General features: G+C 35.6%; 4 protein-coding genes across 4 annotated transcripts; 1 reads left to right on the top strand and 3 right to left on the bottom strand.

The window, feature by feature from the left end:
• Positions 1 to 28917: 28917 nt before the first annotated feature.
• LOC127871011 (uncharacterized) lies at positions 28918 to 41931 on the top strand. The gene is made up of 10 exons (XM_052413626.1): positions 28918 to 29012; positions 34411 to 34537; positions 35676 to 35807; positions 36123 to 36254; positions 36441 to 36776; positions 37169 to 37849; positions 38174 to 38263; positions 38569 to 38643; positions 39668 to 39994; positions 40239 to 41931. The coding sequence occupies exons 2-10, from the start codon at positions 34519 to 34521 to the stop codon at positions 40547 to 40549; spliced, it is 2103 nt and encodes a 700-aa protein (XP_052269586.1). The 5' UTR covers positions 28918 to 29012; positions 34411 to 34518; the 3' UTR covers positions 40550 to 41931.
• Positions 41932 to 42410: 479 nt separating this feature from the next.
• Positions 42411 to 47713, bottom strand: LOC127873634 (golgin subfamily A member 4-like). The gene is made up of 2 exons (XM_052417519.1): positions 43982 to 47713; positions 42411 to 43512 (listed from the first exon to the last, which is right to left on the bottom strand). The coding sequence occupies exon 1, from the start codon at positions 47709 to 47711 to the stop codon at positions 46728 to 46730; it is 984 nt and encodes a 327-aa protein (XP_052273479.1). The 5' UTR covers positions 47712 to 47713; the 3' UTR covers positions 42411 to 43512; positions 43982 to 46727.
• Positions 47714 to 54784: 7071 nt separating this feature from the next.
• LOC127871009 (perlucin-like protein) lies at positions 54785 to 60168 on the bottom strand. The gene is made up of 5 exons (XM_052413624.1): positions 60003 to 60168; positions 56995 to 57089; positions 55550 to 55649; positions 55141 to 55363; positions 54785 to 54892 (listed from the first exon to the last, which is right to left on the bottom strand). The coding sequence occupies exons 1-5, from the start codon at positions 60064 to 60066 to the stop codon at positions 54862 to 54864; spliced, it is 513 nt and encodes a 170-aa protein (XP_052269584.1). The 5' UTR covers positions 60067 to 60168; the 3' UTR covers positions 54785 to 54861.
• A 5358-nt stretch (positions 60169 to 65526) lies between these two features.
• LOC127872499 (perlucin-like protein) lies at positions 65527 to 67260 on the bottom strand. The gene is made up of 3 exons (XM_052415826.1): positions 67118 to 67260; positions 66145 to 66239; positions 65527 to 65724 (listed from the first exon to the last, which is right to left on the bottom strand). Exons 1-3 carry the CDS (start codon positions 67179 to 67181, stop codon positions 65527 to 65529), a joined length of 357 nt encoding a protein of 118 aa, XP_052271786.1. The 5' UTR covers positions 67182 to 67260.
• Positions 67261 to 72089: the final 4829 nt, after the last annotated feature.

Here is a 72089-nt window from a genome sequence, read left to right as displayed (position 1 = left end):
TTTTATAATCCACCAAACTTGTTGTTAATCACAAATAATAGATTTCAGAAAACGAAAGTAATGTTTACAATTTCAGCAAAAAATGTCAAGGTCGTTCGAAAGTATCCAAATTAAAACTAGTCTTGGACAAAGCGACAATGGCGTCAAAATTGTGAATTTCAGACTGATGAGAGTTATTTTCATCTATTGTAAGATGCAGTTGAAACATTTGAACCTTAAAATATTCCTCGGTGCAGTAATTTATATTCATTCACCAATATATGTAGAAATGTATCCAAGAAAATGAGTATTCTTTGATTTATAGCGTGACATAAATTAAATATGTTACGACTCTGGTTGAATTTCGATACGGGGTTGGCTTCATCATACAGGTATGTCAATACTATATCAGTGTCCGACAAATTTCTTATTTTTCAGGGAGCCCACTGGGCTACCAATAAAATATTTGGTAGCCCATATAATTTTCCTACAAAATGATAAGATGCAGGTTTTCATCTTTATTTTATTTCTTCATTTACATATATACATAATATGTATACATACATATACATAATACAGCAAGTAGTCTGATGTACACAGTCAATATTGTTAATTAATGTTACAGTACAGGCACCTTGTACTTAAATGTAAATGTACCAAAGAAAATCATATACTACATGTAGATATTACATGTATGTGCACATGTATGTGTACTTAAATTCGGACAGCACGTTAAGTTGGAAACGTAAATAAAGCGTTTAGATGATCAATACGACTGACTCGTATGGTGTTAATCAATGCAATAGCTCTTTTTAACAACAAATACCGAGTTTCAAGAAATCAAGAGTATTAAATCATTTATTTACTTTTGTCCGACTTTAAGTTCTGTCCGAATTTACGTATTGCATCCGTATGTTACGACACTAGTGTGCAGTCAGTATACAATACAATAATTGTTTCAATAATGAAGGAACTGATACAGTGTAACGGTAACGATACAGCGTGTTTACATTATATTTTATTAAGAGGAAATGTCAATGCCAAATAATTCGCGAGATACCCCGGTACTTTAGTTGAAATTCACAACGAAACTTTTAATGGAAATTAAATGATCTCAATGATGTACCCGCTACGAAATTTTTATTTACAAATAAATACACCCATGCCAATTTGTGCGCGCTTTTTATCTGGACCAGGGGCCTATACGTTTGTATAGGTCCCTGTCTGGACAAAGAAATTCATTTATTAAATGTAGAATTTTGTAACCTAAAATAACTGTACACAACGTGTGCAAACCGTCGCAGGTGATTTACGCAAGTTGCAATTGAACGGTCCTGATTGGGAGCTTATTTCATCATATCTTTAAATAGAATCATATGCCGAAATTCAATTGACACTTTAGAAAATTTCAAACGTTTGTGTTTATGACTCTCAATGTCTATATTACCCTCCCATAATTTGGTTTAAAAAAATTAAATTGGGCATATATGGAATTATTGATTAACAGTCGATCAATCCAATTATTAATTGACAATGCAAACTAATTAGCAGGTGTTAACCGCGTTGTTATTAATATTCATTTTCGGTTTCGTTACCGTTTTGAAGAATCCGCTATTGTTTTGATTTATTTAATGTTCGGCATCCTTGGATATTTAACGACATCAAAAACGTAGTCGCTCTTACTCATAGTTGCGGTTAACAAAGAATTCCAAACTGCGAAATGATGTTGCATCATGTGCGCCAACTATTCAACCGGCTCTCATTATATTATTAGCAGACGACAAATGTTGATTCTGATTGAATGATTAAAATTCACTCTTACTGTTTACGACATTACCGCAAGTGATCGGTGACTGATAAGATAATTGATTGCACTTTGTTATCGGATTATAAACAAGACACGGTGTAGAAACACATGGTCAGCGTGTTTATTCTACGTATGTCTGTCAATAAAACGGGCTACCGCTCTTATAGATTTATAGTAGCCCGGCGGGCGTCAGCTGGAACATTTCAGTAGCCCGATGAAAAAATTCTGTAGCCCCCGGGCTCCGGGCAATGGATTTGTCGGACACTGCTATATAAATTGTACGCTGAAGTTTCTTTAGCTAATATTTTTCTTATGTTGACAGACCATTGACATTGCTGGGGTTTGTTGAGATAAATACTTATTATCATCAGGGGCAGGAAGACATTATAGACATTAAACAGCGTATCATTACGTAGACAACAGTTGCACAACTGTATGCGTAAAAGGTAAATCAGTATATTAATAATTATGTTGACAACTAGCTTACGTAGCAACGTCCGAAAATATGAAATATCCGACATCTATTTCAATATTTAAAATTCAAGATATAATGACTACTGAACTGTTTTACTTTAAGGAAAAAACAGTAAAAGTATGTTTTTAATGAAAATGAAACACAACAAACAATATACTTATCATGATAACGGCTAAACGACTTATTATCCCAATATAACACTGTCATTGAATCGCACATTTCAATTTAAAATTATTCCCCTTGAAAGTTAATGCATATTGATATAACGAATTCATCAAACGTTATCAAACATGAGTAATTTGCATTGCATCGGATTCCCACAATATTATGTGGATGTAAATCGGATCCGGTTGTTGTTTATGTGTCAAGCTCATTTTGCCAGTGAGATACTTAAATTACTTGCGTAGTAAAATCGGCTAGATTGAACTTTACCGGTACGGAGTTGTTTACCACTATCAAATCTACTGTAAAGTACACAAAGATACTTACATAATTCTGCCGTATCTGTCTGAATAAACATCCGCTGCACAAAATATAGACATTTGTATTAATGATTATTAAACACAATCATATTTTTCTGTGTTTATTGAATTAATGACACTGAGTTTCTTTGTTGCGTTACAAGATGGCGGATCTCTAGCGCTGTTTGTGAAGTGACGTCACAATGTTTATTTGAGCGCGTGCCCGTTCCCACAAAAAAAGTTTAAACACAAAATACTCGAAAACTTGATTTTTGCCAGGTATAACGCCTACGCCAACAGGTAGATCGCATTCTGGTCCATATACATGTCAAATTTCAGCAAACGTGTTCGGCCAGTTTTCAAGACTCCCAAATCGCGGCTATATGCGCCAGCTTAACGAAACTTAGCCCCCTTAATCATTCGTTCGAATGAACGTCATCAATGATGACGTCCAATACATCACTCATTCCATATTTGATGAAGGAGGAAAGCAAACTTTAAATCAAAAACCTTTATACTAGAGTTGCGACACCTTAAGGGTTTCGCGGAATGGAATGAGTGGAGAGTTCAAATCAAATTGAAAATCGATTATTTCAAAATAAAAAATTGGTACGAAAAAATATGTGGGCAGTGGGTACGAAAAAAAAAATAATTTGGGTACGAAAACAAATCTGAGTACAAAAAAAAGGGTACGAACAAAATAAAGGTATGAAAAACTATTTGGGTACGAACATATTTGTGTACGAATAAAATATTAGGTACGAACATATTTGTGTACGAAAAAAATTTGATTACGAACAAATGGGTACGAAAAAATTTGGGTACAAACAAATTTGTGTACGAAGAAATAATGGGTACGAACATAATATGGGCAGGAAAAAAACTAATTTGGTTACGAAAACAAATAAGAGTACGAAAAAATAAAGGAAACAAAAAAAATTAGGGTACGACAACTATTTGGGTACGAAAAAAATGGGTACAAATAAAAATTTGGGTACGAAAAAATCTGGGTACGAAACAAATTTGGGTACTAAAAAAATGGGTACGAATTTTTTATTTGGGTACGAAAAAAATGGGTATGAAAAAAAAAATTGGGTACGAACAAATTTGGGTACGAAAAAGATTGGTACGAAAAAAAATGGGTACGAACAAATTTGGGTCCGAAAAACATTTGGGTCCGAAAAAAATGGGTACGAAAAAAAAATTGGGCACGAAAACAATTGGGAACAAAAACATTTGGGTACGAAAAAAATGGGTACGAAAAAAAAAATTGTTACGAAAAAAATTTGGTACGAACAAAAATTTAGGTACGAAAAAAATGGGTACGAAAAAAATTAGGCACGAAAAAAAAGGGGTACGAAAAAAATTGGGTACCAAGAAATTGGGTACGAACAATTTGGGTACGAAAAACATTTGGGTACGAAAATAATGGGTACGAATTTTTTTTTAGGTACGAACAAATTTGAGTACGAAAATCGAAAAATTGGGGTATGAAAAATCTAATTTGAATTGTCTAGCCCGTGAATTGTCTCCTGGGGGTGAATTGTCTTGGGGTTGCTATTAAGGCTACATGTACTTCCGGCCAAGCCACGTGTTTATAGCGATTGCGCAATAAAAAACACCACTTTTTCGTGATTTAATCAAAAACTAGATTTTTCCCAGTAATAACGAATACACCAATAGGTAGATCGCGTTATATGTACAGTTAATGGAAAATTTCATAGGGCCATACATTGTAACTCTGTGAAAAATCATCTGACCATAACCGGCTGATAATATGCATGTCTCCTCTTGGTAGTGAAGCTTCCCATTAAGTTTAATTGAATTCCAGTCATTAGTTGCTGAGAAATAGCCCGGACAAAAATTGTGCATGGACGGACAGACGAAGCGGCGACTATATGCCCCCCCCCCCTTAAAAAATTTGGGGAGAGCATAATAAAAAAGTTGTGGCAATTCAAAGGTGGTACGCAAACTTTAAAATAGATTTATCAATTATATGCTTATTCTTAGTGAAAAAAAGGCCATAATTGTTACAAAATGCTTGATACAGTTATCTGCTTCTGTTTATACATTGGGGTCATGTTGGTTAAGAATCAAAATACATGTATGAAAGCAATATGTCAATGGACATAGGAAATATATTCGAGGTGGTACGCAAACATTCCAATGCGCGCACCTACGCCGGGGTGAGTAGGATAGGTCCACTATATATATTTCATATATAATAGTCGAGCTAAAAAGTAAATATACTATAAACAACAAGCTTACCTCAATCACAATTTTAATGCAATGCAGTTAAACAATAAAGTTACAATGATATGCCAGGGATTGAAACTAACTTTTTACTATTGTGGGCAACCATCTTTAGTATTTTGGTTGCCCAAATAAAGAATAGCGAGCCCAGAAATATGAACATGTGAATATTATTATACATTTTTTTAATAAAATAATAGATAATTATATACATTTGCTGACAATACACATGTTCAATGCATGATGTATTATTATAAGTCTGAATTGAATCATGTCCTATTCCTAAATAATGAATGTTATTTAACTATTATTGATCCATGGTGATCAATTGTTTTTCAATTTTTATTGCACTGAATTGTTTTAAGATTTAAAAAAAACAAGTTTACCAACTTTTGAAATTGAGTTGCCCAGGCCAAAATCTACTTGCCCCGGGCTCATGGGAAACCACTTATTTCCATCCCTGTATGCTCTTCATTTTCTGTTCTTCCATCCCATTCTCAAAATTAATTTTAAAGCACAATATTTTTTAATAACATTTGTATGAATTACTAACCATTATCACCCAAAAAACAATTTTACAAAGCTGTAATCCTGTCGTAGAGATTTAGTTTACTATTATCAGTGTTCTCTTTAAATACCGGCAGCCAGCGATTTTGCCGGTTACATTTACTCTTACATTTACATGCCGGCTACTTTTTCCAAATATATCAAGTAAATGTCATAAATGCTTTCGTTTTACTGCATAGTTGCCGGCCATATAACTGGCTACTCAAATTTTTCTGGAAAACACTGAATTATGCATGACAAACACACAATACTTAAAACCTTCGATTCGTTTTTAAAATAAATTGACACTTCCAGCTTGTCGCCATTAAAATCCAAAGATTCAAATAATTTTCCACGAGATACGTCAACAATTGCGTAATCAAATGAATGAAAAATAAAAGTAAAGAAAGCCGGATTTTACATAAATTCCAGGTTGATAAACACAACAAGGTAAAGGTACCTTGTAGTCGGTGAGATATAATAATAATACAGTTAGTAAGGCTCGTACCCTGGGTACGGTAAATATACTAAAACGTACGCGGGAATTTTAACACTTAATCGGTTGTTGTAGGCTATTTTGTAAAAATTAATTATGTTTACATTTATGTCAATTTTCTGTTAAATGGTATTTATATTATCAAAACTCATTGTTAAAATCAATAATGTGATTTAATTTTTAATCTTAAATTGTTTAAAGTCGCGTCATTGTATGACGTCGTCAAGTATAATATTTTCCACGACATCGCACGTTCACCTTTTACCGTCATAGATTTTTTTAAAGAAACATCATTTGGTTACCAAGGTCCGTTAAATGGGGAACACCATATTCGGTATTTATATTATGTTTTAACAATTAATTAATGTTGTGTAATAAATATTGTTTAAGATATTTCGATATTTATTGAAAATGTTTCAAATTGTTATTAATGAAACCTCTTATTCTAATGTGTGTATGCTATTATATTATACTTTGAAAAGCATATCTGTTGTACTATAATCTTATTATTCATTTATTACTGTTAATTTCATTTATTGTAGAGAATCGTCAATGTTACATCTAGTCGCCAATGCTTGTTGTCAGTGTTAGTCGTAAATGCTTGTGATCATTGTCGTCAATGTTAGTCGTCAATCCTTATCGTCATTATACATGAAGGAAATAAAAGCAAAAACAGAGACGTATTCTTGATTACTTGCTTATTCCTACGGCGTTCTCTCAACACTCATACTAAAAAGCATGTTGATGCAGATTTTTTAAAAGAGAAGTTTGTTTAAGGTAAACAATATTGTTTTACGTTAATCGGTAGCATGTTTAACGACATCGGATTTTTGGCGGATATACAACTCGGATACAATCTAATATTTGCAGGTATGTTTAAGTTTATTTACCGTACCCATGGTACATGTAAGTAAAATTAAGAGTTTCCCGGGGTACATGTACCGGTAAGTAGTACCCGAGCTGAGAATGATCAATCGAGCCTTAGTAAGTGAGTGATGGTGTATGGGATAACATGCACTGAGGGTGTATATTTTTCACGAACAAGTCAATTGAAGGTGTTAGAGCTGCATTGATCCATAAGATTTAAAAGGGTAATTAACCACGGGCTTATTAAAATTAAAATGATGACATTACATTGTACCAGATGTTTATTGTTGTATACTGTAAGCTTGCAATATTTAAAATAATGTAAACAACTTACCTTGTATTAAGTTGGCACATTGTTGTCAGGTGTAGAAACTTTTTATACTTATTTCTGTTAAGTTGCACTGGCTGAACCAAAAGAATTATGTAGTCGTTTCTAAATAATCACGAAACAACCTACTAATGCATATATGCTTGCCAGTTACTGAGTTTGTGCATTTCCATTCATTATTGGCCTTGGCAAACAGCGTAGAATCAGATGAGACGCCCTGTGATGTCTGCTATTTCGTTACGCTGAAGATTTCCATATCCGCGGGTGTTTTTATGTCAAATGTTATGGTTTTTCAATAGATCGTATACTTATCTACAAAACAGCGAATTAGCGTTCACTTTAAATCATTTCCGATGATCTTATTTTGTAAATAATTTCTAGTGTTAATTCCTACGTTACTATGTCGTCAGCCATTTTGACGGTTGGTTTGTTTACTTTCGGTTTCCACAACAAACGAAATTAATTGATTTGCTGCTTGCGTTTATTTATTGATTAAATAATAAATTATTAAACCCTAATAATGTAATTGTCTGAATATCATTTATATTCAAGATATTATCGGATAAATAGAATACCATTCTAATACCAGTGTGTACTTACATTTATCTCGGAAAGCCTAGCCGTGTAAACCTTTCTTTAACTCGTCGCACTCAATACGTTGAATAACACATAGATTTATGTCATGTTCATTAAAAAACCACAATGTGCACAAAAGACATGCATGTGTACTACCGATTGTTATTCAAACACAATTATTACGCCTTTGTTTATCGATTAAACGCCTAACTGAATTAATAACGCGTAACGTCAGTTTCTTTGTTTCGTAGCAAGATGGAAGCTAGCCTAAGCGCTTTTCATGACGTCACGCGCGCGTGCCCTTTCCCATAAAAATATTTAAACGCAGAATACTCGAAAACTTGATTTTTCCCAGGTATAACGCCTACGCCAACAGGTAGATCGCATTCTTGTCCATATACATGTCAAATTTCAGCAAAAGTTACCGACCAGTTTTCAAGGCGCCCAAATCGCGACTATATGCCTCAACTTAATGAAACTTAGCCCCCTTTATCATTCGTTCGATTGAACGTCATCAATGATGACGTCCAATACATCACTCATTCCATAAAGACATGTATTTTTAAGTAAGACTGACATATAACCATAATACTATTTTCTCTTTGAATTCAAGCCTCCTCTAAAGTTTCAAAGTAAATTCCTAAACAAAAAGTTTATCATCTACTACACAGTTTTACTTTCACCACCATCAACACAGATAAACAATCAAAATGGTCAACAACTGTGACATTAAATTGGACCTTGAATTTTTTTCTATATTAACCGTTTTTCGTAGTTTTTTTTTAAGGAACTTTATCAGATATTGAGCTGATTTTTCGCGAATTTATGGGCCTTTCACATAAATGTTCTCTATAATAACCGTTTTCCGGAGGGTTTTTTCGCAACTCCTTCAGATATTAAGCTGATTATTATGCCCCAGATATGGTTAAATATGGAAGTTGGACTGTCCGTCCGTCGGTCCGGCATTTCATTATCCAGACTTTTTTTAAAACGCTTAAAAATATTGGCCTGATATTTATTGTGTGAGTCTAACTACAAGATGAAGTATGCCTTTCTATCCTGTCCATTGATTGTTGGCGAAGTTATGGGCCTTGGACTTTGACAAAGAAACTTGCCGGTACAAAGCAACTGATAATTTACATATCACCTCTCTAATTGCTTCCAACATTATTTGTTTTTCACAAATTATTAACGTTAGCAATATTCAGGCCTACGACCTCCTGTATCGTTTGCTTCCATTCGCTGCTTCTCTTTCCTTGGACAATCAAACAAGAAACCGTCGGAGACGGGTGATTCTCCCCAAAGGTTTTTTGTCACAATATTGCACTATATATTCAGTTAAAAGGAAACGTCTAGAGGGCACAGCAGTTGGGGGGGGGGACAATAATTTTTATATAAAATTTCAAAGGGCCATAACTCTGTGAAAAATCATTCGACCAGAACCCGCTGATAATATGCACATCTTCTCTTAGTAGTGAAGCTTCCCATAAAGTTTCATTGAATTTCGGTCATTAGTTGCTGAGAAATAGCCCGGACAAGAATTGCACTATATGTACAGTAAATAGAAAATTTCAAAGGGCCATAACTCTGTGAAAAATCATCCAACCAGAACCCGATGATAATATGCACATCTCCTTCTGGTAGTGAAGCTTTACATAAAGTTTCATTGAATTCCGGTCATTAGTTGCTGAGAAATAGCCCGGACAAGAATTGCACTATATGTACAGTTAAAGGAAAATTTCAAAGAGCCATAACTCTGTAAAATCATTCGACCAGAACCCGCTGATAATATGCAAATCTCCTCTTAGTAGTGAAGCTTCCCATAAAGTTTCATTGAATTCCGGTCATTAGTTGCTGAGAAATAGCCCGGACAAGAATTGCACTATATGTACAGTTAATGGAAAATTTCAAAGGGCCATAACTCTGTGAAAAATCATTCCACCAGAACCCGCTGATAATATGCACATTTTCTCTTGATAGTGAAGCTTCCCATAAAGTTTGATTGAATTCCGGTCATTAATTGCTGAGAAATAGCCCGGGCAAGAATTGCACTATATGTACGCTTTTGGGACATTTCGGCCCCAAACCATTTCAGCCCCTAGACTTTTCGGTCCCGAACCATTTCGGCCCTAGTCTTTTCGGCCTTATACTTTTCGGCCCCAATAAAAAAAACGGCCCCTAGACGTTTCGGCACCATTTAAAAAAATCTTATTTGGAATGTTTAACTCGGTTAGAAAGTTAAAGATAATCAAAATACTTTTTATTCTCTTGTCAGGTCAGAAAGGTCTCATGTCAGTAATTACATAGCTTAAAATACAATTTACAAAAACGTATTAGCTGCTCTGTGGCAGGGGTATCATCGGGCGCCACCCGACTCATTGTAGCTAGGTTCGGCTTATATCGGGCTTCTCCTCCCATTTAAAGTTTAAAAATCCGAGTGTTACTTGTGTTTCGGAGGCACAGCACTTTAAAATCCGAGTGTCACTTGTGTTCGGAGGCACAGCACTATAAAAATCCGCGTGTCACTTGTGTTCGGAGGCACAGCACTTAAAAAAATAATCCATGTGTCACTTGTGTTTGGAGGTACAGCACTTACAATAAATCTGAGTGTCACTTGTGTTCAGAGGCGCCCGACTTATACAAAAATCCGAGTGTCACTTGTGTTCGGAGGCACAGAACTTTTAAAAAAATCCGAGTGTCACTTGTGTTCGGAGGCGCCCGACTTATAAAAAGATCCGAGTGTCAATTGTGTTCGGAGGCAAAGCACTTTAAAAAATTCCGAGTGGCACTTGTGTTCGGAGGCACAGCACTTTCAAAATCCGAGTGTCACTTGTGTTCGGAGGCACAGCACATTAAAAATCCGAGTGTCACTTGTGTTCGCAGGCACAGCACTAAAAAAAATCCGAGTGTCACTTGTGTTCGGAGGCGCCCGACTTATAAAAAATCCGAGTGTCATTTGTGTTCGGAGGCAAAGCACTTTAAAAAATTCCGAGTGTCACTTGTGTTCGGAGGCACAGTACTAAAAGAATCCGAGTGTCACTTGTGTTCGGAGGCACAGCACTTTAACAAGAATCCGAGTGTCACTTGTGTTCGGAGGCACACCACATGAAAAGAAAAGATACAAAACAGAAAATCGGCATGTAAGAGTACAAAAACAACCCTTAATTAAATAAAATAATATAAATATTATAATGTACAATTTAATCCTAAATAAAATGATTTAATCAAAACCTTTCCTGAACTAGTGTCGAAGAAATCAAGTTTACCAATTAACACTGTATTGTCAGATACAGCGTATCACGGCTATGTCTTCATAAATATGAAGCGAAAAGCAACAACGCCGGATCAATTTTCTGGTCCATCCACAAAAAAACACAGAGTCAGACACTGTGCCAAAATTGTTGAGTCTAAGGTAAGATTTGTTTAATGTATTATAACCCTTTAATTGCGCTAAGTTTATTCAGTATGTTATATGACTGTTTAACTCTTAAATATTTAAATAAAAGAACAAACCGATTGAGTGTAAATTTATTAACAATTAAATTTCTTCATACTGATAGTATAATAAATAAAGTCCATAAAATGATATATGCCTGTTCCGCTCTGTTTACAATTTGTAAAAATTAATTTCATTAACATTATTGAACTTTATCAAACAATTTGTGTACTTTTTTCAGGTTTTGCATTTCAACTAATAACATTCACATTTAATCACGCTTTATATATTAAGCTCTGATGATTTTTGTATATTTAAATATTGATCACACCAACAGTATTAATGTATATTTTGAAATAAAATGTTTGCGTAGTTAATTCAACTGAATTTTACATTTCTATATACTTTTTCTTTTTCTATTTTCAGAACTCATCATGACGATGTCTGTAAGAGTCCACCTATCAACTCAAGTGTGGTTAACCGTTAAAGCTGCCACCCCCTACCAATTGGAGCCACATTGTTTTTGTTACTTGTTGTACTGTTGAATGTCAATAAAAAATTTAAATAAAAATTACACATATTTAATAAGCAGCGATTTATATTTACTTATTTATGTTGAAATCACCTATATTAAGTAACAACGTATTAATATATGACCTTTTAATGTACACTGATTTCTTGCTGCCGCCGCTCCTCCCCCCCCCCGCATTTGTTTTGTGGAAAAAAGTGCCCCCCACCACCCCCAGCACGACTGATGACTTACCCGGTAAAAACAATAACGAATGGGGTCGGGATGACGGACCCGATTAGCTGTTTTTCGAATAAAATGTGTGAATGTCACAATTATAGTCATTGGGTTCCGTCATTCAGAAAAAGTTAACATGGAATATGCAAGTTGATCTATTTAAGTGAAATAATTTGTGTAAACATATGGTGTTTGTGGGTGTATGATTTTTAAACAAGACATGTCAATTAAAAAATCTGGCTTAAAACTTCTCGGGAAAAGTATTGTGTTGTTTTTTTTTTCATTTAGACAACGCACTATTCATAACTGAATCGTTGTTAATAATAATAATATTATTTTTGTACATATGTCACAAAGGCGAGTTTCCTTTGAGATTTAATGTCGGATCAAACGGAATTGGATTGCAGCTTCTAACTGTGAAATATTTTCATCATTTTCTTTTATTTCAGATTTCACTGAACTACAAACATGGTCAGTCAGTACTGGATACAACAATATAACTGTTTAATTATCAGAACAGAATAAAGCAGATATTTTATTCTCATTACACATATTATATATACTGGTACTTGGTCTTCATGAGAAGTTAGTAGTTAATAATATTTATTTTGATATTTCTTCTAAATAAAACGAACATTTAAGTAAAAGTGATATTTGTCTTCTAAATCGTTAAGATTACATAAAGCATTAATTATTTCGTTTCTGCTAATGTTATAATGTCTTCCAGTTTCAATTAATAACTTATGTGATGAAAGGCGTATTTTAGCAATAATATTTATATGTGTTTTTTTATTGTCAATAACATCTAAATTTCAGAGACCTTTCAAATAAAGGGATGAGTTCTTCGTAAACTAGTAATGAGGTTGATAAATCAAGATTAACAGGTGATATTATCGTATGCTTTAAATTCTTCTGCATTCACTCTTTAAGTTCTCAGTAATCCGTTTTGAAATAGAGTCCCCCATTATTAAAGACGGTGCTAATTAATCGTGGAAGATAGAAGATATTAAGCGCGTTACGAACTGTATGTGTCAATTTTATGTACTTGAGAAACTGTGTGATCGGGCTAGATTTTTGTAGGTGTTGATTATTATTTCTTATGAATGGTTGACTTTGTATTATTGTGCACAAGAATGACAAGAAAAAAAAATTGATCGATTAACAGCAAAACTCCAACACAGCTAGCTATTCGATGTAACGCTGTAAGGTCGGATGGTAGAATATATGTGACAGGAGGCAATTTTCTTTTCACATAAAACACATAGACATCCAAATCAATAAAAAATATTTTTGCGAAAAAAAAATTAAATACAATGATGCCTCATCATATTAATACAGTACGGATGCTAACAAGTATTGCGATGTCAAATACTTATAATAACTTTTTTAAAGGTACCGTAGTGCACTTACAATTGTATATAGGATTAAAACATGTGCCATTTAATAAGATATAATAACGGTAGTTTATTTAAAATACATACAATAAAATGTACAAAACCACTCAATTTTAGTAACAAGAGACTATGGACCGATTTATCGTGATATAAATATCATTAAATCATTTTAAAATTGACAGATAGATACACGTGTAAAAGTATCATTTAAATAAAACAGTGTTTATGATGTATTCAAATGTCATTGCAGTCTTAAATAGTCAAAGTAAAATCCCCTAAGGCGCTAATCCCCTTGTTTTTCAGGGACAATAAAACACATCTCCTCTTTTGTATTGAGGGGAAGTGTACTGTGGGCCCTTTCATGAGAGGAACATTGCAGTAGTTCCATTATTAAAAAAAAATCCTTACTTGAAAGCCATCTGGGGGGGGGGGGGCGGATGAATAGATGAATCCAATAAAAGCAAACGAAATTAAGTTCTAAAAGACTTTGCACAGATTTTTGTAGTTTTTTAATTACGCCAATTTGTTATTCTTACAAAACTATAATATTAGTGTTGAAGCATTATATAAGCAAGATCACGTTGACAAACGAAAGTTACCTTCATATAGATTAGGACCCTTTCCTTCAAAAGCTAACGCACTATCACTTGCCATTGCTGGCTGTTGACGTAAACAGCGTATTTTGACCGCGAAGTTAGTGATAGTTACACTCGGCATTTTAAATAAACGACGACAAGCGTTACGAATGCTTTTAAATTTCGATTGATGATTACCCCTTAAAGAATGCATATCATTTATATTTTTCTAACTCAGGAGTGTTATTTTACTTGTTTTAACAAGCGCATGCGTCAACGAACACATCTGAAATTTTTCGAAGGGATACAATTTTAATGTTTTATACATTTTTAAGTGTTTTTAAAGGGAAATTTTAATTGAAATCATAACTAAATTAATTGAAATCATAACTAAAAGCTGTAGGATCCGCGTGTGGTGTGAACTGGATACTTTTTACCGAGGAATTTCTTGAACTTTGAATTTTAACTGTGTCGCGGCGTTGAAAACAAGGTAGCCTTGTTTACATTATAGAGGATAAAAAAATTTGGACTTATGTGTAATTTCGAAAGTTTTATTAAGTATAAACAGTGGAGATACAATATATAAAGTGTTTGTGAGATATATGGATTGTCTAGAAGGTAAAACATTTGACTTTTGAAGTTTTGATGAGTTTAAAACCTACCTGTGTTACCTGAATCGTAGCTATTTATAGTAAAGGTCACGGACTTGTATTACACTGTATATTCTATCGAGAGCAGTCAGTGTATACCTGTCCATACAGTCGGCGGCTTTGTCACGCATGACTGGAGCGCGGCGCATTATACTTTAGTACACTTGGATCAAGAACAAACATTCAATATCGCAGCGCCCATGAAATTTATTTCTTTGTTGACATTCATTTATTGTTACCTTCAACGCCCATCCAATGTCAAAGATGTCACCGGAATTCAATACATAGGTTACACAACGGGATCAGACGATGCGTGCCAGCTGAATTGCCCGCCTAGGGAGGAGAAATGGTACGAAATTGCCCCAAATTCGGACTTGATAAACATTCATTGTACAAGTTACTATCATATTAAACATACACGATGTGTTCAATCAGTGCCAGTTAACTTCAACCAATATTGCACATGGTATATTCTTTTGTTAAGTGGGAATATTGCACTCAACCCGGGTCCCACAAAAGACTTATGTGGTGAATGCAACAAAACAGTGGCTTCTAACGCAAGAGCGCTTCAATGTGAGGCTTGCTACAAATGGATTCACATCCGCTGTGCTAACGTTACCCCTAAAGAGTACAAAGGGCTTGGTGACAGCCCTGAACATTGGACATGTAATACATGTGAACATTTTCATTTCTCGGACTCCTTTTTTCTAGATACAAGTAACGTCAGCATATCTACAGGGTCGTCGGTTTCTTTTGCCTCTGATGCGACCCCTGACGATGATCTTAACGTGAATGACATTTTCGAAGAACTATACCAACTCCGAAGGAAACAGCCAAACAAATTTCTGTCAACCTATTTGAACATTAATAGTTTGCGGACCAAATTTTGTCACATAAAAGAACTTCTATTGAAAAATTATGTTGACTTATTGTGTATCTCTGAAACCAAACTGGACGATAGTTTTGTTGATGCACAATTTCAAGTTGATAACTACCACTTCTGGAGGGCGGACAGAAATGCACATGGCGGAGGAGTAGCAGCCTACCTCAGATCAGACCTGGCTGGAGACATGAAGCAACCCTTTGAATTCAAGGCCGTAAAATCCATCTGCATTGAAGTAATACTCGAACGTTCAAAATGGCTGATATCGGGCTTGTATCGCCCGCCCAGCTTAAAAGACACTGACTCATTTGAAAACCTATATAAGTGTATAGATAAAATCACTACACACTATGATAACTATATCTTTCTTGGAGATCTGAACTATGATTGCCTTATTAAAGAGAAATGTACAAACTATACTGAACTATGTGACATTTTTGACCTAACAAATATGCTGAAATCACCTACATGTTATACTTCAAATCATGAGCCTAGTCTTCTTGATGTTATACTTACTAACTTGCCGAATAAATGTTCAAACATATTGAATTTTAATTGCAGTATTAGTGACTGCCACAATATGATGTTTTATTTTAAATTTAACTAACCCAACATATAAAGCTAGGTGGATTAGCTATAGAAGTTTTAAAAAATTTGATGTAGACAATTTTTTAAATGATTTTACAATTTCAGACTTATCATTTATTAAAACAGAGGAAAATCTGGATGTAGTTTCTGAATTTTTTTCAACACTACTGACTGAAATCTTTTATAAGCATGCCCCAATTAAGCAAAGAAAGAAGCCTCTTCAACCTGCCTCTTATGTGAACTCTTATTTGAGGAAAGCTATATATAAGAAAAAAATGATGTTTAATAAGTACTTAAGAAACAAAAATGCTGTTAATTGGGAAAACTATAGAGAAGCAAGGAATTTTGTAACTAAAATTAAGAAAAAATCTGTTAAAAATAATTTTCTGGATAGATGTGTGAAAGGTTGTAAGCAGTCTGATTTTTGGAAGACTATAAAGCCTTTTTTAACAAATAAGGGTTCTACTTTTCAAAAGAATGTTGTACTTAGTGAGAATGATGTTTTGATATATGAACAGGACGATAAAAGCAATGTTTTTAATGACTTTTACATAAATGTTTAAAAAAATATAGGTGATAGCAATGTATCATGTGATGAAAATCATATCAGTGTAAACATAATAAAGGAAAATACCAGTACATGTATTACAGATGATAAGTTAGTTTTTATGCCTGTTTCTAAATTTTTGTTAGGAAACAAATAGAAAAAATGAGTACTAAAAAGGCAACCGGGTGTGATAATATCTCAGTTAAAATGCTTAAAAAAGCTTCAACTGTTGTTACCCAACCACTTACAGATATGATAAATAGATGTATAGATCAATCAATTTTCCCAGATAACATGAAAAAAGCTCAAGTTGTACCTATTCATAAGAAAAACAGTATTTTAGATAAAAGTAACTACAGACCAGTGAGTCTTTTACCTGTAATGTCAAAGGTATTTGAGAGAGCCATCTATGAGCAATTGATGTCACATTTTGATAATGTTTTTAACCCTTTTCTAAGTGCATTCAGGCCCGGTTATGGATGCAATACTGCTCTACTGAAAATTGTTGAAGACTGGAAATACTTCTTGGACAAAAATCAGTATCTGGCAGCAATTCTGATGGATCTCTCAAAAGCCTTTGACTGTTTGCCTCATGATTTATTATTATTAAACATGAAATTCTATGCTATTTTGGATCAGTCTTTGAATCTTATTGAAAGTTATTTATCTAATAGGAAACAATGTGTTAAGATAGGAAATATATGTAGTAACTATCAAGGTATCATATAAGGTGTTCCACAAGGTTTCATACTTGGACCTATTCTGTTCAACATATTCATTAATGACATATTTATTTTATTTACAAAAGCCAATTATACAACTATGCAGATGACAAAACTCTTTCTTACTCTAGTTCCTGTGTTACATATTAAGATAATACATTAGAAACAGATAGCTTCACTCTTAAAGACTAGTTCTCAAAAAATCATATGCAGGCAAACACAGAGAAATTTCAGGCAATAGCTCTTGGGAAGAAAACCCACCATGTTGCCGGCCTAGCTACGCGCAATTTGCGTACTTTGGGTTCGACGACAAACTATCGAATCAATCGAGGTTTAAAGTTTTAATAGATCGATAAAGGTATCTGAAATAGAAAAAATTAATACATGCAATTAGGTATATAATCAAGATAATATATGTATGCATTCAAATGAAATACACATTAATAATGACTAGCGTTGCATGGCGGTGTGAATATTACTCGCAATAAGTATTTTAATAAATAACTAATAAACACAACCGTAACCGTCATATGTCTTAAAGGGATCTTTTCACGCTTTGGTAAATTGACAAAATTGAAAAAAGTTGTTTCAGATTCGCAAATTTTCGTTTTACTTATGATAATTGTGAGGAAACAGTAATACTGAACATTTACCATGGTCTAATATAGCCATTATATGCATCTTTTGACGATTTTAAAACCTAAAAATTATAAAGCGTTGCAACGCGAAACGATTGAATAATTTGGAGAGTTCTGTTTTTGTCGTTAAATTTTGTGAAACTACGAAGATTGCTTATATAAGGTATAAAATACGTCGATTACGTGTACTCGGCGGAATAGCTCATTAGGCTAGAGCGTTTTTACTTCAGGACTCTGGCAGGACTCCAGGGGTCACTGGTTCGAAACCTGTTCCGGGCAATGTTCTTTTCCTTTTTTTAATTTTATTCTTGATTTTTGACTGGAGCTTTTACGATCCAATGTTTACATTTATCGATATAAAGCATTTAATGAATAAGTTAAAAAAATGCCAAAATCTGTGAAAAGGCCCCTTTAAATAACAATACAAACAATTGACAGATAAAATAAACAAAAGATTCAAATAAGTTACCTGCAGGAATATAAAATGTCCTACACAAATAATATAATGTTTCAATCAAAGATTGAATGGCTGTCTGAAGCAACCTTCAGCAAACAACTGAATTAAGGAGGGAAAGTGTATGATTGGTTGTTACGTGCACGTGCTAAATAAGGTTAAATTCAACTACATGTTAACTATAAAATAACTAAGACTACAGACTTTATATCAGAGCTACCTAAAACTACTCGACATGAATAACAAATAACTTACTAACGATAAATATGAATGTATACCCTGTGACATATTCCCCCTGCTTTAGAAATGTCGTCCCGACATTAATTTATATATGTTCTAAATTTATAGAACTCGCGGTGATAAAACATATACGTTCATCAAGTTACTACTTCCAAAGTTTGCAATAACACAAACACATGGTATCAATCATAAGTTTTATTATAAAACATTAAAGTACAATAACTTGCACATTTTTTTTCGTAATAACACAAACAAATGGTACGTATCCATCATAAATTTTATTATACAAACATTTAAGTACAATATATGGCAATTTTTATAAAGACACATATTTACATCATTTTTTTAAAATAACTCTATAACTTATGTCACACTTCTGTCTATAAGCAAACACTTCACATTATCATATCACTGTTAGTCTTTACCGTTCATATATAACACGAACCCGCAACGTAGAAGTTCGGCGCTTTACGTTGGCGGTTCGAGCGACGTATGGGTACACTACCGTCGTCATAGTTGTCACGTGATTGTGTCCGTCGTTGCGGTATAACGTATCTCGGAGCTTTTTGCTCTTTATTTTGATGTTGCTCCGTTATTCCCAATGGCAGCAACAAGTTTCTGTGGACACGACGTATACGTTTGGAGTGAGGTTGATCCTTCTTGACGTCATACACGGGAATTTCAGTATTTGGCTTGTCAATTACCACATATGGCACATCTTCCCACTTGTCAGCGATTTTTTGTTTCCCGCGTTGAGTCACATTTCCTACTAAAACCAAATCACCTAAAATGATTTTAGTGGCTCTAGCTTTAGTGTCATATACCCTCTTACTTTTCTCTGCATTTTGAAATGCGTTCTCTTTCGCACGACTATACGCAGTCGCCAATCTGTCGCGAAGTTTGCGGCTGTACTCATTCTGGAACACCGTCCCATTATCGTTCGACGGTAAATCAAGTAGTGCGTCGATCGCTAACCTTGGGTGACGTCCGAACATTAAGTTGTACGGCGAATAACCAGTACTGGTATGAATTGTGCTGTTGTACGCATGAACCATCGGTGCAACATACGACTTCCAGTCGGATTTCTTGTCCTCCTCGAGTGTGGACAACATGTGCAGCAGTGTCTGGTTAAATCTCTCTGTCATCCCATTACCCATAGGGTGATATGGAGTTGTTCTTGATTGTTCAATTCCAGCTAACTTGCACAGTTCGCTTATAAGGCCAGACATAAATTTGGTACCTTGATCACTGTGTAAACGCGCCGGAAAGCCGTAATGCACAAAAAACTTCTCAAACAAAACTTTCGCTGTTGTTCTTGCTGTCTGATTTGTTGTTGGGAACGCCTGCGCATATCGCGTAAAATGATCGGTGATAACTAAAATATGCTCGTATCCACCTTTTGATTTTTCTAAACTCAAGAAGTCGATGCAAACAAGCTCCATTGGTGATGAGGTTGTAATGTTCACAAGAGAACTAACTTCGGCTGGAGTTTTGCTTCTTATGCATCGGGCGCAATTACTGATCTTGTCTTTTACAAAGCTTTCCATGCCAGGCCAAAAGAATCTTTGTTTGAATATTGATAGTGTCCGATCACGTCCTTGGTGGCCGAGGTCATCACGCAGGCTTGAAAACACTATCTCCCGTAATGCTTCTGGCAAAACTAATTGGCTGCACTCCTGCTCACATATCTTAGTTCTTCGGTATAAAACCCCATCCTTCAACTCAAGACTGGGCCAGTGTCTGCTATATTTCAAAACACCGGTACATGAGTCTGAGGAAGATGATACAGAAGGTCTTGTGCCAACTTGTAATTTATGAATAACCTTGGAAATTACTGGGTCGGCCAGCTGTGACTTTCTCCAATTATGAGAACTCAGGGCGTATGTTTGCAAGACATCTTCTGGAACTTGATCACAAGCCTCAGGTTTGTCTTTTACATGTGCGGATGTACTGAAACAGTAGGGCGCTTGTTCAATCCCTGCTGTTACGGCAGTGGTTATAGCAGCTATTGTTTCTGGTTGCACTACCACCCTGCTTAACCCATCTGCGTCGGCGTTGTTTTTACCTGCCCGATAACGTGTCGTAAAGGAGTAGTTTGATAACGCAGCAAGCCATCGTTGCCCTGTCGCGTCCAACTTAGCACTCGTTAGCACGTAGGTAAGTGGGTTATTGTCCGTTATAACCTCAACTTCCGCGCCGTAAAAATAGTCGTGAAACTTTTCCGTCATTGACCATTTCAACGCTAAAAATTCCAACTTGTGCGCAGGATAATGCTTCTCTGACGGTTTAAGTGAACGGCTTGCATAGGCTATGACCTTTTCGTGGCCGTCTTGGCGTTGATAAAGTACAGCACCCAATCCCTTTGAGGAGGCATCTGTGTACAGAATAAACGGCAATGTATAGTCTGCATAGCCTAAAATAGGTGGATTGGTAAGCTGTTTCTTTAACTCCTCAAAAGCAGTCTGATGGTCGGATCCCCATTGAAATGGAGCTGGTTTTATTGGTTTGTTGTTTCTTTGTGTTGTACGTTTAGTCGGATGGCCTATCAGCAGGTTATTTAATGGCCTTGCAATGGAAGCGAACCCCTTGATTAATCGCCGATAATAGCCAACGAAGCCGAGAAATTGGCGTACTTGTTTCACAGACTTTGGGGTTGGCCAATTTTTTACTGCTTCTATTTTGACCGGATCTGCTTCTATGCCATCTGCTAATACAACATGGCCGAGGTAAGTGGTTCTTGTCTTGAAGAACTCACATTTTGATGGTTTGATCTTGAGGTTATATTCAGCCAAACGACAGAACACTTGGTCTAGTCTTGCAATCATGGTATTGACATCTTTGGAAAAAATAATGATGTCATCCAAATAAATGAGGCAATCTCTAAGATTTAAATCGCCCATACAGCGCTACATCAATCTTTGAAAGGTTGCGGGGGCGTCGCAAAGTCCGAATGGAAGGCGGTTACATTGATAAAACCCTAGTCCACCCACTTGAAACGCTGTCTTTTCCTTGTCCTCTTCTTCTAACTCCACCTGCCAGTATCCACATGTCAAGTCCAACTTTGAAAAGTACCGTGATCCTGCTAACAGATGAAGTGTGTCCTCAATTTTTGGTATTGCATAACTATCTCTCTTGGTGTTTGCATTTAGTTTTCTAAAATCTATACAAAATCGTATGGTTCCATCTTTTTTCCTGACGATTACACAATTCGATGACCATGGACTTTGAGATTCTTGTATAGCTCCCATTTCTTACATTTCTTTGAGATGTTCTCGGACTTCATTGAAAAGAGCTGGGGGAACTCGTCGAAAAGGCTCTTTAAAAGGTTCTGGATTTGTCAGTTTGATGGAGTGCTTAACTGCGGTTGTGTGTCCGATGTCAAATTTTGATTTTGGAAACACTGTATCCCATTTTCTAAACAACTTGTATACCTCTTGCTTTTGATCCGGACTTAAATCAGTTCCGTCGAGATCAACATCATTTTCATTTTTCATGTCCTCTAGTTTTGTTTTGTTTTCTGTTTCAGTATTGACAGTTGATATGGATGCGCTTGATGGTTGCAGTATTGGAGCTTCACGCAGAACTTTCACTTCCTGTAATTCACACAGTTCTTGTTTTGCTCTTATCTTTACAGGTCTTGCAGATATGTTGCACAATCTCACAGGTACCCTCGCAGTTCTTCCACGAGTATTTATGGAGACAACTCTTGGACATACCAATGCCCCATGACTGTCACTTTGGCATTGTTCAGTAACTGCTGCTTCAGTGTTTTGACGTTTCCGCAGGAAACCTACCACGGTCCTGGGTTCATTTGGATGTAACGTAATATCTTTGGTTGCAAGCACTTTTCCAACGTTTGATTCTATTGCCAGAAAAGCTGCTTTCCATTTATCGTCCGGGCATTCATCACTGTACAAGTCTTTCATATATCTGATTATATTTGTGCCAATTATGACATGAGCACTACCTAGACTTTCGCTAACCGGTGCAACAAGAAGAATTGTTTCCATTTCCATATCCAAAATTTCGCTTCTAATCGTTGCCTGTATATATCCAGAATATGGAATGTTGGTGCCATTAGCTGCTTTTAGTTCAAGATCGAATTCTTTCAGTGACATCAGTTCTGGCTTTGGTGTCATTTTGGTGTAAAAGTTTTCAGCTACAATAATGACCTGCGACCCACTGTCAATAAGCCCGGTTGTCTCTTTTCCGTTAATGGTAATAGTAGATAGGTTAGCATCCCCTACCATTCTACTAAAAATGTTTTCCACTGGTTTCTGTTTGGGGATAGTGGTATCTTCACAGCCCTCATTGACCCCATCAATTAGAGCTGATTCCCGTTTAAATGATGTTGAGAGTTGCTGTCTCTATGATAAACATCTTGCGGAAAAGGTCGTCTTCCTCTATATGGTCCTCCGGAGTAACCTCTGCCTCGTGAAAACGTTCTCCTATTTCCGGATTGTGGTCTATTATCATATCTCTTGTAATCTCTTGTCACATTTTCACTTCTATTGTCCTTCCTTGCTACTTTCTCCTGTGTTAATACATCTAGTTGTTTTTGCATACTTTGTAATTTCTCTGTTAGATCATTCAATATTCTAAATTGTTGATCTAGTTGCATTGTATTGATCTGTTTGGTATGTTCTTTTCTCTCTTGTGATACTGTCATTTCCTGTTCTTCTCTGCTCACTCGTTTCCGTAACTCTTCAAATGTGAGAGAGTTTTCAAAGAACACTCTAGTGGCATTCTTTAATTAAGAGTTTCTCAAGTATATCCAATACTTTGTTCTCAGTATTTCATCCTTCTTGTTGTCTTGTATTTCGCCCTTTTCTAAAGCTCTTTGAATCATTTCTTCAATTCGTATACCCCATGATGTTATTTCTTCGTCTTTATTTTGTCTGGCTTGATAAAATTCTTCCATTATACTTTGTCCGCTTTTTACATCACCGAAATTTCTTTCCATCGTTGACAAAATGTTTTCTAAGGTTGCTGTGGCTTTCAATGTTGATAAAACTTTTCTTGGTTCTCCAGATATCGCATTTCTTACGCACTGTTTCAGTATGTCTTTCTGGTAAATTTCTGACCGAATCATACTTTCGATTTCTATTTTCCATCCTCTAAATTGAGTTGGGTCCGAAAATTTAGGAACACTCGGTTTCAACATTAATGGTGGATTAGGAAGCACTCTTCGTTCCGCATTTCTTTTATGTTTGTGTCGGTGATGTATATCTTCATGTTCCAATGCCTCGTCTAATGACGTAATTGTGCTCCGTGTCTCCATAATATCTTCTTGCAATTCTTGTTTTGTTCGTTTCAATTTCCTTATTCTTTCTTCTTTCTGTTTATGACGTGTTTCTTTCAATAATTCTTGTTCCTTGAATCTTTTTGCTTTCTCTTTCAGATGAAGTTCCTCTTTTAATTTCATCTGTTGAAGCTTCATTGCTTTTATTTCAGCTTTAAGTGCTTTTTCATCATCATCTTCATCACTTGTAATTTCATCAATGTCACTTTTGTGGTCATGTTCACATTCGTGACATTCAGATGGTGTAAGTGTTTCAGTACTGCACCGCAACCCCTCTTTAAAAATTCTGTCCTCAGAATCAGCATATATCTGGAATGTTTCCTCCATCTTCTTAGTCAACCAACTAAGTTCCTCATCTATTGAATCCATGTCACTTTCATAATCGTTGCCATGGTAATCATCAGTCTTTAATCCAACAGTTAATCCAACAGCACCATCAACATCATTATCATGGTCAAGTTCAGTCCTCCTTTCATGTTCCATTTCTTTACAGTTGTGCTGTAATCTTTCTCCACCAGTTTCTCTTCTTAATTGTTTATGCTTAACATCATTTGCATCATTCACATCGCTATGTTGGGCTGTTTTGTTTTCTATTCTCATCTTTATCAATTCATCTCTTTGTCGCTGAATTTCACGAATCTTTGAGTCTCGTTCCTTTATTTTATTCAGCATTTCAATGTCCTTTTGACTTTTCAACTCTTGTTCCTTTAATGTTTGTTGTTCTTTATGTTTCTCCCTTCTTTGTCTCCTTAATTCTCTATCAGAATCCATTTTCAAATAGTTATATTCGCACTCACACTTATTTCACACTAAGCACTAAGTTATGATATTGATCCGAACCATATGCAGATATCAAAGTCTTCTCTTTAATTCACTTCTCTTCACAATATTCTTTGCACTTTACAACACAAAACAATTCATTCCAAACTAGTGTGTAATTAGTATTTGTCAACTTCACTCACTTTAGATTCAATTTCATAATGTCATTCAGTAATATTAATCACTTGTCGTTAATATTACTTTCAATGCAACAATTCACAATTAAAACTATTCTCCCAGTGACTATTTCACTTCAGTCGTACGCACTTTTCTTTAATAACACTTTGTAAAACATACACTTTAATTTCATCAACCTTCAAATTCACAATTCATAACAGTTGCCTTTCTTTTCAACTCAAAAATGTACAATATACATGTAATACAACACTAAATCACTAACTTCAATAGTGATTAATACATCTAATTCAATTTTAACATCTATGTATAATAGTAACCCTACATGTCATATAACACAATACAAAAACAAAAAAATTGTACACATTCATTCAATTATTGAATACCAAAAATAGGTATTATTATTAAATGTTCAACTATATTTCTCTTTATTAGCTCTCTATTTAATAATCACTTAATTAATAAACAATTACTGTAAATTAGATTAAACTAAAGTCAAAATAAATGTTCAAGTTTTATCAAACTCAACAAAAATCTAAATAAATGTCTACAAACAATTAAAATAAATTCAGTAAAATTAATTCACAAATTATGATTTAATTGAGGAATTGATCTTATTTAATTATAATAATAACACCTATAGATGCATATTTATGAAACAATTGAACAAAACAATTTGATTAAACTATTTACAAATACACTCTCACACACGTACAACTATTTACAAGTACACTCTCACACACGTACAACCATACATATTCAATCACACAATCATTGAATACTATGTACCATACAACTAAATCGCTATCTGTACAGATTCGATACCCTATTTCCGGTCCGAAAATTACACTGGTCACTTTTACGTAGTGTCAAGTGTAACCCGCAACGCAATTACTATTTTTCCTACCAACGAATATAGTATATACGCAATCAATTATTGCGCGACTTCTTTTCCCGTTATCAAATAAATCGATTATTTAAAAGCACTGTCCACAAACCGAATGTGTACGCTTTTAAATTGCTACATCGATTTATTTTTTCTTCGCTCGAATACGCGGTAAATCGACGCGATTATTTTACCTTGCAAGGCTTAAACGCAAACCAGTATTTCCCAATGAAATTAGATGATCAGTCTAATTTCAGTAAGAAATAACTCGATTTTAACGATTTCCTATTTATAAAAGTACTATGAGTGAGCGTTGTTTCAAATTTTTGTAAGTTTGAAACAACTAAGGACAATTTTGATTTTACATGGGTTGAAACTTTTTCATAAGTGGGCAGCAAATTTATTGATTGTCTTGATCCCAAATTATGACCTTTAAACTAGCACCTGAGCTATCTACGTGCCTACCTGTCTGTATTGTACTACTTAATGTACTTCTATTGTTATTGAAACCGGATTAGTGACAGTGAAAACACAGTTTACACAAATGCAGGGGCGTATGTTAAACGGGACAACCTATGGTTAGTGCATTGAACCAAAAAATCTTTAACCTAGGTTGGACAAAAATTTACATTTACATTAATTAAAAAATGAATGATATAAAGTGAACAATAGTATATATCAAATATTATCAAATAAATAAACTAACTAATCAATAATAAAATGTACAGCTCACCACACCGCCATGCGTCATGAGAAATAATCACTATTGTCAGTGTTTATACACCAAGTCACACACAGTTTATACACTTCCAGCGACGAATGGTCCTTGGTCCTGATGATGTGACGTAACGGTCTTGAAGAGGGCCCTTAGCATGCTTTAACGTTAACCCGGGTATTAAACGACGTCTTATGTGGCCATCAAGTGTAGATCCTCGTAAAAGGATTGTGCACACGGATTGTCCAAATTATATTATTTGATCGATCAGTAAAGAACGTTGGGCGCCATTGTTGCCGGCCTAGCTACGCGCAATTTGCGTACTTTGGGTTCGACGACAAACTATCGAATCAATCGAGGTTTAAAGTTTTAATAGATCGATAAAGGTATCTGCAGGAATATAAAATGTCCTACACAAATAATATAATGTTTCAATCAAAGATTGCTTGGCTGTCTGAAGCAACCTTCAGCAAACAACTGAATAAAGGAGGGAAAGTGTATGATTGGTTGTTACGTGCACGTGCTAAATAAGGTTAAATTCAACTATATGTTAACTATAAAATAACTAAGACTACTCGACATGAATAACAAATAACTAACTAACGATAAATATGAATTTATACCCTGTGACAACCAGCAGAAAATTAACTTTGAATTTAATAATATAGAAATAACATGTGAAGATGAAGTGAAATTACTTGGTGTTTATCTAGATTTTATGTTAAATTTCAATTCTCATGTCTCAAGTATTTGTAAGAAAGCTTCTAGACAGCTGAATGTATTGAAACGGATTGGTAGACATCTGAAAAGATTAAGCAGACTCACTATATACTACTCTTTTGTTATGTCAAATTTTAACTATTGTCCTCTGACTTGGAACTTTACCAATGAATATAATACTAGAAAGATAAAGAAAATACAGGAAAGAGCTCTGAGATGCATATATGATGATTTATATAGCAGCTATGATGAATCTGGTCTTATCTCACTGAAATTTAGAAGGTTAAGATCTTTTGCTTTAGAAACATACACAATTCTTAAAAAATGTCCCCAGAGTATCTACATGATTTACTGCATCTAACAAATGTTAATTATGATTTAAGGCACTCTAATACTGTTGAGATACACCTACAAAGGACAGAAAGATATGGTAAGCAATCTTTTAGGTATGCTACTGCCAAACTATGGAATGACCTTCCGAAAAACTTCAGGAAAACATCCTCTTTTAACCATTTCCGATCTCTAGTTAATGCTTGGCATGGAGAAAACTGCTCTTGTTTCTCGTGCGATGTCACATAATTGTCTTTTCAATAGCCTTGGCAGCGATATACCTGGATTTCTGTCATATCGTTATTTTGCTATGTTATGTTGCCAGCTTTCCTATGTTATATTGTTCTCTGTTGCTCTAGTTTATAGTTCATAGATACCTTTGCAAAGTCTAGAACGATTAGTTGCATGCTCATTATAGCTTTATAAGTCTGCAATGCTATAAATGCTTTACATGTGTTTGATTATATGTACCAAATACTAGTCTATCATATGCGCTAAGTCATACTTGTACTTGTCTATGTCTATTTCGAATGTCCGGTTTTAACAATGTGCTATCCTTGCGTAAAGTGCATAAATTTAATTATATATATACTCTGTCATGTGTGGTACCTGCTGCTTAGTTCCTCACAAATCTAATTTGTGGGGATAGTCGATCTCGTACTACATTTTTTACTTGTCGCACTGTTGTGTCCAATTCGTCTTTCAGTGTTTTTACCCTCTTTCTTTTATGGCGGTTTTGGACATTTAGTCAAGATCAGCAGCTACATCACAAGTTTTAACTCTGTAATACTTATATAGTGTTTGTAGGTCAGGTTTAATATGTTTAATGTATCTATATCCTACCTAGTACCTTACCTCTTTGATGTACTACAATAGCAATATACTAATATATATATATATATATATATATATATATATATATATATATATATATATATATATATAATAGTGTATGTGATAATACATGCATTATTTAGTTTGTTTGTCTTAACATTATCTTATCAGTGATCTTAAAATGCTGTATGTGTATGAATTTTCATGTACCCGTAAGTCGGTTAAAAAAAAGCTCATTAGAGCTTATGTTACCTGTTTGTGTATCCGACTTTGTAAATAAAATTTACTTGACTTGACTTGACTTGAACATAATGCATTCATTCGTTTTACCATTTATGCATTTTTTATGAAAATTGTCATTTCGCAAACTGTGAAAAAGTCCTTTTGTTATTTGAACAGACGATTGAGTGCTATTTTTAGCGCTTATATCATTTCACATACCTGCTTAAACTGTTTCTCGTTAAGTAGATCTGATATCAGGAAGTTCAAAAAACACTTTGTAAATATGGGTTTAACCGATGATGTTTAGAACACATTCGTATATCATTCCCTTTAAACCAAATGTTTAAGTAGGATAAGTGTTAAACCACACCAATGTGATATTTTGCCAGGTACGATTTACATTTTCATTTTACGCAATATTATGTTTAATTATTTTGCTATATACCAATATATTATATAAAACTCAATTGCTAAAAATATTGGTTTTTATTGAAAGGTGTACACTTGTGCTCATTTCATCGCTTCCTCAAATTTCATTTTTTAAAGGCATAAAAAGTTTTAGCTTTGTTTCTAAAATACTGCGTACTTAAAAATATACACCGTATTTAAAGTGGCTATTTCACAGGGTTTGGTATGTATTTAAGTTTGTCATCAAATGTTTTTAATTGATAAATGTAAACATTGGATCTAAAAAGCTCCAGTAAAACAAAAACAAGAATAAAATGAAATAAAGAAGAAAAAAAAGAAACCCTAAACTAGGCTCGAACCACATGGAGTAAAAGTCCATCGCTTTGACCACTCGGCCATCCATGCTCATACAATAAGTAATGTATTTTATACTTTATATCAGCAATCTTCGTAGTATCACAAAATAGAACGACAATAACAGAAATCTCCAAATTACTCAAACATTTTGAGTTGCAACGCTTTATAATTTTCAGGTTTTTAAATCTTCAAGGATGCATATAATGTATATTTTAGAGCATGGTAAATGTTCAGTATTATTATTTCCTCACAAATAACATAACTACACCGAAAATTTGCGAATCTGAAACATTTTTTTTTTATTTTGTTAATTTAGGAAAACGTGAAAATGCCCCCTCAAACAAATATATACACCGTTATGTTTGTCATTCGAATAATGGACTAACAATTAAAAATAAACATATGAAAAATAATCAAAATAGAATCTATTTAACAAAATATATAATAATCCGTCTTTACAAACATAAAAAAGATTGTGTTTTAAACAGGGCACGTACACTATCATTAAAAAGTGAATATTTACGAGCCTTCTCCCGATTTAAGCAAGTTAGTACAGCTGCTATACCAATGATTCCTGCACTTTTGAGTGGAAGCATGAAACTTGGCACAATTATTCTTTGACCCATTACAAACAAATCTAGATATGGATCCAGATCAGCAGCCACCCAGGAAGGCTGTGGTCAACGATTTTCAAAATGGCCGCCAAAATGGCCGCAATTCCAACTTTAATCCAAAATATCACCATAACTAGTCGTTTAAAGTGCATTGTATGTGTTGAAGACTTATAGTAAATTATATACTGTCTATCCAGCAATGACCTTGAGATGACCTTGAGGTGAATTGTCAAGGTCAAATATCTCATTTCACTTTTTATGATGGGTTGAACATGTAAATATTTACATTTTTTTCTTTATTTGCCCATGTTTTGACAGGAAAAAGTATGCATTACCGTTAATATGATTCTGTTTGATCGCGTAAACATACAAATTGATGCACTGCTATATGGGGGATTATACAGGGCATTGTCAAAAATAACAAGGTCAAGTTGTAAAGTATGCCAGCCTAACTGATGTTAGTTATAAAACATGATTTCATCCAATTGGCAATATCATTTTGGTGGATGTGCGATGAAAAAAGGCATGTTATTCCGGGAAGCAACGGCCTTCACAGAAACAGAGAGCTGTTCACTTAAGGCTGGTCTTTCTACACTTGCACATTCCCCTGCAAGCTTTCTTACATCCACAGTGAATAAGCTCATAGCACATATCTTAGGCTTGTCCTAGGGTAGTCCACCTTGGCTTCCACGCACCCGTGCCTGGTTTATCCCATCCCCAGAGCGACGGGCTTGGTAGTGTTTGATTTGCCTGTAGAGCTTTACCCCAAACATGGCCTCCTTGGTACACCGCTCGCAGTAAGTGTTGAGTGAGAGCTGATTGTGTTGGTGGAATACTCTCCAGTGCTTTTGATCTTCATGAGAAAAGATGTCTCCGAGCGTCGTTAACTGCCATCAGATCACTTGTCCTGTCATACATCAGTATGACAAATCTCTCACAGAGATTGAGATTAATGCCGGTCAGTTCTATGGGTTCGTCAGATAGTTCCAGGAACATATTTGTTATATCTGGGTATACGTCCCATGTGTCCCAAGCTGATTTCTTACCCCGACCACAAAAGAAAGAGGTAACATCGCATCCTGTCAATGCATGGAAAATAGACAGTGACCTACATTTTATTGGACCTAGTGAGTTGGCAATCTCATGTACTGCTATGTAACGTTATCTAACAACATCCATATTTCAGAGTCTAAAATTCTGTGGAAATTAGATAAAATAATGACTAACACATCTGTATCTGACGCAGTGATCATAACGCTCCTGTGACCTGATAGGGCCGCATCATACAGGTGAAGTACCATCCTTGTATCAGCCTCCTCATGAGTGCATGGCTCAATGATTGTATTTGCTATCCTTGGAGGGGCACATAAAACATGTTCACCTGAAGTGCAATATATTTCTTTTCCATCTTCCGAAAGAGACAATGACTGCTGAGCGAGAAACTGAAAAAGTTCCGTTTTGTTCTTGTCAACTCGAAGAAACGACTGCCAATTGTTGGGTACACGGTTTATAGAGGTTACACGTCGTCTTGAGCCATGTCCTACTCAGATGTGTGACCTTGATAAATGAGTCCGTAACCCCACTAGTTGCAATTTCTGCCGTGCATATGGCTGTAGTCCACCCGGTACACTCTAACCAATTCCCCAGGGTCTTGAATGCTGCCATTTCAATATGAAGTCCACCCGACATTATAACAAATTTATCTTCACCGTGGGTATTAGGGAAGTTCCACTGAATTGATTTTGCTATAGCAAATAATGGTTGATCCATGGTGATAACGGGAACTTGACCCGGGTTCAGCAGTTGTATGGTGTCGCTGATAACATTCATAGAATGCTTTATCACTGCGATGGAATGTGCACACTCAAGAAAGAGAGGCATGAGGGTGACAGTTGTTTTCATATTATTAAATGGCATTTGTTTAGAAGCATGATATGCACCCCATGATATATAGTCCTCTATGTCCAGCTCAGGTTTGTCCAACAAATGTTTTAGGTTATTCAGCCATTTATACTCCTTCACTATCAAAGGATCTATTTCAGGAACTTCAGAACGTACAGCTGGACCAACTATGGTAGGAACAATTTGCTCTTTCTGTTCAATAATAGTAGGTTGAACGTTGGTGTATCTATCTGGCAAAGCTGTAATTTTCTTTTCAGCGATCAGTCTTTCATCAATTACAGGGTTAAATCTTGGTGCACCTTCAAACCCCAATTTTGGGTGCTGCATAATAGAAATGCTTGTTCCATGAAATGAACCCATAGAAGTTGTACTGCTAGGATTATGGTCAATGTTATCCACCGCTGTTATAGTAAATAAATGGTTAGAGAGCTTTGGTGGGCACACAATACCATCTTCCTCATACTTGGAGCATACACTGTTTGCAACACCTGTGGAAATAGACAGCAAACGGTCATACGATACGCATAAGCCATTATCGTACAATGTGTCTATCAGAGTCCGCTTTCTCGCCTCACCATGAACTTTAAGAGCAAGAAAGATTGTAAGTGGGGTCTCTCGATCCTTACTATGACGACGAAAAGCACCAGTCCCACTAGATTTTAGGCTATTGAAAACAATAAGCTGTGATATGACAAAAGAGGCACATGACTGTGTATGTTCACCTTCAGATTGGTATTTAATTTTGGGACCATCAAGAATCATACTGATCAAAGCTGCTAGTGTTTGAGGAACCGATTTGATTTGGCAGTCTTCTGAAAAATTGCCAGTGAATTTCTGCTTTTGCTGAATCACGCCGAACTATTTTGGCAACTTTGCTTAGCAGCAGAGCCTCCGAGTCAAAATCTTGTTCTGATACCTGTTTCAGGACTGATCCAACGTCTTTATCGAATGCAAGTATGACTCTACCCTTTTCAGTGTATTCTCTCAGACTAGTCAAAGCCGACAATAGACGATTTTTAAGCCTGGTAGTGTGCACCTCAGTTACACCTTTTAGCCCTAGTTCATTCAGCCGGATGCAGTACATCTTGTTAAGAAAAGACATATGCAAGACTGGTATTTTTAGGCCTTCACTGTTTTCTATACAATGTTCCATGTACGATACAAGATCTGCAAATGCCAAACCATGCATTGAGCTTTCTTTCGAACTTTGCGCTGTTTCCTTTGCAGCTAATTGTCCGCGTCTGTAAAGTGCAGAACGACATGTTTTGTGGTATTGGGCTTCAATAGCAACCATGTCACTAACTGAAAGTTTAGCCAAAAGTTGTGTATCTTGAAGCTATATAGCATAGTTTCTCACTTTGAAGTCAAGTTCAAAGGTAGAGGCTCTATGGAGGCCATCAAGTCCTGCTGGCTCATTACAGAACAATTGCTCACAGTTGATTTCAGAAGACTCGCCCTTCTGTACTTTGCAGATATAAATTCGGTTGAATCTTCAATCTTCCTTTTACGAAGTCTTTCTAATTTCTCATTACTTATTTTATCTCTACAAGACTTATGCCATGATGCACGATTTTTCAGCATAGTGTTTCCTATTCCAGTCCCATCATCTAATAGCTGAATGTCTATATTAAATGGCAAACAATTAAAATCATTGAAGTGCTCTAGGTTTTCAGACACATAACTATACCCAGCCCCGGTGTCTTTTCTCAATGAGTTAGCGGGGCATTGAAGAGGCTGCTTGTTATGTTCATGACATAAAATACACAATTTCCAGTTAAAATATTGATGTGAATCACTGGTTTCCATACGATCGTGTTCATTCTGTGAGTTGCTTGCCATTCTAAAAGTAAGTCTTTTTCGATCTGTCCCTACTTTACATATAATATTAGTTTAATATTTTTAATATTACAATAACCCTTTGAAATTTGTAGTAAACCTTTCAACATAGGTTGAATAATTCGTTCGAATAAAGCAATTCAGAATTGACCTATATTGCTACTTTTCACTGATTGCACACTATTTATAGTATATTCCGCTAATATTGATCTTCATTTACGTCAGATGTACGTCATAGTCATATCCTCTCTTGCTGATAAATATTTTGGGATGGTGTGTGTGCTTTTAAATACACAGGACCATGATATCGTTTTTGAGGGAAAATAAAAAATGTAGGAAAATGACAGTCTCATTTGGTGTGCACAATGTTGCTTTTTTCATGATGTTTCCAAATGCTAGTACTATTATTTCAATGTATACCCATTTGAAAGACCAAAAAGGAGTGGGGATAATGGTCCACACATAGTTAACTCCTATCTGGTTTGGTTTAATTGCCAAATAAGGTCAATTCTGATTTCTGGTTTTATACAATCGCCATTTTGGCGGCCATTTTTAAAATGGCCTCCACAAGCGCCACAGATACATGGCGACCTGGATCCATATCCAAAATTGTTCAGGATAGATTGGAGCATAAGTGTGCCAAATTTCATGCTTCCACTCAAAATTGCAGGATTCGATGAAAAATTTGACCGAGGCAGCTGCACTAAGTCGGCCAACAAAGCGACCAAATTAAAGAGAAACTGGTAATCAAAGAAACCGTACTAGAAGAATCAAGGGAATGAGACGGTATTCAAAAGGTATAGGCGACCATAAAATAAATGAACTACACGTTATTAAAGCCACACACCTTATTTGGCATAGAAAATTTAAAGTAGCATTACTACTCAAAATCAACGAACATTTCGTACAATTGTTCGTAAAATAAACTTAACCAATTAAAAATCAGTGTTCCTTATGGCAATTGCCGAAATTTCAACGCCTGATGTGGTCTGGTGAAATAGATGTTTGTAGATACAAAATCCTCGTTTTTATTATTGTTTTGCATATCTATTCATACGACACATGAAACTGTTCGTGTGTCGTATGAATAGATATATTCGCGGGAATTAATTATGGCAACAAATAAATAAAAACGAGCATTTTGTATCTACAAAAATCTATGTAATCATACCACATCTAGCGTTGACATTTTGGCTATTGCTATAAGAAACACGGATTGTTAAGGTGTTTACTTTATTTTACGAAATACTTAACGAAATTTTCGTTGATTTTGAGCGTTATAGAGACTTTAAGTATAAATAAGAAACATATTTTATCTATGCCAATTAGAATATATCTTGTAGAAAATCCGTCTTTTTTGCGCTTTTAAACTTAAAAATAATCGCGTTTGTGGAAATAGACGTATACGTCTAGAAATCCTACTTTCGGGTTTAAAAGAGATAACGGTTGAAAAATAATAAATTACTTGCTAACTAGGCTATAGATTTAATTTTAACTATTCCAATTAGAATTTATCTTTTGGTTACAAGGTAGAAATTCGTCTTTTTTGCGCTCTAAAACTTAAAAAATAATCGCGTTTGTCGAAATGAATGGACGTATACGTATAGAAATCCTAATTGCGGTTTTTAAAGCGGTACCGTTTCTTGCTAACTAGGCTACAGATTTAATGACAATTTTGCACACTTTAAAATTGCATCTATATGTATTAATTAACATGTATTTCATTTCAAAGTCAGAGGCAAGGCGTGTGGCTTTAACTAAGATTCTGCGACGAGTATTTTGGTTGATATGACATACTAGAATGCGTTCATTAAAATATTTTTTAAACAATATTTAAAGGTTTGCTATGTTGTATTGAAATACAGTTCTTCTGCAGTAAACGGTCATACAATACGATACATTATAATATCGCTTCGGCACATTTAAAAATGACAGGGATTGAAACATCCTTCAACAACGAAGACGAAAACAGCATCAGTAAATTCGAGGAAAATGCGACGATCTTGAGACCTTGCCTTTTGCATACCATACCTGTTGGATCAATTCTCACAGAACTGACGTTTTTAGGTACTTAAAGTATATAATACTTAAATATAAACACATCAATGTTTGTGTTTATTTAATAAACGTTTTTAAAATATAAGCCCTCACAGATATATACTTTGTTTCACTCATGAGACATTGCGAAAGTTCTTTTGCATACACGAGAAAAATGTTTGTATGGTTGATTTACTTATTCTTTGTTTGTTTAACTTCTTCTCTTGAGAAAGGTATTATATTATGTTATGATGTGCAACTTTTAGGCAATTACATTTTGATGATAACAGTTATTGTTGAATATATGCATAATCTTCGTTGTTTAATTGAACAATTGTTTATTAGAATGCTCACCGAAATTATCTGCGATTGCGGATCGGGATCCACGAGCTGCTATGGCCATGATATTAAATGAACTTCAAGAAACCAGAAAAGTTTCGTTTTGGATTGGCTTTTGTGTTGCTTTACAAAAATCAGGTATTTAGCACTTTCGATATAGTTGTTTTCAACTGATGAGTTAACAAAATCTTCCTATAAATGCTTTAACTTGTTTGAAAACATACTCAACATGTCTTTAAATGAGACCTATGAGGACTTGAATATATCATTGTTCCTTCAATATAACAGTGAATATCATAAAAAAACAAAGTGCTTTTTAATAAGGATATGGGAACGTGGCAAAGCTTTTGACAGGCCCTTTACCTACAAACGGCGCCTATCAGATCTTTTACATGAAGACACTTTCACCTTTCCTTCGGACTTTGATTCAACCACAACAGCTCCTAGATTATCTTTATGGCGTGGGTATTTTGGACAGTCGAGCAGTACTGCGCATAAAAGACAGAAAACATTTTGGTAGACTGGCACTCACAGACCACTTACTGGAATGTCTACCCAACTCCCATGCATTCTGGTATGACCACTTTGTTCAGGCTCTTGTCAATACCGGTGTTCACGAAGAAGCTGTGGCCATGCTAAATATACCACAAATTCTAAACGGTAAGTAAATAAAAAAATCAAGTCACATTATATTTTGATAATTCCTGGTCGGGTTTTTTAAAACAAACACGTACTTATAAACACTTTATATTTTCTAATTGACTAAATGTATGCATTTAAGTCGAATACATACTTTCAAATATCACAAAATAATGACAGGTGAAAGATTATCAATTGCACTGTGAAAAAGAAAATGAATATATATGTGAAACACGCTCTGTGTGTTAATAAAACCTTCGGAAAGTGTTGTCACTGTAAGTGAATTTCACCTGTTGCTTGAACGCTTGTAGCTATAAAATACGTTTGTAAACTAGTTTGAATTCTATTAATTCATTTTCGTTTCAGTACTAATTTGAATTTCGTCGGTTACATTTATGTTTCTAATGTTACAGACGGCGACGATGAAACAAGCGTAGAAAAAGTTTTTGCTCGAAACAAGATAATACATAATGAAATTCCTTTCAATAAGCACAGAGGTAAAACTTTTGAAAAAGAAGATAAACTCGAATCAGAAGCAAATAACAGTAAAAATGAAAAACACAGAGACGCAAGAAGTCTGACTTATAATGAAGAAAAACATGACGATGAAGACGGTGACCTCAGTCATATTATAGGGCAGGCTTTAAGCGATATTAGTGATGACGATGACGGTTCAAATGCAACATTTAGCTCCTTAGATTCTGTGTCGGAAGAGACTCAACGAAAAGAGATTGATTCTGAATTTGGTTGTTCAGACAGTGGATTAGACTCAATAAGTGTTACATACAATAAGGAATTGTATGATGATTTGTATGTGGACATTTCAAATCAACAATATTGTGCACAGTCAAAGGCCATGATATTAAATAACATGTTGTATCCATGGGTGGAGTTAGATGACAGTTTAGTTTCTCGTGGTGATGGTGACATTATTTTATTGGCGGAGGTTGGCACGGATCACTTTAATGATGATTGTACCCCCAACGTTTTGCCGCTTCAGACGCTTAATTCGGAGTTCATACGAAGTCTCAATAACAACTCGCATACAATATCTGCAGAGTGCTCATCGATTACTAATGGAAAACATTTAGAAGGTAAAAGTAACTGACATTTAATTAAAACAAATTAGCGTACACGTTAATACATGTTTTCATCTATATTAAAAGTAAGATATTCAAATTTGAAATAATCAAACGGTTGGGAATGCTCATGCTAGAACTCGGCTAGAATGCGAACCACACGGTTCACAAGCATAGCCCTCAGAGCACATGGCAAGTATTAGAAATGCAGGATCCCGCAGTAGAACCAAATTTTATGACATTTCATCACACCTGTATTACAAAAAAAGAAACGCATTTGTAAGATGAATTTGTATCGCTCGTTCAGATAATATCAGTATGACTGTATATTTTCTACAGATCCAACAGGTGTGCAAATGCACGAGTATTCAAAATTAGATGCTACTGCACACTGCCAGTCAGTCCCGCCCTTCGCCCTTCAACGGTCCCGTGAGTATTTATTGCTGCTTGCAGACCAAAGAGTTTATTATTTCGAAATATGATAAATGTACAAAGCATGAATCGATTTAAGCAGCAATTTTTAGTATAATGATGAAATGTACATAACTCTATGTGTTTATTGCCATACAAATGTTTTTCTCAATTAAGATTCGGTAAGTTTTCTGACATTCTTATTCGATATGAACCCTCTTATTTGGGGTGGAATAATTATAACCATGAGTGTATAATTTACACATGCAATTAAAATCGAGTGTTCACCTTCAAGTAATTCTTTGTATATTTGTGTTCTTCAGAAGCAGATAAAGTACAAATGGGTGAATCTCTGAAAATAGAAGGTTCTTCAGAGCAGGTACCAACGCGACCACCCGGTAAGATATGGGCGTGTCGCAATATTGTAGTTGGACAAACTGACCTTTGCTAAATTATTTATATTAATAATTATTATAATCTGACTAGAATGATTTGACAATAACTAGCAGTTGTGTCTGAATACTGAATGTACATGTCTTAAGAGGATTAGGATGTTGATATGCATACATGTAGGTAAATGTGCGGTGTATGATTGTTCTTGTATACAGTTTTTAAAATGGTGATATGGAAATGACGTTTACATTTGCGGCTACCATTATTTAAAATAATAACACATGTTAACACTTCTTCTTGCTTACTTTCATGAAAAATGTGGTGTAGTGGAATATTATAATTATCTTTACTTCGGTTGTCATAAACACAAACTTATTGATGATGCACGGACTAAATGCTCAGTAATATGTGTCGATTAACTAGTGCTTTTTCTAGACATCATGACTCTTTTGTACTCGTATAAGGGATCTTTTTGATTGAGTCTTTTGAACAAGTTGTTTCGGTTAGCAAGACACAGAGACAGACAAATTAGAAGATGCCAGCAAAACATAATATATGCCGTGTCAATGTTATAAACATCCCTTTGCAATTGTTAAAAAAGACCAAATGTTGATAACTAAACATCATATTACGTTTTGTCCTGTAGAGACAGTTGGCTGTTACTAATGTGCGCATAAGCTTTGAGAATAAAGTTTAAGGCAAGCAAAACGTATATTTGATTTTAAGGGTGTAGATCAACGGACAATACGGTGTTGTATCTCAACATATATAACCATTAATTCAAATTAAAAAGTAATAAATTGTTTGCAATATATACATTTCGTTTATATTTAAACGGTCAATAAACTTAAACAAAGCAATGATTGTGTAAGCGTTAACTTATTTTATTTTAGCATCGGTCAAAAAGATCACTACGAATAGTGTACTGTGTTTTACAAGAACGCACGTCAGTCGTCATTATTGCGTAATAAGTCATAGCATATGTTTCACGGTTTATTTTACGCTATGGATTTTAAATTTTATTCAAAGCTCTTCAACGTTCGCCAAGAAAAATCCAATATACTGACGTTGTGATTTTTGAACACAAAGAGACGATGACAGAGACAACGCTATTGAGTCCAGACCATCTGTCTCTTCCTAAAGATTGTCAAATACTTGATGTATTAAAAGGACGAGGTACTTTTGATGATTATTTAAAGAAAATCCAGTTACAGAACAGCGAATTGCACAATGAAACACCCACGAGAAAAGAAATCGTCAATGCCTTAGCTGAACGTAATGCTTTATTAAACAGCAAGAGGAAGGACATAGCTGTTATAAGGATGAAAGAACTAGAAGCGTGCGCACTTCAAACGGGTACGATGGCTAATATTTCATAATGCTGTATCACTTTATACATTTATGTATAACTTTCAACTTATCACATGGTGAAACCAACAGACAGACACACAATACATAAATTCTAACTGTTTGTTTTCTCTCTCTCTGTAATCTATCATGAAAAGTATAGACTAAGTATTTAGTAAACGTAAGTATATAATAGAACATATATTTTGATTGTAAATAAAAAATGAAATATAATCTTTGTTCTAAATTTCAGCTATGATTTCTGACGAGGTTTGCTTAGAGTACGAAACTGATCTAACGAAAGGATTGTATTCAGCAAGAGAATTGAAAAATGATGTTATAACACAACCTATACCAAAGCCTTCGGACAACGAACAGTACGAAACAGTTGATGATGAGACTTCAGTTGAAACGACGCTTACGCGCGCCACTGGATGTCCAGCAGTTAATCGAAACGTCGTTGTTGGAGATGTGTCAAAGGCGATGGAAGACGATACAATATATAAAGATTCAGCTATTTACTCAGAGTATGTGCCGCCCAGTGAAGAAATTGGGGGCATTTAACGTGTTTTAACCGCCAGTTTAAGTAAAGTGTGCTCACCGTGTGCATACAACATTGTTTTATCATCTGTTATTAAGGATTTTATTTGTCATTATATATCAATATGTTTTAGATCCAATTGTTTAATGAATCTTTAAACGTCTTTATTATGTACAGAAACTTAACTTAAATTGTGTCAAGCGTTGTCTGAGCAGAAGAAAGAATTACCTAGTGATATACGAACATAATGTATGACCATACTTAAAAAAATAAGGCTGTGATTACCGCGAAACGACAGGACGGGCCGTACTCTCACAAGTATGCCCCAAACTTATAGAATATGTCCCAACGTTGTGTGTCCTTTCTTACTTCGTAAATTTGCTCGTAAATACATACACAATTTAGAGTTTTCATTCATATGATAAAAGGGGCTATCTAATATAATGTCAAATGCTTCTTTAATTGCAGTGTAGGGTTACAAATGCAGTAAATGTTTACATGGTTTTTGACTGATGGTCAGAATAATTGTTATCTCGATTTAATAACGAAGGGACACATTTGCAACTGTTTAAACAGCTGTTGAGTGTTTTTAATTTATTTTAATGTACACATTGTTTGTTAAAATAACTAAACTATGAGGTGATGGCTGTGGTCTATTCGATATAAAGTAACCCTCAAGTTCAAGAGTTTAAATGTTCGATCCCATTCTCGAGCTTTGATCGTAACAAACAGCATCATACACTGGTTCTACCCAGGGCACTTACATTCAGTTTAAAAAAGAGCATAGGGGTTTCGATACAACGAAGCGTTATATCATTAAAAACGGTTAAAGATAAATATTGTGAACTTAACATTTGTTTAGTTGTATTGATATTTTTAGTTTGTAAATCAAAAAGACACATTCAAACAGATTGTTTCGCATAATAAGATATTTTAGTATTGGTAAACATTATAATATTATAACCTTCGAAATCTGCTCATTGATTGTGGTTTGAATATTAAGTTGACGGACGGAGGCATGAACGCGCAGACTTGCGGACGAACACCAGGCATCACGGTATCCCAAAAGCTCACATTGAGCACGTCTTGCTTAGGTTACCTTAAGTTCAAATGGTTACATTTAAATCGGCTTTAAATGCTCGATGTGGGCTTTTAGGATACCGTGATGTCCGGCGTTTGACCGTAAGTCTGTGCGTTAATGCCTCCATCCGTCAACTTTATCTTACAACCTTACGTTTATTGAGCCAGACACAATTACGTCATGAGTTTGAAGGATTGCTCTCTTCATATCTTGAAATTGAACAAGTTAACGGCTTCATAACACTTCAGGCACCTTGTTTATTGTATTTGCTAACATTAAATTGCTATGACCACAAATGTTGTCTATGAATTATATACGTAATTGTCATTCTGCTTGCGGATTTATTCTAAATAAAACCAGCAAGAAATATGTTAACATGATAGTTGACGTTGTGTTTTAATATTGATGATAACAAACGGAACTACATGACGTAAATATAGCTAAGGGAACATCAGAAACTGGTTTGTTTCGTAAATATTTTAGAAATCGCTTGACTCGGATTATGTCATCAATTTCCTGATTATTTTGATGAAAACCAAAGTTCAAAAAGCTGGTTTGGAATTAGATGTAAATTGCAGTTTAAAAGACAGAATCTTATAAAATGCTCTAAAAACGATAGCATACGACAGTATTTATAGCCGCACAATAGTCCTCGGGCCTTTCGCCGTCGAACCGAAACCAAATAGTCTAGCTAAAACTGGCTTGTTTCGTAGCTATTTTCAAATTACGTTATTTGTCATACATTATATTTTCCTTGATATTTGAACGAAAACCAAAGTATGGAATACTTGCTAGGAAGAAGATCTAAATTGCAGTTGAAAATTAAAAATAGGATTTATAAACGGAAAAATACGAAAGAGTTCGTATTCTGACTTTGTCAAATTAAAATGCCAACACAATGAAATTAAATAAAAATATCAATTATTAAAACACACTATTAATGAGTTCAATACATTTATAAAAATATTTCACTTGTGGATTGGAACCAACCTCAGAATATCTAGCCATTAAAGTAATTTATAATGTGTTCGTCTGTTACCTCAACGCTAATCACGTAATTTTATATTGTGTACAACTACCATGAAATTTGTTTAAAGGTTTAGCATTCATTTAAAATATAGTCAATGTTTTATTTATCTACATGTATATACAATAAATCTGTGTAACCCTTGAATGGCATGGGTGAGATAAAAAGTAATGACGACATTTTTCTTACAAACGAAACACCATAGTTAAATTGTGTTCTTCGTAAGTATGTAACACGTTCATCGCTGTCGTATTTATTTGCAAAATACAATTCTTACCATGGAAAACAAAGCCTGTTCCCTGATTGGAATAGTGTGATACGCGGTTCCAGAAACTCCGGCGTTGCCTTACGCATTCATCAATGTTTTCAGAAAATCAATGCAGATTATGTCATTAGTGCTTACACGCAACTACCGAAACAAAGCACGGAGCCACCAATGGAACTCACGTCTTTTCATGACGTACAATCAGACTCACACGATGAATCGTACACTGCTATCGAGTAACCGAAGCCCCGAACATAAACGCCATGTCGTCCCAAAAGAAAGACTCCAGCAACACACAAAACGCAAAGCTATAATACCGTCACTCTCACCCACCTAATTGTCTTCCAAACAGCCCGGTCACCTGATACAGGTCAACTTAGTTATGTCACAAGCAACCCTGGAAACATCTCAATGTTCAGTGACAGGAAACACGGTGATTGACAAACCCATTAGGACTGTTGTCTAAAGACACACCGGGAACGTGACATTTTGTGGCAATTGTTTATTTTTTGCGTGCTCCACGTTTAAAACTCGTTGTGATTATGTTGATCAACCACTTCCCTTTTCTTCATAAGCGACACAGACTCTGCTGAGAACGCGCCACCTTCTGTACCTACAAAAACTAATTAGAATTTGAATGTGTATTCTCACATGCGTGATAAATATTTTAATCTCACGATATGAACATTAAATGTATGTGCTTGAAAATAAAATCCAATTATCCATAAATTCAAGAATTAACTTTCAAATATGATATATTGTACACACAAGAAACAAAATTGATACATTTGACATAATGGACGTCCCTTATTATACTTTTTTTATCGAAGCCGCGGCTAAACAATTATGAAGTTAAATCGGGCAACATGGGGTATTTTATCAAAAATAAAATTATTAATAAGCTTACTGTCACAAAACTAGACTCTAAGTGCGAGTACATATTTTGTCATAAAATTAGTAATGGGTAAGAAAATTTCACTATAAGAAGTGTTGAAATACCCCCAGAACAATCAAGATTCCACAATGATGATGCACTTTTTCTACTATTGTAAACCAGACAATAGATAATTAGCTGTACTTACGCTTTGTCGCTGGCTTGGATCACTTGCACTGAGGATCACCCGGGATATCTTGGATTTCCAAGGAGAACGTAATACAACAGAATCGTCTAGGAATAGCAGAACCGGAACTGAAGACTATTTCCCAGAAGTCACCGCAATTGGGGTCCGGACGGTCGAGTCAAACCGGTCTCCACCACACTCCTCCCCGTTCTAACAAGCCCCTCTCCCTAGCCCAATTAAGCTTTCCAATCCCCGTCTAAGGTTTAACCCTATAATTTTTTAATACGTAACCAAATCTAAGGCGTTTAAGTCATCAGGAGAATATTAAAATTATTTATTCCCACCCACTAAGCTGCCCGTCCCCAGGTTACACCATATATTACACCACACAGCTCATATCCTTTCCCCCATATGACCCACCAGAAATCTGGTCAAAACATCACCAATCCATTCACCACTATAGTTCCCCCCTTGCCGGTGTACGAGCCCACTGGGTCCGCATGAGCGATTACTCAATGTGTGGCTCCAGTGAAAGTGACAACCCAATGCGGACGGCGCCGCATTCCTAGGCCATTCCCACTCTCAGACCACACCATCTTCCCACCACCTTCATATCCTCCTCAAACTGGACCCTCCCAGATTCTGGGACTACGGCCATCTCTCTCACCTCCACCTTATCCGCCAACCTGACCCTTCCAGACTCTGGGACTACGGCCATCTCGCTCACCTCCACCTAATCCTCCAACCTGACCCTCCCAGACTCTGGGACTACGGCCATCTATCTCACCTCCACCTCATCCTCCAACGTGTCCCTTCCAGACTCTGGGACTACGGCCATCTCTCTCAACTCCACATAATCCTCCAACCTGACCCTCCCAGACTCTGGGACTACGGCCATCTCTCTCACATTCACCTCATTCTCCAACCTGACCCTCCCAGACTCTGGGACTACGGCCATCTCTCTCACCTCCACCTCATCCTCCAACCGGAATATCCACCTCCATCTCTGAGAGACTGAGTCTGGTGTCCTCTCCGGTTGGAGCCAACTCCCACGTCACCCTCACCTCCTTGCCATCCACACTGCCTAACATTCAACCCGAGTCCTCAACCTCGGAGGAGAGCCGAACAATCAGCACCCTCCGCCTGCCGAGACTCCGGTATAACTTCGACCGGACAAGGCTATGCTCGGCCTTGCAACGTACTCCTAACATAACTAACAACCCCTATCCAATCTGCTGTTTTGTTTGGGATAGCATCAATACCAAAACCGTCACTAAGGTAATCCCATTTATACCCATCAAGCATTCGCACACACTTATCAATTTCACATCTGAATCCCGGTTCATATCATTATTTCATCCTATGTCGACATTTAGTGCCAACAATTACGTATATCTCTTGTTAAATAATGATAGACAACCTGCACAATTCAACCCATATTCCATACAATTTACCATACACAACTTAACAAATATAGACGTTAATTATTGTTAAGGGATGGTTCACAGTTGTTCTGAAAGCTAAATGTGTAATAACGTCTTCACCAGTTACCACTCAGCAATCATGGTCCACTATTAAGGACATCATAATAATTGACAGTATTTCTAAAATCATACTTTGCCTTTCAATTTGTGAGTACCTTACGTCAATAATTTTTAAGGGATGGTTCACAGTTGTTCTGAAAGCTAAATGTGTAATCACGTCTTCACCAATTACCACTCAGCAATCATGGTCGACCATTAAGGACATCATAATAATTGACAGTTTTTCTAAAACCATACTTTGCCTTTTCAACTTGTGAGTACTTTTCGAAAAGGAAAGGTTGCATAGGATACTTACTCTTGTATTTAATATTGTATTATCCGACACGCAATATAGTGCAAAGTAACTGAAAGATTATTGTAATTCTAGACAGATTCTTTTGTTTCAAAAAGTTGTTGCAATCCATCAACATACAATCTCTTCATACTCACTGCAAACTCTCAACAATATAGAAACCATTCAATCGAACATGCAAATAATTCTGCCCTGTCATTCTTACTACTCCCAAACCGGAAACTATCGCGCTCTCCTAAGCTTTACTAGGTTAGAGTGAACCATCAAACTGAGCTCTGCCTTTACCTGTTAATCAGATAAAAATGGCATTCTCCACACAATCACCTCCGCCTTGCCTTTTCCTTTAGGCATAGACGAGAACTTCTCCACGCCTGGTTTTCGGAACTTAACCCGATACAGACATTAACACCTTCCCTACGAACAACCAGAATTGGCCCCAAATTGAGACTTCTGATTCTACCTACACAGCCTACCACATTTACATTACTCGACAAACTCATTGCATCTCACGGCTGAACCACCATTGGGTGTGTTATTCAACCGGTCACTGCAATCGACCGCTCTTCACACCGTCGCTACCATCTCATTAAGTGCATGCGCACTAAACCACCAAGACAAGCTTACATCAGGTGGCTCAGTTCCATGCATAAGCCACTTCTGTGTAAAACAGAAATCATAATCATAGGCCAGTTGCTCCAATAATCTGGAGCGACCTATGATGGCCCTCTCACTCGCCTTACCAGCCCTGTCAACAGGTCCCTTAACCTTTGACTGCACCGCCAGGCGCTCTTCTTTTCCCACTAACAACTTTTGGTCCTCCATTATAGGGGTCAGTTCAGGGCCGCCAATACTGACCCCTAATCGTTTAAATCAACTAATGTCGCATGTATAACCAATCCTGTGTCCTCGACACCAAGATATATGGCAGCAGTTAGACATCTCCCTCCGCCAGGTAAATCTCCTCACTTTGTGCCAGTTTCATTTGCAGTTGGTTAACTGCTCGTTCCATATTCTGGAAGTCATTGCCCTGCTTCTGCAGGTTCTCCTCCACTTTCATTTTGTTCCCATACTCCTTCAGTCTCGACTCCCCCTTAGCAATCGCCTCCGACTTCTCTGCTTTCAAACGCTTGAAGATTGCACGAGCTTTCGCCAACTGAAGGTTCTCCTTCTCCACTTTCATTTTGTTCCCATACTCCTTCAGTCTCGACTCCCCCTTAGCAATCGCCTCCGACTTCTCTGCTTTCAAACGCTTGAAGATTGCACGAGCTTTCGCCAACTGATTAGCACGGGCTTTCTCCAACTGATCTGTTGAAGCTATCTCCAACTTTTCAATGCGTTCCTTCAGTTGAAAGTTCTCCTGACCGAGTGAATGTGCCTGTGACCTTAATCTTAAGATTTCTCCATCTTTTCTCTCATTCTCTTCATGAACTTGCTGCTTCATCTCTGCAATGGCTATCTGTCTGTCTGTCTCTAACTGTTCTATCATCTCCCGTGCCTGGTGTATCTGCTGCTGTAACTTACTCTCGAGGGAACACTGCATTTTGTAAAACTGAGCTTGCAGCTCCCTCAATTCTTGGTCAACGCGTGCTTTATCTGTGAGCATAGCTGCCAGCTGTTCTTTGCTCTCTTTCAGGAGTTCTATTATCTCTACTTTGTCCTCTTCCGTCCATTCAAAAATATTGCCACCCATTGACAGAGATATATTTCTTCTAGCGCCCTGTGCCCCTTCTCTTGCCTCAGGCCTCAAAGGCGTTTCATTAGTTGTAGCCCATTCTGGCACCACCTGTGGCGTAGCCCCATATCCCTGCGGTATTGGCGGTATGGGTGAGTGCATATAATTCCCTGGCCCTCCCATCCAAGCATCAGGGTAATAATGACCTGGCTGCCAACTACCAGGATACATTCCCGGATACATAGGCATGGGGTACCCCGGGTACAACTGCCACCCACTTCGCACCTCACTCCCCCTAACCGGGTCTATATCGACCGTAGGACTATAGGTCTCCATTGTAAGTATTAAAGACAAACTCAAAATATGTTCTTTGTTAATTTATTTTATTACGTCACTTGGGAAATGCTGTAATTGCAGTCGGAAATAAACAAAAACAAAATTGAAATGGATCCTTTATTTTTTATGTATTCTTTGAAAATGCTGAAGTAGCAATACTGTGTAATCACAAAAGATAAACTGCAGTTACGAGGAAATTCTCAAGAAAAATAATCAAAATGACATTTAGTGAATTTAATCACTAAATAAACACTGTTACTAAGAGGAAATATCACTCAGCGAAAATGACGCGAAGTGAAACTAAAAAATAGTCAAAATGTTGTTTTAGTGAATACAATCACAAAAAAAAAAAAAATCAATAGTTCATAATACCGCGCAGTGATGTCAATATCACTGATGAAACAAAAAAACAAAAACAATAAATCAAAATGCCATTTAGTGAAACGAATCACTAAATGAGAAAGATATGATCGCGTGGAGATATCACCGAGTGAAGATAAGAACTGTCACCATGTGAAAATATCACACAGTGAAAGTATCACATAGTGAAAATATCACCGAGTACAATAAATATTACTCAGTGAAACAAAATTCACCGCATGAGATTGATCACGCAGTGTAACAAAATAGTATTAGGTGAAAAGAATTGTCACCATGTGAAAATATCACACAGTGAAAATATCACATAGTGAAAATATCACCGAGTACAATAAATATCACTCAGTGAAACAAAATTCACCGCATGAGATTAATCACGCAGTGAAACAAAAAATTACTTGGTGGAAATATCAGCGAGTGATTACAATATCACCAAGTGATGTTACTGTCACTGAACAGATAAGAGTTCACCAAGTGAAACAAAATTCACCACATGAAATAAATCACGTAGTGAAACAAAATATCACCAAGTGAACAACATTCACCGAGTGAATAAATACACCAAGTGACCAGCCGACAAAGCACAGCAGTTTATACAGCAGTTGTGTTAAAATTAACTGAGAAGAAATAATATAGTTCTTAAAAGTTTTTACTGTTGTGTAGCCTCCAGTTTTTACGTTTAAGAAAACGAAAGTAAAATATTCCCAAATTTGAATATAATACAGTTGATAATGACTTGCCTTTGCCTGAAATACGATAACGTTAGTGGAAAACCAAATATGAAATACAATTGAACAACAGGGAGATAACTATTTACAGAGAGACTAAATTTAGCATGCAATTACACGGTTCGATAGTACGCTGTTCGACGATATCTAAAAGTTTCAAACACACTTAAAAATATAGTAATTAGCCTAAGTTCCGGAAAAAGGCGTAATACTATTTTAATATTAGGGTAAATAGGGACTATATGACCTAAAGTTACTTCACAAATGTTTAAAATAACAGAAAAACAGGAATGTTGTTAACTAAAATTCAAGATGGCTGACAATTTACTTTGTTAATAATGGCCAATTAGAAATTTAAAATACGTATAGATTTTTTGCTCGCAGCGCCATTTATTGTAAACCAGACAATAGATAATTAGCTGTACTTACGCTTTGTCGCTGGCTTGGATCACGTGCACTGAGGATCACCCAGGATATCTTGGATTTCCAAGGAGAACGTAATACAACAGAATCGTCTAGGAATAGCAGAACCGGAACTGAAGACTATTTCCCAGAAGTCACCGCATTTGGGGTCCGGACGGTCGAGTCAAACCGGTCTCCACCACACTACTATACACTGAAATCACTAATGCATGCACACAATTTGATTATATCCGTTTAAAGCGGGTATATACATTTTTATATGAGTTAAATTGTAATATATTGATACAAATATGTTATCATAACACACAATATGCAAGAAAAATGATACATTTAAGACGAATTTCATAAAATGCAGCAAATACAAATTAGCGCCCCGAGCCGATTGTGACCAAGATAATTCGTACATATTTTCCAACAATAACCGATGCATTCGTCTTTTTAGTAAGTGTTCGAGTGTCGTATGAATCGATATCGCTGCAGGAATTTAAAATGAACCGTAAAACTAAATTTAGATTCACATCGTACATGCATTATATACATGCTGGCGAATTCGGCTGTACAGCCTTTTTCGATTTCAGAATTAAATATATGGCTAATTTCGCATTTTTCGACACATGCTCTTCTAAACTTTTATTTTAGTTTATATTGAAATATATGTATAATATTTTTTTACACATTTTATATTAATGAATAAATATTTGACAAGATCGTATATACCCGCTTTAACTCGCGACTTTAATGGTTACACATCAAATTTACCCGATTAAATCGACCTCGATTACTTCTTATCTCAAAACTTTGAAAGTGATGAAGGCACGATGAATGCCTGTACCCCATCACACCTATTAACCCAACTACGTATCCCACGCTAACGTTATTCACGGTGTAATAAAACCAATAACACGGGACATAAATTACTAGAAATATGCAAGTTTAATAAACTAATAATTATGAATGGTCGCTTTGGTAAGGCAAGAAGTAAATACAACCACGCTTTTGGTTACCAGTTACACAAATTCACACTAAATAATCATAACTTAGATACGGCCAGCTGCCACAATAAACACGGGCTAAATACGTTCATAAATAAACATATAGTAATGTAGAAATAAGTAAGGATTGATGAAAGTCTACAACCCCAAAGCATGTTGGAATCTTGTAAACAATATAAATAAAAGTAAAAAGGTAAGTGAACGCCCGTATATCGAAAAGTTTTTATTTGATTCTTTAAAGAAACTAATTCAACTATACACCCTGATATATTTCCACCAGAACCAGACGAACATGGCACACCAGTAACATATGTCAAACTCCTGAATGCACCTATCACTTGCAACGAAATTAATTAAATGATTATACAATTAAAGAATGGAAAAGCGTCATCACAAATTGACATTTATATGAATTCATTAAGAACACGTATTTCAAAATGCTCCAAAATTATTGCAGTCTTTTCAACAAAATTTTAGACACCGGAATCTTCCATGCAGCTTTGTTAATAGGTGCAATAAACCCATATCTTGAAATAAAGTATCTAAGATTGATCCTAAACATTTACAATTTTAAGTTGCTTATTACAGCTATGTGCAGCTGCAATTAACACACGAATCGACGCTTTTCTAGAACACAATTAATAACAAATTTCATGAAAACCAAGCTCAAGTTATGAGGCCACATATTAACATTAAATACGCTCTTCCACAAATTCAGGGCAGCTAAAAGAAAATAATTATGTTCCTTTATAGATTTTTCGATTGCATTTGATTCTATTCGGAGAACAGGTATGTGGCATAATATACATAAACTTCGAATACAAGCTAAAATATTCACCGTTATCAACGAAATATATTATAATGTTAATTTCTGTGTTTCTCTCAATGTTTGTTAGTACTTTAGTAGTGAGACATTGTGGAAATCTATCTCATTTACTTTCATTTACTTTTCTGTGTATACATGAATGATCTTGATGCTTTCTTACAACAAACGAGTAATGGGATAAGTATAGAAGTTAAATTTAAATAACGCAATTCACTTGCTAAAGTTTATTGCCTTGCTTTATGCAGATGATTCCATAATCCTCGGTGAAAATGAAGAGGATTTTAAAAAATGAACTTTATTGCTTCTGACTGCAATACTTGAAAATAAAATATTAATTATTCCACAACTAAAGTTATGGTTTTGGGACAACTAAAATCTAAAAATATAGATTCTACATAAAAAACAATTGCTCTAAACAGCCGAAGAATAAAAAATATAGGTGTTGTTTTCTCCCCAATCTTGGTGTTTTTCAGTAGTAGAAAATATATTGTAGAACAAGCCAACAAGTCATTGTTCTAATTATTTACAAAATGAGATAACCTGAATTTATCACATGACCTTCATATCAAATTATTTGACCAAACTGTTGTCCCTACTTTGACTTATGGAAACTTACTTAAAGGGGCCTTTTCACGGATTTTGGCATGTTTTACAGTTTGCCATTAAATGCTTTATATTGATAAATGTAAACATTGGATCTAAAAAGCTTCAGTAAAAAACAAGAATACAATTAAAGAAATAAAGTAACTCTCAACTTGGCTCGAACCACTGACCCCTGGAGTAAAAGTCTATCACTTAGACCACTCGGCCATCCGAGCTCATACAATCAGTTATGTATTTTATACTTTATATAACTAATCCTCGGAGAATCACAAAATATAACGACAACAACAGACCTCTCCAAATTATCCAATCGTTTCGCGCTGCAACGCTTAATAATTCCAGGTTTTTAAATCGTCAAAGGTGCATATAATGGATATTTAAGAGCACGGTAAATCTTCAGTATTACTGTTTCCTCACAAATATCATAACTACAACAAAAATTTGTGAATCTGAAACTATTGTTTATAATTTTGTCAATTTACCAAAACGTGAAAAGGCCCCTTTAAGTTAAAAAGTATATGCCAAGATATTGCTATATGCATAATTTGGAAGATACCCGCTCGATATAATTATAAAACAATAATGATAAAGTTTTGGAACAAGATAATAACAAGTGAACACACACAATTGTCATTTTTATTGTATAACTTTATGATCATTACGAATATAGACAATATAAGGACTAACTGTATTGTCAGCGTCTTACACTCCACTGGTCTTTCATTTTTATGGTTACAGCAAGGTAAAATTTCGACGAATAAAATACATATACATGTTAAGACAACATTAACTGATCAGTTTATCCAGTGTTGGAATACACAGGTGAAATGTTCATCTAAAGATAATATGTACGGATTATTTAAAATAATACCAATTCTGAATATTATTTAACAGCCTTACCAGAAACACTACGATAAAAAATGAAACATTTCCGTTCCGGAAACCATCTATTCCCAGTTGAAACTTGCCGCTTTTCTCAAAACTTAACATGCCATGAAAATCGAGAATGTTACCCCTGTAATACAAGCGATATTTGGTTCGAACTACATTACCTTTTATTATGTCCGCACTTCAGAAAAACGAGAACAAAATTAATCACTTTTAAATATACACTCCGCCTAAACGTCATTATATTTCTGGCTTTTATGTGAACTAACAATACTGTCACTCTTAACAAAATAGCTTTATTTATGAAACACTTAATCAGTGCCTTTTGGCGCTCATACACTAAATTGTTGCATACATTGAGGGACATTATTTCTAGTCCATATAAACATACTCTCAGAGCCTTTGATAATTTTTACTTTGGCGGCTCTGGGAGTACATTTGCTCCTCTTCATAAACACAATCGCAGTTTTGCGCACAATATCATGCGCATCACTAAATAGACGTCATTCGTTACCAATTAAGGAAAGCGATGGATAAACTTCAAAAATACATTGAATGTACCTGAATGGCAGCCTACGGACGCCATCCTTTGCATGCAACCTAAAAAGACGACGATTTTTCAACACTCTATTTATGCTGACATTTTCATTTTGAATTTTGGAACAGCGTTAATATTTGACACCTGTTCAACATCGTTATCGACTTAGGTTACATCGAACATCACGATGTGCAGACGATTGGTGTACTGCAACCTAACCGATAGCGACACTTTTTGTCGGCAATATAACAACAGTTTCCCAATAAGGTGGATAGAGCGAACGAAAAAATAGCAAAGTAAATAAAAAGCAATTATGTCAGGCCTTGATGGTATTGTTTGCATGAGTTTGTGCTTTAGACAGGTAAAGTTGATAAGTTTTGGCAGTATCAGTGTTCCTAAGCATTTTCAGTTGTGGTCACATTTTGCACCTATGGAAAATAGACGGCGCATTGCAAGTTGCAACTCTCAGTTGCCCTTTGGGTTATACACCTGAGAGTTGAATTATTGCAACTACGTTATTTCCTTTGAGAAGTATACCTTTAATACAAAAGGATAAATGACCCACATTTAAAATAAAACTTACCTCACGATGACGCATTAAATAATCCAATTGCAATTGTTAAAAGCTCCACTCGATTACGTTTGAAAACAGTCCAACTGTAACCATCAATGAAATACACTGCCTCATCATGTTTATATTACACGCCCGTCAATGTAATATCTATTATCGATTATAATGGCCATCTCGACAGCATAGAGGCAACATAAGGGGTTGCACCCACAAAAGTTTTTAAATAGTATGAACTGAAATTCGTATAACCGAATTATTTTATCGCGTAAAAAAAGTTCCCTCTGATTACCCTCCCAAACTTTACTGTCGATGGGAGAGTATTATATTCATACCAGGGGGACTTCCTTAGTTTAATATTATTTAAATTTGAAAATGATTAATGTTCTCGCTTAATCGTTATATTTGCTCTGCCTTGCTCATCACTATAATCATCATCATAATCATAATCTTATCATCATTATATTCATCATCATCATCATTATCATGATGATGATGATGATAAGATTATGATAATGATGATGATGATGATAAGATGATGATAAGATTATGTTAATGATGATGATGATGATGATAATGATGATGATGATGATAAGATTTCTTATCATCATCATTATCATAATCTTATCATCATCAGATTATGATGATGATGATGATGATGATGATGATGATGATGATGATGATGATGATGATGATGATGATGATGATGATGATAAGATTTCTTATCATCATCATCATAATCTTATCATCATCATCATCATCATCATCATCATCGCCGTCGTCGTCGTCGTCTTCGTCGTCATCATCATCATCATCATTATCATTATAATTGTTGCGTCATCGGCGACATCTCGATCATCACCATCTTAACTTTTATCATCAATATTAGTATTAGCATTTTTTCTTTTAAAATTGTTATTATTGTGGTTGTTTTGTTGTTTTTACTTTTATGAGAAGTTTTATTATACTGAATGTTTTTGTTAATCATTAATTCTACATTTATCATTGGAGCATATTCACAAGAGTACTAAACTAGTATTTGTTGCGTCTTGCAATATTTTATTACATGCTCAATGTCAGTAGTTAAGAAATGCAGTTATGCGTTATGCATGTCTATCCGACGACTTCTGGCCTTTTTAGTCCTCTAAAACAAATCAACTGCATGTAGACTAATTTAATTACTTCAAAAAGATAGAATGGTGTTTATTGTAATTAATCCACATAATAAGTACATTTAAAACGCTGACAACAATTTCTGGGTTTGCATATTTTATATATTTACTGTACAGTGAAATACTATATTCAACATTATCTGAAAGGCTTATACATAATTTACTCAAGTAAATACACACATTAATACACGTATGAGGCTGAAAATTAAAACACACTTACGGTTTCTCGCATATGACGTACGCGTTTTCGTTACAAAAATGATCATGCCAAGTATAGTCATTTGGACCCCAAAGCACGGCACAATTCTCATTAACTCTTGCGTTGGGCTGCCCCGGAGACCAATTATGATAGCCTTCATTTACTAGGCTGTTGTCTGTGTACCATCGCCAAATGCCTTCTATTTCTTCGTCAGTTGCCCCCAGGTAGAAAAAATTGTTTCTGTCTGAAGCAATGAAATATACAACGGACTTTAGACTACACGTGTTTAATTTGCAACTTAATTTTACTTAGTGTAATGTATTTATATTTTATTGTGTTTATATGTATTATATAACTGTATAATGAAGCAATAACATACAACTACATATATACTTAAAATGTGTATCGCTTCCCCATAATCTCCCCGTACCATTTTTAAAAAGACGCCTGCACATGTCCTGCAAGAAAAGAAACTCGCCCTCTGATTGGATGGTCGTGATGTAAGCGCCCCCATGCGCCTGGCAGTAATTCTGTAAAGACAGTTACTCTTTACTAACGATAATTATTTGAAGAATTTCAATTTATGCTTCTGTACCTAGCGGATGCATACTTAATAATCCTTTGTTGTTCTGTGATAATAAAAAGAAATAAAGTTTTATATTAGCCGTTAGATAAAAGCACCCTTGTCAACAAAAAAGTGATTGCCGTTACATTTTAAACGATAGCAATACTATTTTGAACATGAATCAAGCGAAATTAATTAAACATTAAATAAATAATACACGCGTAGTCAGGTATTGTTAAAGCATATTCCCACACAGGGCCGAAACAAAAACAAACTAAAGAATTGGACTAACGACCTTCGGGTCATACAACGCAAAAATAGTAAATAGCGCTTCACTAAATGCGATGTCGTTATATATCAAAATCCTTAACCTTTTCCTTAAGAACATAGTGCAGAAGATCCTAAAAAACCACCACACTTCGATCTCCAGCGGAGGCAGACCCATCTCCAACTTTAGACTCGCTGACGACATGAACCTCATGGGTGGCAGCAGAAGTTGACTCCATGACCTTACAAGGAGAATTTGGGATGGCGGTCAGCACGAAGAATTCGAAGATCTTGGTAAATAGCACAAACAAGACCCAGTGCAGACGTCCCCATAAATGACGTGGAGCTGAAAGATGTGACCAGCTTCAAGTACTTGGGAGCAACCCTGCCTAAGGATGGCACCAGTACCGCTGAAGTCCGAATACAAATTTCGATGACGACTGCAGCGATGGCCGTACTGAGCAGGTTTTGGACAAGCATATCCATGAGCTTTCCCACCAACCATGGGTTCTGCATGTCCCTCTTTGTCTTATTGTAACTGTATTGGAACTGGACACTTCACGCGGATGAAAAACGCATGATACAGGCCTTTGAACACAAGTATATACGACGACTGCCCCGCATCTCGTACATAGAGCATAAGACCAACGAATACGTCCGCAACGTGACAGCAGCACTTCTTGGCGCACAAGAGCCCTTTCTTGCGACCTTCAAACTACGAAAGTTATACTGGTAATGACACGTCACCATGCACGACTCTCTGTGCAAGACTATGCTCCAGGGCACCTTAGAGGGAGATTGCCGTCTAGGCCGTGAAAAGGAAAAGCTATATTTACAATGTGAAAGAGTGGAAGTTCCTCCCCATGGATGAGCTACTCACAGCAGTACCCAACAAACCTGACTGGCGTCGCCCCTGATTTCCCCCAACGGCTAGACCGGTCAAGGTGATGATTAACATATATGAAGCCTTTGCATTTAAATGTTAACCAGACAAGGGCAAACCACACAATATCAATTAGTATTTTGTAAAGACATTAAATTACCGTTCCTTCTGCCCAGTGCATTTGCGTTTTGTCATCAGAGAAGTAGCAAGAAGAACCGTATGCCGTCCAGCCATCATCACATAGGGCGCTCGCTCCTTTATAACATAAAAGATACGAGATTAATAAGTATAGATGAAAAAAAAACATTCAACGACATATCATCCTTTAAATAGATTTATAAAAATGTGTTAATATTGCAATTTGGTTTTACGAACTCATATGGATACCTTTTCAAAACGGCAAGTTTAAATGTTGTTTTTTTCCCATTTCATTTATAATCACCAGTTTTTTTTTAATTAAATGTACATCTTTCGAAACGTTATCAAAGTAAAACTCTCATAGAAATATGTACGAGTATAACCGACAAAGAACACAAATAGCCTTGTGATTGTCGCATCTATATTTCATGAAGATTTATTTAACAAACGCTAACCATTGAAAAAAGGCATAATCTGATATCACTGGGGGCTGACGAGGTCAAAGCGTAGTCCGTTTCGCTACGACGTCGAGTATATGTTTTACTACGAAAACATTGTTTAAATACACATGACATCGAGAACGGATAGTCGAAAATTGTGTTTAAAACATGTAAGATTATGATTTTGTAATAACAAAACTCTGAATTTAAGCACAATGTCATTTCATAGGTCTGTTACATCAAATTATAATCCAAGATGTGTCTGGTTTATGCGGTTAAACATGAAATAGACCGCTGATTTATCAAACCGAAGTCAAGTTTCACTTAAAAAAAATGCAATTAAGGTTTACAACTGTGTTTAATTGACACAATTTTACAATTTCCATATTGATCTATGTATTGTTAAGCCACTGCTGTGTTTAGAAATGTGTAGGGTGACCCAGTTATCAGAAATAAAGGCTACATATTATTATAAGGCATGATCATGTCTCTGACAGCATACGTATATGCCTCGCTACGACAATGCATGCGTACCTCACAGAAGACGTATTGGTTATCTCTCAAAGGCAAAATAAAGAAGAAGAAAAATTAATACAGAGTCATGGAGTGGTTGGATGTTTCCTTTGAGACAGAGGTAGTAACAACGGCACAACATGATCCGAAGCGCACAGTCGACATGGTAATGCACATTATTATGATATAATTACATTCACGACTAGGCCAAAGGAAACGATTAAAATCGAAAATCCATATATAAGATGACAGTTGAGAGTCGAGAACCTAATGTCGTCGGTCTCAATAAAAATGACGCATCTTCACCTTTTGACAATCCCTTATACGTTCATTTTGATAGAGACCGACGATAGGTTTTCAGCATACGGTACTCTTTATCAAATGACATTCGATTCTCGTTATTCCCAACTCGCTTATCTCGAAACTCTGCTTATGTCAAAGTAAATCCCATGTTCCAACTTCGATCATTATTTATCTCATACGGATTTTGATTTTTACATTGTATATATCAAAGCGATTTTCTTGAAAATCGGTTATCGTCAACTAATTTTGAGGTGAATTTCATGTTCGTATACATGATTGTACCTGTAAAATCCACACCTGTAACAGCCGTAAGGTGTGGAAAGTAGGACCCCAATGGCACAAATCCGCAATTGCATAATCAATATATTGTTGTAAAGTTGTGGCAGTGGGTTTCTGTCACAGGTTATTGTTAACTGCGTACATGACGGCCGGTAAATTTACTTCGTGTTACAATGCGGTTAAGGCCCAGTCTCACTATGATGCCGGCGGAGCCCCAGTGCGTGATCAGGCATCTACCGGGATGAACCGGGGCCCTACCGGGATGAACCGGTGCTCCACCGGGATAAACCGTGGACGACCGGGGACAACCGGTGCTCCACCGGGAAAGTATTAAAATGTTTAATACCTCCGGGATGAACCGGGAGTCACCGGGTAGGACCGGCAACGACCTGCGTGGCACCTGGAACAACCTGGACTGTACCGGGAACAACCGGGACGGCACCTTAGCTCCACCGGGGCCTAAAACCATCCCGGCAGAGCTACGGCAACGCCCCGGTGAATGCCGGAAGAGTCCCTTTATAGCTACGTTACATAAGTAAACCGGTGCTCTGACGGTACCGTCCCGGTTGTTCCCGATGCAGTCCCGGTTGTTTCCAGTGCCAAGCCGGTTATTGCCGGTCCTTCCCGGTAACTCCTGGTTCATCCCGGAGGTATTAAACATTTGAATACTTTCCCGGTGGAGCCCCGGTTGTCCCCGGTTAAACCGGGGCGTTGCCGCAGCTCTGCCGGGGTCTGATGCCGGTATAACCCCGGTGAGTGCCGGCGTAGTGACGGTATACCGGGGCTCTGTCGGGACTCTGCAGGCTTTCACCGGGTTCAACCTTTTCGTTTGGATGTTCATGCGCACAGTGAAGCACGGCATCTTTTGCACTGGGAAATGGCAGTCTGCAGTAACTGAAAACTGCATGTGATATGTCCAGAAATGGATACAGAAACTTCGTTGAGCAACCTATACATTATATTTGTACTTCGTTGCGCAACCAATACATACTCTGTGCGAAACCTTTACATAAAACGACTTGTAATTTCCTTCGAAACAAAGAATTTGCATAATTAAAATATATGTTCGTAACCTGTTTTGTACTTTAAAATGTGTAATGTACACTGAATCGAAGTAAAATGTAGTTTTATTTAATTTAAGTTACCGTAATTGGCTATTTTAACAGAATAACCACCTTATGCATTGCTTCAAATCAAAATATTTCGATTTTAGCTCAAAATAAACTTAAAGGTTGCAACTACGCGCATTTGTTATTAGTTTGTTATTGAAAATAAGTACCTACCATTACTGGATGTTCCGTTCTCTAATCCATAAACACCAGAAAATATGAAACTCGCCTGATTAAGTAGTGTATTTACACCATGTTTTCGTAGTAAAACATATACCCGACGTCGTAGCGAAACGGACTACGCTTTGACCTCGTCAGCCCCCAGTGGATATGAGACATTATAAAAGAATATGCGTACACCAACTTGAATATAAAAGTTGTATTACCCGTCTGCGCTATAAAAGCGGCTGTCATGACAGCAATAATGATCGGTAATAGAGCCATAATCATGTTGATTTTGGAGCACTTCTTATTTTGCAATTGCTCCAACGTCCACGTATTTATACAAATGCCTTATCAGCGCGATAGCCAACGTTCCCCAGTTTATACATGTCTACTGACGTAATTGTATTTCGACCATAGGTTTGCATTTACATGATGAAATTTCGTGTTCTTAGTGCAAACTTTTATTATGATAAACATTCATTGGACTAAGTCACGTTGTAAAAGCATATCGGTCGCCTTTTTGTCAAAATGCTGCCTATCTGTTCATTATTCGCTGCCTCTCTGTCATAAACAAGAAAAATGGATGCTCGGAATTCACAAAACAGGTAAGAAAATCTAAAATTAAAACCCGTAAGCACATTTGTGCATAAAAAGAGGTGGTCCATGAGTTAAAGCATATATCCAGCTACAGGTTCACAGTACTCCGCAGGTCCAAACACTTATAACAAACTCTATCGAAGATGGAATGATGACGAGGGTGGTGGAACAATCGTGCATACATGCCACTTTGATGACTCTTTAACATAGCTTTTCCGTAATATGTCAAGTATCTAGTGTCATTGATATCATCTTTATGATCAAATATTTACGTTCGATGTACTCTATATAGTAATTTTCATCAATTTTACTTAAAAAACGCTTAGACAGACAGACAGACAGACAGACAGACAGACGGAGTGACGGACAGTTCAAAAACTATATGCCACCCTTCGGGGGCATACAAATTTAAATACTGTTTACTCAATGCCCTTAATAATCTTAAAGCACCTCCAAGTATAAATTTACTATCAGTATGTTTGTTGATAAATGGAATGTTGTATTAGACAGCATAACGTTCAACATGCGTACACGAAAAATGATGATTTAGACGTTGGAAACTTTACACCAGTCAGTAAATTGTTTGAGGTTTCACAAATGTTATGAAAATCACTACATTCATATTAGGGACTGTTATTGAATTTTAACCGAAGGAAAAAACGGATTATTAGATTGGTGAATGTCGGCGGACGGGCCCTCGGGCGGGTGGTCGGGCGGAAAAATTCTAATTGAGCTTGTCCGGGCCATAACTAAGTCGTTCGTTGTTAGATTTTAAAATCATTTGGCACATTTGTTCCCCATCATTGGACGGTGTGTCATGCGAAAAAAATACGTCGATTTCTGCAACGTCAGGTCACACTTTGAGTTAAAAGGTCAAAAATGGCCATAAATGATCTCGTCCGGGCCATAAATATGTCATTCATTGTGAGATTTAAAAATTACTCGGTACATTTGTTCACAATCATTGGACGGTGTGTCATGCGAATGAATAACGTCGATATCTCCAAGGTCAAGGTCACACTTTGAGTTCAAAGGTCAAAAATGGCCATAAATGATCTTGTCCGGGCCATACCTATGCCATTCATTGAGAGATTTTAAAATGACTCGGTACATTTGTTCACAATTATTGGACGGTGTGTCATGCGAAACAATTACGTCGATATCTCCAAGGTCAAGGTCACTTGGAGTTCAAAAATCAAAAATGGCCATAAATGAGCTTGTCCGAGCCATAACAATGTCACTCATTGTTAACCAGGTTTTCCGATGGCAAAATTATTCGAATATTGGAATATTCGATTGAATGGTCAGTTTTTGGAAGAAAACTTCGGAACAATTATTTGTGATAAGGGATCATAATTTAAATCTGAAAATACTACCAGCCCCTTCGGAGGTATAGAAATACTTTACACGGTCTGTAGATAAGAAGACCGCAACGTGTTATGTGTGTAAAGTAAGTTTTACATATGCGCGGTATACTACAAATCTATGGAATCATGTCACTGGTTCACTAGAAAGTGCTAGTTATAAAGTCTTCAACAAGAACTATGTGACATTGAGCCAGGACGACACTGAAGCATAAATCGCATTAAAAAGGCGCTGTCACACCGAAAGGCTTTGTGATGTACTTTGCATGACTTGTTGCTATGTTTCATTTTATAAACGTACATGATATCGTTATTTTAAAATTTCAAATAAAAATAAAATTCTATGACATGATGTTTTTCCTTATATTTGTTCTTGAATATTTGTTGTACTTTGCATGCCTTATTGATATGTTTCTTTTTATAAACGTACATGCTATCGTTACTTTAAAATTTCAAATAAAAATAAAATTCTATGACATGATGTTTTTCCTTCTCCCGATTTATGCTTAATATTGATCCTATGATTGTTACTTAAATTGAATATAAATGTATACTTATATAACTAAAGTTACGATCATAAAACATGGAAAACAATTATGCAGCAATGCGAAAATATTGCGAATAATGTTCACAAGACGAAAAAGCCTTCTGAATGACATTTGATATTGAATTCTGGATTTGAACATTTACTGATGTGCTTAAAAGGCATTCTCGACACATAGGCTGGTAAGGGGGAATATAAATCCAAAGTGATATTTAAATCTTTATATAATTTTAATAATTAAATAATTCCACTAAATCATCAAATTGTCCATGAGCGAAAACAAAAATGCATAACCTTTCAGTTTAAATTATAACTTTCATCGTTCACATAGAGAAAGGATTAAAGCGACACAGCGTGTGGGCATGAATAATAATAGTCAAAAGATATGAAATATAGAAATATAATAAAAATGTATGAATTTTTGCCTTGAATTTCGACCTTGAATCAAGGCAATTGCGTGGAACACATAATTGGTCATGCCATCGTTGGTAATAATATGAAAACATGTTCATGTTGATTCACTCAGGAGCCAATAATTGTATGTATTCAAACTGTATGATTAAAAAGAAATCCTCATTTTACTTAAATCTCGTGTGTGCATTTTTTTCATATTTTATATGGGAAAAGCATAAATGTCACTTCGGAGAAATAAACGTGTCATTGTGTTGATAAAACCCAGTCACAACGGGTCGGCGTTCTCACAGCGTAAACATATGGATCACACTTGTTATGGCATCGTGCAATCGCCTGGAACGCCGTGTAATGGCGGTCGGTCAAATCATGTTACAAATAAAGACCGCGGGTTTGGTGTTTGCACGGCGTGCTCAAACGAGCGGTGTGGAATCGAAAGTATCAACGCTGTGAAATCTTCTAGAGCGATCTCCGGGTATGTGCGTACAACTACGATAGTTTCGAAAAAAAAAATCAAACCAATAAACGTAATCCACAAGTTAAAAGTGTGAATCTTGTGTTTAGGTCTAGAATCATTTTTACATCGTTATTTCCCACCAAAGTTTATAATGTTGCTAATAAATACTTTACAGGACATTCAAAAAAATGTTTTTTTTTCTGAAATAAGTTTATTATGAATTATCCATCAAATGTTAACATATTAAATATACTTTTTCTTAATATATGGAATCTATGTGATTATCAATATCAATGCTAATGTTAGCAATATGAACTAAACGCTATGAAATATTCGGAAACGATTACCAGTTTTATTCTTCACATGCCTATTACTGACGCTCAGTGCAGCGCTGCCGTATGTCATTGTCTTATGACCGTAAGTGTAAATACATTTAAATAAAAATAGTAATTATTAACCCAATAAATGATTATGAATGGCTTAATCAAGTAAAAAGTCACATGTGAATTCAAACCGACATAAAACAAGTCAAGCCATAGAAATGATTTAGAATAGGTTCGTCTGTGACCTCTGCATAAAGCACGTATGTTAATGTTGTGTACCACTTGTCGCAAATTTATTTTAAGATATATCATAATATTGTTGATAAAATAATATTTTGAATACCTTTTTATCGATTTAAAATGGTTCCGTTTAACCTTTTGACACCCCAGGGTTAAACCAAAAGAAATTTATCAGAAAAACGAAACTATAAAGTCAAATAGTGTTTTATATAACGTAAGAATATCCGTCATTATAATTTCTTATATATGTTTCTTTTAATTAAAGCCCGACAAAAACAGTACAGAATGCACGTTTAATGTCGTTAATATAAGATACACTATCCCTACGATATTTTTGTTCTGTGCCAGCTTGTAGCACTACAACAAAACAGGCCAATCATGCCATGACATTTAAAAATAATAATATATAATATAATACAATAATATATACAGTTATATATAGGGGTTATCATTGGTCTCCGATTGTACAAGATCTATGAACTTTCTCAATACAGATAGGAGAATCCTAGAATTATTTGCAGTGTCTTCCTTTTGTTTATCGTATGCTTAATGTCAGTAGCGGACTATTGTAGTTTTCCCTTATTCTTGTCTATCCGACCATTTCAGGCCTCTGAAACGATTCAACTGCATGTGTATATATCTTCATTACCACATGGAATAGAAATTTCACTATATTAAATAATCTATTTTATTAGTGAATTCAAAACGTTGACAACAATTGCTTGGTGGGTAGTTTTGATTAAGTTTATGTATAATAATACAATACAATAATATATTCTACAATATCATTAACGAAGTCATTAATCACGTGCGTTAAACGTACACATCCATACAGCTAAAGCACAAAACATACTTACGGTTTCTCGCATATGACATGCCCGTTTTCGTTACAGTAATGATCATGCCAAGTATAGTCACTTGGACCCCAAAGCACGGCGCAATTCTGTTTACCAGGCTCGGGCTGTCCCTTGTACCAGTTATGATAGCCTGCGTTAACCAGGCTGTTGTCCGAGTACCATCGCCAAATGCCTTCTACTTCTGAGTCAGTTGCGCCCAGGAAGAAAAAGTTGCTTTTATCTAAAAGCAATGCATTTTAAGTATTCATTTTTCTCATTAAATCTCACTTGAAGCAATTAATTGACCTTGCATATGTAAATTTCGCTAAATTTAAACCTATTTACAGTTTTCCTTTTCCTCCACATTGAATACCGCCAGTCGCACTTTGATTACCGACACTGTCGTAAATAGGTAATCAACGCGACAAACGCTGTCAATCGACACTCAATAATGAGCAACGACAAACTACGTCCAGTTTGAAAGACTCTTTGTGGCTTTGGCAGGACATGTGTGATCGACAATCGTTGGTGTAGTGTCGATGTTAAATGTTGGGTTATGTTTCGTTATGAATATTTATCGTACGTCGCCTTTGACATGTGCGAAATCTTCGCAACAATGAAACAATGCCACGTTCAAATCTTTATGAAGAGGTCGTGTGTCGTTTACGAAAGTCGAGTTTCATCACGATGATTGTTGTGTGTCGATCTCAAAGCGCGACAGGCGATATTGAGTGCGGCACTATCCGGATTTCGTACCATTTGGACCATAATTCCGGTATTGAAATTTATTAGTGTATCTCCCCCCATAACAGATCAAGAAAAATATATATCAACCATTTTTTTTACTTTAAACTACAAAGAATGTATATTTTGTTTAAATATAGTGTTACGGTTATATCATATTCAAAATAACTTCCAATTAACCAGTTCTACGATCAATCTTCATTTAGATTTTTTAATGAATAGGTTATTTTTAGCAGCCAAAATATATGTAAACACTGAAGTACTTGGATCCAAGCCCTTTCGTTATTCTTAAATCTAAAAATGGCTGGGTTAACAAGGGCCAAAAACCGTGTTTAAAAAGGCGCCTGCACATGTCCTGCAAGAAGAGTAACTCGCCCTCTGATTGGATGGTGGTGATGTAAGCTCCCTCGTGCACCGAGCAGTATTGCTAGTATAAAGAAACAAAACATATGTTGATGTTTACAGAACGCCATCAAAAAGATAATTATGTTTTGCAGTCTTAATATAATTGTGCATTTGTTGATAAGGTCTAACATAAAATAAACAGAGTTCGACTTTTGTCACATCCTGGTGACCTATGATGACTCAATGAGGTCTTAACAAGGCCATGCGTACTATTAAAGAACCTGATCAATAAATTTATATGTGATTATAAATTAAGCTTAGCACTTCAAAGGGATCTGGGTGGTTTGTTTGCAGTTACAATTCTATGTTAACCGATCCGAAGTTATTTGAAGAAACATGCTATGTGCATATATACGATATGTGACATTAACAAGTATGCTTGATTAATTTGCTCTCTGCTGTGTTACTGGTTTGTAGTTTATGACCGAAGCATATATTGTACCGTTCCTTCTATCCAGTGCAGTTTTGTTTCGTCTTCAAAGAAGTAGCAAGAGGGGCCGTATGCAGTCCAGCCGTCATCACATGTCGCCGTTGATTCTAAATACAAAGAAGGAACAGTGAGGCATCAAAATCAGGCAAAACCGCCACCTAAACGAGTGTGACGATAGCATTATCCAAACTATATATATACATTTTTGTAAGTCGTAAGTGCTTTCGGCTTATTTCGTACTAGCGATCTCTTTGACATATATGCCCAAGTTATTTGTATTTTTAAATATAATTTTCAATGCAAGGGTTTCATCGTCATTGTAAATCTAATGTCATGATATCATGATGTGGTTTTTATCAATTGTTCAAGGATTAGGGTTAAAATGTTGTAAACATGTCACAAAATACTGAATTATCTATTTAAAATTAAAAAAAACAACACCCATAACAATAATCTGACTGTTTTCCATTGTTCATGTGTTTAAATATCCTTCCTGTCATACATGCATCCAGTATGCGGTAATTTTACAAACAAGAAACATAAGAACAACCGCGAAAATATGTGTTGAGGTTGTACTGTTCTACATATTAATTAAGCATATAATATAAAGAAGAGAAACTCCAGCTGCTAGAGCAGTATTGCATTCTCATTATATATAATTAGTTGGTCCTTTATTTAAGGCAAGTGACCAATTGCCAAAACATTACAAAACAGCATAATACAAAACAACATAAACACATATAAGAATAAAGCGTCACCGCCTTTAAACGGTCAATGCGAAGCATTTGGGGTTTAAACCGGTTTTAGAGCGCTCAACCTCACACTTGGCCCAGCAATATAGCAATTATTTGAAACATATAAGTGTAAATAAAATTTAACCTCATAGCATTGCAAATAAAATTAAACAACAATAAAAGGGAATGTTACGTATATAAACGTTATCCTGTAAAATAACTAAATGTAAAACAATTTAAATGTGTATTACCTGATTGTGCTATAAAAGAGGCTATCACGGCTGTGAGCACGGCAAGTTTTATAGCTGTCGACATTATGTTGTAACGATTTCCTGTTTTTCCGTAGTCTAGATTTAAAGTTGAATGCTCCAGGTTAATTAATTCAGTATTTATTCTTATACTTTATAGAAATGCTTTTGACTGAAATACGTTTTAAAAGCATATCACACGATGACCGTTTTACCGCTTTGAATAATGAAACAATACATGTTCTTGTTTTTGGCATTAGATATGCGCAAGTGAGTGTGCATTTAAAATGCTTTCATTATCATTTTGAAGGATAATTAGTCCTGCGAGGTTATACTATGATTTCACAAAACAGGACAATATGTTTCATGTGTTAAGGCAAACCTTAAATGCTGTAACAAAATTCTTAACAATGAACATATTAAAATGCACATTCTAGACAAACAGGTTTTAAATAATGGTCATTCAACGTGGGTCTTAAATGTTAAGAAGATATTAAATAATTTTAGATTTCGATTATGTATTTTAAAATCCAAACATATTGCAACTTAAAAATATTATTAGCGAGTTCAAATGAAAAATTGTTGACAATTTTAAACAAGAGTGACATTGTAAAATAAAGAAATAACAAATCTGTACTAGACATGTATTTTTAAACCGTGGTTGTCGTCAAGAAGATCTTATTTCAGCATATTTGTCAAGAAATAATAGAAATTAAAATTAGAGAATGTAACCAAATAAAAGGAATACAATGAAGAACACGATGTATCACTATTTGCGGATGATACCGATTTATTAATAGACGGGTCCTTGAATACTACATTACATTGTTGCACTCATTTTCACACTATTCGGGCCTGAACGTGACTGTCGAAAAAACTTATGTCTGGATAGAATCCTTAAAATACAGAACAAGATCCATAAAGAAAAGTTGGCAACGAATTTTGGGATGCAGCCAATTAAAAGTATTAAGTTCAACTTTTGATGTCTTTCTAAAATGATTTGGCTATATTATTATGAGAAACCAGCTAGGTCATAAATATCATTGTACATTGGAACAGAAGAACTCTACCTCGCTTGCGTAGAATAACTGTTGTTAAGACCTTTAAACGTATATTGTTTATTCACCTGTTTGTCTCTTTACCACAACCCGGAGATGCTATTTGTAAGGATTTAAACGCTACACTATTCAAATTCGTTTGGTATTCACGGCACATTTATTTTAAGACATGGCATAATGTTGTTAACATTTCTATTTATCGATTAAACTCTTGTCACTCGATAGTCGTAACGAAGATATTTATCACAAAAGCGGAACACTTAAGATTAATTGTTATATTCGTAAGTATTTGGCATGTTCGTCGTTAAATAATTGTATAATGAATTCTAACTAGAAAAAAAACAGCACCCAACGCATTATTTACGTTGTTAATATCACTATCCCAAAAATATTGATATTGTGTGTGTGCTCGTCTTACTTCAACATAGCTAGACAATCACGCGATGGCTTGTTAAAATATGTATAAAAAAAACGTGTGTATTGTTACATATTGGAGTCATTTTGGTGGGCTCGGTTAACCACGAGCTCACGACGGGTATGCGGATATTTTGATAACAGATGGAACTTCGATTCCAGATAACAACAAAAGCCACGCGCGAACGTTGAGTTCTTCAGCTTTTTGCATTTATGTTCTGTTCATTTGGTTTTCAGACACGTAACATTGTTTGGTCGATTAATGGTATAGTACTTCGTAATGCGGAGCAAGAAAGTCGTGAAAAAAAACAGTGGATTAAAAAAAATAGATAACATTTCTATGATAATCGTCATGAATTCGATGATCAGTACGTATTTCAACAAAATAAAAATACTTGGAAATAAATCAAGAACGTGCCAACTAATCAAAATAAAAGATCAATATGTCCATTAATGTTACAACATCTTAAATTTTAGTTGAATAACGTTTTGAGGACATTCAAATGTTTTAAGAGTCGGATGCCAAATTTTCATGGACATTTCTTTTACCGATCATCTTAAAGACAATAGCACTTCGATTCCATATAACTCGACACTTTTTACCAGATATAACACACTCTATTTAATGAATCAGAAATGCAGAATTCGCTGTGGAATACTGCTATAGTAAGGAGGCAATAAATAAAAATGTATGTAATGACGTAAATTAAAAACGAATTACCGAAAAATGGTATTATCCCTTTGGAATATGATAATAAAAGGAAAAGGGAAGTGTAAAGGGAAGTGCTTCCTATAAGTAGAGCTCAATATAAAGGGAGTTTTCCAATCTCTTTTAAATTTTGTGTCTACGCATTAGTATCGTCTTCATGATGCGATTCTTATGAGCACCGATGACAAAGGATTTTTTGAGGTGTATTGGCCGCTTTAAGATCCCTTGCTCCCCTTATCTAGAGTCCTGCTATAAGTTCATTTGAGCACAGTCGTGTTGATCCGCATGATCCGTTGTATTTTCAATTCTCTTAATCTCGATTTACCCCTTAAAAACAAGTTTATTATTTAGACAATTATTTTCGGTCGTCACTTGAAATATATTAATTCAGAAATAAGCATTTGAATCTTATTTTATATTTGCACTTATAATATTAATTATATAAATTAATAGTAATAAGACTTTTGAAAACGAACAACGCCATTGGTTATATTTTACATGTGTATGTAATTACGTTATGCATAGATTCCTAATGTGTCGGGCTTGACAATGCAAATTGATTCGTACTTCAAAATGTTTGGTAAGAATAGCCATAATATACATAAATGCATTTCAGGTAGAAGATAAAACTCGGTTATCAGAGTGCCCAATTTGTTGCAAGTCTCTGTTATCCGAAGTGCCCTATATCGGGAATCAAAGTATCCGCAACTTCATGAATACCACCTATTATAACATGCTCTATCTTCGTTTATATTTCATCGAATACAATCAAAATTTCTCTACATGCTGGCATATCAAACAATTTCTTGCAATATTTCTTAGTAGTTTTATTTTGTTGAAATGTTTACTTTTCATCCAGTTTATGCTGTTTCCGACCGAATTATATATTTTTTGGGGGAAAATCTACCATTCTTCCGTGATGTTTTTCTTTGCAATAGAAAAGGATACACCATTTATAAAGTCGACCATGCGCCTTGTCTAAAAAACTGATCATTATGCTATAACTTTAAAAAAAAATGATGAACTTACCTCTCGCGCGTGGCTTTTGTTGTTATCTGGTATCGAAGTGCCATCTGTTATCAAAATATCCGCATACCTAGCGTGGAGCTGTGAACCAGTACTTTAACAAGACTAGTAGGTTTTCAGTTTTAATTGCATTTCGTATTTAAGATAAAAAAAACGGCGTGTGTAGACAAGTTGTCCAGTTGTTTTGTGTAATTGTCATGAATAGTGAAATGAAAGTAGAATACATGGGAATCAAAGTTTTTGCTCTGAAAACAATGCTTTTGTCGTATCTGAGCTAAACTTGTCCAGTTGTTTTGTGTAATTGTCATGAAAGTGAAGTCAAAGTAGCATACATGGGAATCAAAGTTATTGCTCTGAAAATAATGTTTTTGTCGTACCTTATCTAAACTCCTGAAACACATAAAACTTGTCCTGTGAATAACAATCCGTGTTTGCAAGTTATAGCAATATACCTGACACGGGGTTACTCAATTGTTTTAATAGATAATAAATCAAAGCGCTGTAGGCGCCGAAAGCCTGTGGCTAGATTTAGTGTGCTTGGGAAGAAGTATTGTCCGAATTTCTCCCTTTTTCCGAATTTAAACCGATTGCCCCTTGCGGTTGAGTGCAGAAGCTCAGAGACTGTAAGAAAAGAAAATATTTGTGTATATACTACGGTGTACATAGACGGTGGAAGATTACACGATACTGGTGGAGGGAACGATAACCTTTTGTTCAACTCTACGGATCTAGTAGAGGTTCGTCTACATAGACGGTGATGATATACAACAACAACAACAACAACATGACCACAAAAAATGTTATTGTTGGCGTCAAATAAATCACTTTCAATAGCCTTAAATAGCTTTTTATTACATAGTTAACCGATCATGAAAACACTCATACTTCCTTTGTAATGTGTATACAAAAGATAATCCACTTATCCTGATGAAGAACGGTGTACAGATAGTGTACTTTGTCTCACGTAGAACTTTTCGCGCTCGATTTTCGCGCTCGATTTGCGCAGTGAAATACCATATCCGGTTACTTCGTTTATTTCCGAGACTTATCGTGAATATTTCTTGTTCATTTCTTTTTTCTGGAATGTCTTGTTAACGCAAAATAAAATAACAATATTTTAAAATATGTTTATAAATACCAAATATAAGGTCTTTAAAAGAATATCTCAGAAAAAATTATTCTTACTGTCTCCGTAAACACTCGTATCTTTTTGGCCTAAAGCGTCAAGTGAGGAACTTATTTTCGCATGAATATGTAAACAATAAAAACTATGTACAAAAATATGACATAAACCAACTTGAAGAAAAAAGTTGTGTTACCCGTCAGCGGTAAAAAAGCGGCTATCACGAAACCACCCAGGATCGGACATAACGCCATAATTATAGTGTGTTTAGAGCACTTGATTTAGTTCACTTGCTCCGTCGTCCAAGTATTAATAAGAATGCCTTATCAGTCCGAAAGTCGATTTTCCCCGTATACCAATGACATTGACCTTATTGTATTATCAACAAAATGTTTTCATTCACGTAGCGAGACTTCCTTATCTTACTGCATAGCATTAGTCTGATAAATATTGATTGGACTGAGTGTTAGTATTTTATTTGAAAGGCGATCGACCACAAGATCCAAAGAAACAAATTCTTCAAAAAGTTTTTTTTATTTAATTTACTGTAACTTGTGAAGTCTTGCTGAGTATGTCAGGTGTATGTGAATATTGTGTCCAATGCACTTTTCTTGCTATAAACGTATCACTGGATGAAAAAAAAAA

The sequence above is a fragment of the Dreissena polymorpha genome, chromosome 3 (genome assembly GCF_020536995.1).
Source record: "Dreissena polymorpha isolate Duluth1 chromosome 3, UMN_Dpol_1.0, whole genome shotgun sequence".
Classification (NCBI taxonomy): domain Eukaryota; kingdom Metazoa; phylum Mollusca; class Bivalvia; order Myida; family Dreissenidae; genus Dreissena; species Dreissena polymorpha.
This window is presented reverse-complemented; position numbering and strand designations above follow the sequence as displayed.

Coding starts and splice junctions, on each gene's coding strand:
- LOC127871009 (XM_052413624.1), bottom strand. CDS start 60,066: ATGATTATGGCTCTATTACCGATCATTATTGCTGTCATGACAGCCGCT. Junction 57,090..60,002: donor CGCTTTTATAGCGCAGACGG/GTAATACAACTT, acceptor TATGTTATAAAG/GAGCGAGCGCCCTATGTGAT. Junction 55,364..55,549: donor CAGGCGTCTTTTTAAAAATG/GTACGGGGAGAT, acceptor TCATTGCTTCAG/ACAGAAACAATTTTTTCTAC.
- LOC127873634 (XM_052417519.1), bottom strand. CDS start 47,711: ATGTATCCGGGAATGTATCCTGGTAGTTGGCAGCCAGGTCATTATTAC.
- LOC127872499 (XM_052415826.1), bottom strand. CDS start 67,181: ATGTCGACAGCTATAAAACTTGCCGTGCTCACAGCCGTGATAGCCTCT. Junction 66,240..67,117: donor CTCTTTTATAGCACAATCAG/GTAATACACATT, acceptor CTTTGTATTTAG/AATCAACGGCGACATGTGAT. Junction 65,725..66,144: donor TGCACTGGATAGAAGGAACG/GTACAATATATG, acceptor TCTTTATACTAG/CAATACTGCTCGGTGCACGA.
- LOC127871011 (XM_052413626.1), top strand. Junction 36,255..36,440: donor TGTTGCTTTACAAAAATCAG/GTATTTAGCACT, acceptor CTTTTTAATAAG/GATATGGGAACGTGGCAAAG. Junction 39,995..40,238: donor AGCGTGCGCACTTCAAACGG/GTACGATGGCTA, acceptor TCTAAATTTCAG/CTATGATTTCTGACGAGGTT.